Here is a 72,089-nt window from a genome sequence, read left to right as displayed (position 1 = left end):
CTGTTTTAGTTAATCTGTTTTTATGCCGTTTCAGTCCTGTCTTTTGTCCTTTTATTTTCTTTTACCTTTTGACAACGGGGGCCCATATACAGCTTCACCCTGCTTTTGCATTTTGGTATCAAAAACAAATTGACAGGGTTTTCTATTGTTGTTTCTTTACCGTTGTTGATCATAACACCCTTTAGATGGTTTTAAGCGGCACGTGTCTTAAGGAAAAATGTGGGCGTTGCACAAATATAACCCGTTTCATTAGATTGACTTTCATGTCTTCTCAGGATTCCTCAGTGTCTTCAATCACGTTCTTCATCAGGGTTTATCTGGAGTATCAGTGATTTTGGATGGCACATGTAGTAGGACTTTTTGGCATCTTCTGAGTCACATGTTAAAAATTCTGTGTATAAAAGTCGCTTATTTTTTCCAATAATGCTCGCTTAAAAGTCAGCGCTGTGTTTCGTTCCCTTTTCTGTCCGTCCTTGTTTCGTGTGCGCTGCTAACACCTACAGCATGAAAAACCAACTTGCCCAAGAAAAGACGATTCTGAAAAAAAAAAACTACTTTGCGAAACTTGACACAGTTGCAAGTTTTTAGTGAAAAAGTGTCTCAAACGCCAAAAGCATCTCCAAATCACCGCCCCGCCTCTCCTTGGCCGAATCTGCATGGCTTAGTAGAACTTTTTGTGAGGTTAGTTGTCCTGCGTAAAAAGACGAATACACAAAAGTGACACAACAGGTCTTTCCTGTGGTGTGTTTTTTCGTGTATTAGCCTTTTTTGCGCACGACATTTTTCTCTTAATCTCTACGGCCAAGAAACTAGATGGTACCAGCGCTGAAATCGCTGAGAAAACCGCTAGTTTTGTTTCATCGTCCCTAGAGAGAATGTAGATATCCGACTTTTGTTGATGATTCAGGTAAGCAGCCGAAACAAATGTAGTCTAAAACAATTCTGTGGACATACTGTCCTTTCTCTGCGAAATTTGAGCTCGAACAACTCACCAGTTTGGCTCAGGGAAGCATTCTAGCGCGCGTTTAATTGCGGAACACTGTGTACAGTACACACTACAGTGCTCGAAACCCTGCAGTCCGGTACGTCGGCCGACGCTGCCGTACGTCGTCACGTCGAACAGTCGCTGCTGTTCAATTCTTTTAACCTTCTCAACCAACCAAAAGGTACAGATTATAGCTGTTCCCCATTAAAACCGCTTTTCTTTTGTACACGCGCCGACATCGTATCTATGTCATTTGACCCCTGTGAATACAGAGTGGTAAATAGCCAGCTCTGGTAATGTCACATCTGGTCATAGTCACTAGCGATTCCTTTACGCCCAGACTAAATCTAATCTATTATGATGCTTCGACATGTGCGCGTCGTTCTCCGTCTGGAACCAAACTTTCCTGAAGCAGCCTTTTTGCGGCTCGTTCTTTACTTTTCTTCAAGGGAAGTAAAAATAAACGCATCATTATATTGTTACAGCACGTGAAAAACTTTAAGGCGACAACTAAGCTCCCCCTTAACGTTATGACATGAGAGGACTAATGGTTCGTTTATTGCGGTTTAACGCGCCAAAGCGGCTCAGGCTATGAGGGACGCCGTAGTGAAGGGCTCCGGAAATTTCTACCACCTGGGGTTCTTTAACATGCACTGACATCGCACAGTACACGGCCCTCTATAATTTCGCCTTCATCGAATTTCGGCCGCAACGGCCGGGATCGAACTCGCGTCTTCCGGGTCAGCAGCCGAGCTCCGTAACCACTGAGCCACCGCGGCGGGGCTGAGAGGACTAATGGGTTAACCTGCATATATGCCGGATCGGTCATTGTCTACTAACAGTCATAGTTCCTTGGGAGTGCTGATACCACTCCTTGCGCAGTGTTGGAGCAATTAACCGATGCGCCGCTTCCTTGCGATGGCAGGTGGTGTTACCATTGAGAGTTGTGCGATCGAGGTTGCTCTTCCTAAGCAACCTGTGACGGCAATTCTTGAATTTAACCGGCACCTTGCTTGATGCGAGGTTTGCCCACAATCCGGTGGGCAGCATGTTATGACGTCACATGGTCACTTGACCTAGAAGATCCATTTAGGCTGCGTCTGTGCGGAATTTTTCGTGTATTTTTCGTTCACGCAGAATGACGCAGTCGTCCACGCCATCGATGACCCCAGCTTTTCAGCGACCCTTTTGAACGCTACCCTTTTAAAACGCCAGTAGACGTTGAAGCCGAAACCGCATAAGAGGGTGTTTCTTGTTTAATGGCAGAATCGTTCAGTGTGGGATATTAATATAATAGTCGTGTACTTAATGGAAGATAATTCAACGGAAAGCAGATGAAAAGATGACCAAATGAGTCCCAAAGGCTTCGAACCTAAGACCTTCGCATATCGTATAAAGTGTAAAAGAATGGGACTGAATGAAAACTAGAAAGCAGGGCCAAGTTTGTTACGGTGGCGAATGAATCACCTGGGAACAATCCGCTTGCCGGGAGAGTCCGTGGCGATGATATCGCTATTATACCGGATACGTGCAATATTTATTTATTTATTTGGATATTGTCTTGACTCTGCAATTGAAATGAAGCAGCGGACAGTCAGCAGGCTTTGTTTGAGAGCAGATTGGAACAAAGCTGATGAGGCGGTACAGGGCAATACGGCGTGGTCAATGGCCGATGTGCGTAAAGTAAAAAGGAAAGGAATATTATGAGTAGTTGAGGCGGATGGAGGCGAAACGGCAGGTGGGAAAAGTTTTCAGGTCCTCTACGGCGAGAATTTCGATACTACATACGGGATAAGAACACAGAGGCTGGATAATAAATTTAAATGTGAAAGGAAATAAATAGGTTGTAAAGTAATCTTGAAACAGAAATTACGCCGCACAGAAAGTAAAAAAAATCTGTTAAAAAAAAGCCAATATTTTTCGACTGTTGGAAAGCAAACACTGTGCTTTCCGAGCCTACAGCTGGGCGCCTGAGGGCGCTGGGCTACTGGCAAGATTCTGACACTACGGAGGACCTTTACCGTTCCAGCATCCAAGGAAGCGAAACGATTGAATATAATTTTATCGACTATAAAGCCCTGTTGTGTTCAACGCCACCGCAGAGATCCGATATGCAATGGCGCTTAGTAACGGCCAGGGTATGTTTAACTTTTAAAAAAGTGCAAGCAAGTAAATGGCGATTAGGGGACTTGTGGGAAACAGAAAGATAGTCATGTGGATAAAAGAAATTATTCGTATACACTTCAAAAATTTTTTATAATTAATGAATTGTTGACAACTATCAAGAGCCCGATACAAAACTGGTGTTTACTTATCAGCACAACCTAGTTATCTACGTTGCCTGCGTAGCTATCTGTGTTAGTTGTCTAGCTAGACAGTTTTCTGGGCAACTACAACATAGTTTGCCCCAATATATTGTTACCTACTGTTACTTGCGGCTCTTCATACAATAGACAATCACGTGCATATTTCTCCTTGACTTCGACGACGCTGATCAAACGCATATCAGCAGCCTAGACCATCGAGTGCCTTCAAGCGGCAGCACATTGTGATCTCTTTCCATAGAAGCGTTGTTGTCAATGCAGAGAAAAAAAAACACTAAAGCAGAGAAAAAAATCTAAACATAAATTTAGACACGTATTAATCTTAACTAACACGCAGAGATTATCAGCTGTGTAAAATAATTTATTTCACTCAAAACAGAGGCTAGCGTCGCGTTGAGATTCCTTAGCTAATGCGATAAGCGTTCCAGGTTCAGCCATAGAAACCGCGGCCGTATCCACCGTAGCCTCCGAATCCACGGCCGAATCCTCCACCGAAGCCTCGGCCGTAGCCCCCGTAGCCGCCGAATCCGCGGCCGAAGCCTCCTCCTATCTCGCTCACCTCGTGTGTGGGCAAGCTAATGGAGACAATGGTGCGGGATAGGCTCTCCGAATACTTGGAACAACGGAATACGTTTCCAGACACTATGTTCGGCTTTCGCCCACATAAGTCGGCACAGGACATACTCCTCCAACTCAACAGAGACATAATACAACCAGTTGAACATCCACATAATGACAAGGTCGTCCTTGCCTTAGACTTGAAAGGAGCCTTCGACAATATCAAACACAGCGTCATACTGACACACCTCAGTGAGACCCACTGTGGCCGCAACACTTTCAACTATATCAAAGACTTTCTCACCCATCGAACAGCATTAATCAAAATCCAAGAGGCAGAATACGGTCCGTATCAAATGGGTACGCGGGGGACACCACAAGGCGCGGTGCTATCCCCCCTACTCTTTAATTTGGCGATGCTCCATCTCCCGGACCAGTTGAAGGGTATTGACGGCATACGGCATGCGCTGTATGCCGATGATATCACGATCTGGGCCACAGAGGGAAACTTAGGGCGCATGGAGGAATGCCTGCAAACAGCCGCTCACGTAGTGGATCGCTACGCAGGGCACTGTGGTCTCCAATGCGCACCCAGCAAATCTGAATTTGTACACCTTAGGGCATCACCTAAGGACAATACCAAAATACATCTCTCCTTAACAAGTGGCCCCATACATGAGGCCAAAGAAATTCGAATACTCGGACTCTTCATCAATAGCCAAAGAAGAGTAGACACAACATTGCACAAGCTCCGCAAAATTGGAGACCAGGTGGGCCGTATGGTCCGTCGCGTCTCCAATAAGAGAGGGGGTTTGCGAAGCAAGGATGCAGTTCGGCTGGCCCATGCTTTCGTAATCAGCCGAATTCTCTATTCGGTCCCTTATCTACACCTGCGGAAGCACGACGAAGACAAAGTTGAGGTAATACTCCGTAAAATGATGAAGAGGGCACTTGACCTTCCTGTCTCCACCTCCAATGCGAGACTTCTTGCATTGGGAGTGGTGAACACCTTTCAGGAGCTCAAGGAAGCCCATCTCACAAATCAATACACGAGGCTAGCCCAAACGAAGTCGGGCCGGGACTTGCTAGCCCGGCTTCACATCCAACACGATTTCCACATTCAGGAGCGGGTCCGAGTGCCCGAACTCTGGAGACGCGCCGTCAGAGTTCGACCCCTCCCCACTAAGATGGATAAGGAAGACCATAGTGGTCGTCGCCAGGCTAGGGCGGAAGCCTTAGCGCGCCACTATGGCAACAAGAAAGGTGTCTACTACGTAGATGTAGCCGGGCCGACCCACGGGGGGTGGTACACTGCCGCGGTCATACATCAAGAAATACAGGTGGATGGTCTGTCCTTTCAAGCCCCAGGCACAACACAAGCTGAAGAGGTTGCTATCGCCCTAGCTGCTTCTGATACCAAATCAAAACACATCATAACAGATTCGCGTTCGGCGTGTAAAAATTATGAGACTGGCTGGATAACGCCACTAGCTGAACGAATACTAAGGAACTGCAGCCGAGACACCGATCCTACTCCCCGCTGCATAGTTTGGACTCCGGGCCATCAGGGCCTAGCAGGAAACGAAGCTGCAGACGCGGCGGCCCGAGCACTCATTCACCGGGCGTTCCCATTGGCTCCTGAGCACCTGAAACCTGAAGGTGGCTCTTTACTCTCGTTCAAAGACATAACATCTTATTATAAGGATAGGCACCGCGTGTACCCAGCCCCTGCAAAGGGACTGGGGAAAGCAAACGAACGCGTTCTACTTAGACTATTCACTAATACAATGCTGTGCCCGGCAGTATTAAAACATTTCGATCCCGCGTTCACTGGCAGGTGCAAACACTGTGGCGAGGTGGCTGACACCTACCACATGGTTTGGGCTTGCCAGCGCAACTCAGCTCTCCCCCCCCACCCCAACCCTACCAGAGAGGAATGGGAGGCGGCCCTGCTTGGCTGCTCGGACCTTCAGGCCCAAAAGGCTTTGGTCAAGAGGGCTAAGCTGGCGGCTTCGACCAATGGGGTCCCGGAATAGGGACTCCACCCATTGCGGGGCTCTTTAAGAAAGCCTCACCTCTTTTATTAAATAAAGGCTTTTCATCATCATCCTCCGTAGCCCCTTCCGAACCCTCCACCGAAGCCGTACTGGGCGGCGGTCAGACTGCACAGGGTGGCCAGCACCACGAGGGCGACCAGGAGGAACTTGCTGCTCTTCATGGCTGTGTGGATGGGTTCTATTGATGGGAAAGAAAAAGAAAATCAGAGGACGATATCGGTAGACGCTAGCGCGCACACATCATTCCGAAATTAGCACAACCAGACAGGACCCACAGGGAAGAAAACGAGATCGCTAACTCCGCAATAACAATAATTCGATCCTCCACCAAGAAAAGGTGAAAAGCAGCTCTCTCCTCCCATTCACTTTACGTCATAAGCGGTAGTCCAGCAGGAAAATATGTGTATTTTTATAAAAAGAAATCAAGCTTGTGAGGCTTGACACTCCTTGTAGAAGGATCAAGTATAGTAAGAGTTAAAGCAAGCGCGCACGACAACGTGGAGCGAACGGGGCTGCATACAAAAAAAAGTATCTAATTCTACGGTTACCGGCAAATTGATGCAATAAACATATTTTCTTCTTTGCACACAGAAGGACGGTGTAAAGATTCTCGTACCTGCCTTAAATTACCGCTCACTGTGTGTCTGCCGTCCATTGTGTCTCTTTGCGCTCTCCTAATTTCTGAACATGTCACGAGCTATCCCAGCGTATCACAATTCTTCACAACATCGCTTTGAACTTCCGTTCTGAGGAAGGGAATCAGTTCCGGATCGGGACGCGGTTTTACATTAAGAAGGGCATGTGGCTCTACAGTTACTAAACTATAGATTCGTTGTGCTTGTTGATCATATTGTTGAATGTTCTGAAGGCGTAGATTTCATAATTTAATGCATTATTCGCAAGTCGTTCCGTGAGTTAGGGTAGACGCCATTTTATTTTTACTTTATGAAGTACTAAGGCGTAGAATTAAAAGCGAGAAATAGCGGAAACATATTGAATGGCAACATAAATTTAATATATAAGCTACTTCGTCTACGCGAAAGCTGTCAGTTATTTATTAAAAATTTTGGCAAAGTGCGTCTGAAGAAACAACCAGAAAAGCGCATGGTCCCCGAGCGGAGCGGCTCATTTGTGAGATGGAATAGCACGGCGCTGACTGCGGCCGGTTCTCACCTCTGGAGCTACGAGTTGCTGGAAGCAAAGGAGCTGTGTGGTCTGCATGACGAAGTGGTGGCGTTTATATAGCGCCCTGCTGGGACACGTGCCGGAGCGTCGTTCGACGCTGCCGCGGTCATCGACGGACGGCAATGCACCGGGAAATCCGCCTCCGCGTATAGTGGCGTATGTTAATTCTCATCTAAGGAGATACGGTCACCCCAGACACGCAAAAAGGGGGTTCCCACATTAAAAGTGGTGCTGCAGATAGCTTACGTTCTCTGACCTTGCATGCAGGGACCAGTATTTCTCGTCATCAGCTTGCCCGCTTGAACGGGCCACAACCTGTGGACTGGAGTGGATAGAATCAATAAGATATTCACTTGCATTTTCAGAGAAAAGATTAGTAAACGCTTCAGGTGGAATGTAACCTATGCTAATGCTTTATCGCTGACCGCGGTCCTAGCCTCAACATTCTATCATGAACGGGCAACCCGATGTGCATTTTTGCGTTATGCTGTTGTACGAAGGTCAGGAAACGGATACTAGACCTGTGTAATATGCACTCATTGAAGACTACCAGATCACTGCAACGATTTCTTAAAACGGAATCGCATATACGTCCACAAAGTAAGCTATCCATCGCTCTCAGGTTGCGGATGAGTTGGCCCCATATACTAATCATATACAAGAATTGTTAGGTCAGCACCGCTGTTAGTAACTTCAACCCGTTCTGAGCAAATAACACAATAACTTCGAATAAACAAATGCGACAAATGGCAATAGTCGCAAGATTTAAAGGCACTTTTACGTTAGTCGATCGATGCAGTTGTGTTTTTAAGCTCCCAGGTAAGAAACACCGTTGCTGTGGCGAAAGCGCTTGGCTAAAAATTGTTCTTGCTCGCAAAACCAAATTCGATGTGGCAGGACGACGTAACGTTCTCCTGATGCGATATTACTCCCGCCGCCTACGACCCCCCTCCCCCCCGTCATCTCGACCCCGAGGGAAAGAAAGATATCTAAAAAAAATGCAAACAAGGAGACGAATCTCGAGCATATCTTGTAGCAAATGTTACATCCAAACTACAAGAGAAGTCGCGCTTTCTGGTGTCTTCTCTTTGTGTCGTGCTGTCACGCTTAAAATATTTAGTTATATGTAAAATACTACTAGCCTGAAGATAACACTCTAAGGATAAGTTGGGGATATGAAATTTCCTACTATGTAATGCAGGCGTAAAACTGATCAAGAGACAACAAGCGTACTTCCAGCAATCGAGATAAATACCCGACCAAAGGTCCTCATGAATATCAGAGCAATAGTTGCACGATTCTGCGCTTTTTGAGGAGTGCAACTCATGGTCTTTTACAAATGACTCAGTAGTTGGTCATAACACACTGCTGGTTGGTAGCCGGTTCCCTTCACGAATGTTCTTCAGAAAGAACTTCGTGAACGTGTCAATGTGGAAGAACTGATCTTTTAATTGTTTATTATAAGGCGATCAGGGCCCAGAATTCCAGGTTCTGTCTTAAGCTAAGCCGTCATAACCGGCCACACCGGCTGCACCTGATTAGCCCAAACGCCGGAAGCGTATGTGGCGGCTCGCATACAGAGAAAACTGTGGAAGAAACCGAACCCCCATGTAACACAAACAGCGTACGCTGTATAGCAAATGCAAAAGACTTCAGCGAGATAACACCCAGCATGGCGGCGCGATCTGAACCGGCGCACCTTGCATCGGAATGAACCCGTCGGCGTTACTGCATTTTTCGGCATGTCAACAGCCTACAAATTTTACACGGAGCTTTCGCTTCGTGTTCTCTTGCCTATAACAAACTGGATGGGGAATAAAATTGGTTCGGTTTTTTGTTTTGTTTAATGATTCGGTCGCGCTTATGCCTACGAGCACTTGTTTGTTACAAAATTGTTCGTAGAAAAACGGGAAGTTTCGCAAGTTTGTTTATGTTATCCACTTTAAACAGCGCCAGAGAAGAAGACAAGAAAAAGCAAGATCAAGCAGCGCTCGTGTTGTTGCGCTTGCTCTGTCTTCGACTTTATCGGGCTGTTTACAACGTATAAGAGAAATTCTTCACTTCCCTCAAATCAGATAGCATCACCATCGCAGGAGTCATAGTCGCGCACGCGTTTGCGTACGTTGAATGATGGAACATACAGCATAACGGAATGCTTGCGTTTACTGCGCGAAAATGTGCATTCGCGATTCTAGAACGCTCTATTAGCTGTTGAAGGGTCCTGGATCATGATGGTGTGAATGTCTGGCAGCGTGCCATTCACACGCCGCTCTGCTGTGGCACTGCACTGAGGTTGCGAATTAGCTGGTAAGTCATATTTTAGGACTCAATCGGCATGCGTACGCTTCACGCCAAAGCGAACCTCAAAAATTCGTCTTCCAAGTCTACCAACGCGTATACATCAAGAGAAACATAGCAGGAAGTTTCTTTTAGATCACCCCTTCTATTAATTCCCTGCAGAAAATTTAATTACCCCAAAAGCGGCTCATGGCGCGTGGTACATGCAGTCCCAGCATAAAATCAACCAAAAACGCATTTTATTGTTTGTACAAGGGCCCGATCACAACAGCAACTTGCGTTTAACGATGTTGCAGACGGCAAATCGTCACGGCGCCTGGACGGTTTATTATGGCAGCAAGTGAGTGCTCGCCACGAATTTTCCTCGTAACTCTTTTTTTTTTCCTCGAAAGGCATGTAAAACGCCTTGTTGTGCGAAGGAGCTAGCCGCGTTTTATTTACCATCGGCGATCAAAGGCTGCAGCCATAGAGTTTCCTATTATTATACTCTATGCTTGCAGCTCCCGCCACCTGCCAGTGCAAAGGCATGCATAGTTGCCTACATTATTTTATTAAGCATGAAATGCTTTTAGCCCCCGTTGTCGGCAGTGTGGTGACGTCACGCCGAGACCGAGAGCCATCATCCGGGCACTGAAATCCACTCATCCGGGCACTGAAATCCACTCATCCGGGCACTGAAATCCACTCATCCGGGCACTGAAATCCACTCATCCGGGCACTGAAATCCACTCATCCGGGCACCGAAATCCAGTCATCCGGGCACTGAAATCCAGTCATCCGGGCACTGAATTCCAGTCATCCGGGCACTGAATTCCAGTCATCCGGGCTCTGAAACGAGAACATCCGGGCACCGTACGAGACTTAACGAGATTTAACGAGACTCTCTAAGCCCTCCTACGCGACCGGCATGCAAGCAACGGTTGGTCTCCAAACGAGTCACAAAAAATAACTGCTGCCAGTGCCTTCTCAATGTTTATCAAGATATCAGTCGCGCTGTGCGTTTGATAATGCACGGAATTATAATTTCCGATTTCTAATAACGCGTGCAAAAAGCACATAAATGCCACGTACACTTCGTTGTCGTACGTGATCTCTTAGGGGCTTCGCGCATCGAAGCAAAGCTGCGCAGGTGCACAGGGGCCCGGGGGAGAAGCGCTGCGTTCAAAGGGCAAGGCATCGCGCCGAACGGGTGGTGGCGTTCCTCCCTTGCTTTACGGTGCGGTTCGGGTGTCCACCGAGATGACATTAGGCCCGTAAACATTTCATGCTTACTCTACTCTCGGTTACGGGAGAGGCAGAGATTTTTTTTTAAGTAGACTTCCAGCCTTTACAGTGCATGAAAGAGTATCTAAAATACTATTTTTACTTACTAGAGCCCGATCGGTTAAAGGCGCACCTCTTGATTACCTCTTTACTCTGGCAAGGGATGCGCAACTAAAAATGTGCCTGTATTTTCCTGCTGCCGCGTTTCATTTCTCGGCAAAGAGCAATAACGCCACTGGACGTTTCGCAGTGGCAAACGGAACGCAGTGGCACCCAACCGTCTCTCACAGTCCCAGCTCAACTCGCATCCACTGCCGACGTTCCGAAATATCAGGTGAGGCCGAAAATGACAGTCTCGATTATGACACAGACTAGGAATACGGAGCCGGGTTGTTCGTCTTCACACTGGCACTATGTACACGCGTTGGCGCATACCAAGTTTATTGTGGAACATCAAGTTTATGTTTTTCAATCGGTCACGTTTTCTCCGCTTTTGTAATCAGTCTGAACCTATCTTTTTTATTAGCACTCCCGAAATCTGACAGTTTTTTGTTTGTAAAGATTTGAAACTTGTTCATGTTCCCTCTAGTATACGGTTCCCAAAAAATGTCTGGCAGTTTAGCATTGCCAAGCAAGAAATATTGTGAGAAAGCAACATATTTTGCAAGTGAATACCACCGCCATGTACCTGAAAGCGCGATTTAGGTTCCCGCTGACCCGGAGAGCCAGCGATGCACTTCATCACCCTTTTTATCGTCAACGTTAACTTACCCACTGTACGCCGGCAGGCTATTATCCGGGGGTCTTTTTTTCTGCCGCAGTGTTGTCAGCGCCAACACGCGTTTCAATCGTGGCGTGTTTCTACCACAGCGTCCTCCAAGCCAACGTATGCAGCGCACATCTGTCACTGCCGCCACATAGCTCCAAGCGCGAATACTAGTTTGATAGTTGTATGTGCTGATGAAGAAGACAATGTTCAATGCACAGCGCGAGCGTGTGTTGCAGTTTAATCCCCTGCCGTGGGTATGTGCCATTCAGCCCGAGGTCATCATCATCATCATCAACACGAGGCGGTTTGGCTGCGGCGATAGCATATAGTGCTCTCGTGCAGTGGCCAGCGAAGCAGATCTGTTCGCATTGCCGTGGGCTCGAATCCCAGTCGCGAATACTTGATTTCATTTCATACATTTCAGCTGGCAAAAACTCAAATCCACAAATATTGCAAACGCACAAATTCCGCAAGATCTTGCTCTGGGTTTACCCTTAGGGTAGAAACTAGGGCGAGTCGGTGACTGTGATTCATGCTATGTGAGGTAGCGCGAAACGGGACAAGGGACAGAGAAAGAGGCACACGACACAGGGGCTAACTTCCGACTGACAGAAACCTAGGCGACCAAAACGAACGAGAACCCTGAGGCAAACAGGCGCATGCGCCCGGAAAAAATAATGAAATTCAGGTGAAACAGGAAGAACGGACAAACGACTCAGCGTATATTTAAGAAGGCCAGCTCTCTTTCGGACAGGAAGATACACGGCTTGCTGACACATTTATCATCCAAGGCAGCGATACGCGCTGCTTCAATAATTTCACGAGTTAACTGATCCCGATGACTGGCCACGAGCAAGCACTCATCCAAAAATGGCACACAACCACACTCCTTACTGTGCAGAGGCCAGATTACTGCGTGTAAAAGTTCTCAAGTTGTTTGGGTGTTCATGAAACCTAGCATTCAAGCAACGACCAGATTGACCAACATAGCGCTTGCCACAGGAGAGTGGGATGTCATAAACAATTCCTGCAGTACATTTTACGAACATTTTTTTTTATTTATGGTGCACTGCAACTTTTGGGGACGTTTATCGGCGGGCAAAGTTTTTTTTGGAGATCTCGCTTAGTTTTTCAGGGGCTGAAAAAACGCCGCGAACAATCGCTTTCGTCTCAATTCTCTTGAGATTGTGGGACAGGCAATGAATGTAGGGAATGACGGCAATTTTGCCTTCCTTCCTTTCTGAAGGCGCAGACGGTAATTGCGCTTCTTCTTCAGTATGCCTCTAGCGACAGAAACACAGATACCACCTGGGTAGCTGGCCTTCTTAAATAATCGCTGAGTAGTTGGTCCGTTCATCCTGTTTCACCTGATTTACATTATTTTTTCCGGCCACATGCGCCTGTTTGCCTCACGGTTCACGTTCGTCTTGGTCGTCTAGGTTTTTATCAGTCGGAAGTTAGCGCCTGTGGTGTGTGCGTCTGTCTCTGTCCCTTGTCCCATTTTGCGCTACCTCACCTACCATGAATTACCCTTAGGAATAGCGTTTTCGCGCTAATAATTCGACATATTCTATTAGAAGCCGAGCTAAAGTTTTGTATGCTAATAATATGACCTTGTGTATACATTGTCTCAGAGTTCTTCTCAAGCGACCAAGTTTCCGCATGGCCCTATTCACAACTTCCTATATGTGCTCATTTCATCTTAGGTGCTGTTTGTGTTTATGCTTATGGGAATTTAACGTCAAAGTACGACTCAGGCTGTTAGGGACGCCGTAGTGAGGGGCTCCGGAAATTTGGATCACCTGGGGTTCTTTAAATGCACTTACATTGCACACTAGAAGGGGCTCTAGAATTTCACCTCCATCGAAGTTCGACCGCCGCTGCCGGGTTCGAACCCACGTATTTCGGGTCAACACCGAGCGCCATAGCCACTGAGGCACCACGGAAGCTTACCTTGGTTGCGATGTTGTAAATATGGCTAGATACTGGTAGCTGTTTACCATTGCGAGAACATTGTCGCCTATAGATTAAAGAAACGAACCAGCTACCGCTCCCGTGTTGCAGTAATAGCAATTGATTTTTTGGTTTTTATTTTCACTTCCTAATCTGAGCACCCTGTTACAATATTTGCTAGAGCGTTAATAAGTACAGCCTAGTCTCTAGAATTATTAATTTCGGGCTAGATTGCGCAGTCGTGTGCACAAACCTTAATTTTGACTGGTGGTTGCGAACTATAAAATTAGTAAATTTTGAACGGAACAAAGTCGGCCGAGACATTTATTACTGCTATGTGTGAGAAGGCGTAAGCCCACCTGCTCACATCCCGAACGCAGGCGCGGCGCGCTGTCGCGTGATGTAACCTCATGCCGCGCTGCGGGCACATCTACTCCCGCATGGCTCTGTGTAGCCGTCGCCGCGACGCCACCGCATCCCTTCTGACCTGCGTGCTCATCAACCTTAAGGGAATGAAGCGGTAGCTAATACGCTAATGCCTGCACATGCAGAACTTGTTCTTAACGTTCATAGATCCCTTGTAGTTCTTATACCACTGCTGGCGCAGTGGTGCAGCGGCTAAGTGAAGCGCCACTGCCCTGGGATGACAGGCGCTTACACCAGTGCAATTTGTGCGATGCAGGTTGCTCTTCCCAAGCAACCTCCCGTGTCCAATCGTTAGTTTATCCGCAACCTTCCAAGCTCAATGCGGAAGACTTCTTTTATGGCTACCAGTTGTAACGGACACGTGTCGTGTTTGTATCAGTGCCGCACATCAGTGATTGTATCGCGCCGATGCGCAACAGTAATGCGCAGTAGGTACAGCGCTCTCGCTCGTGCCTATAAAAGCTGTGCCTTCAATAAACAGTGGTTCATTCTTGCACCGATCATGCTGCAGTAAGCGTCGTCCCTCGGGCTGGTTACATGGTGTCAGAAATGGCCCTTTGAGGCCTATGGAAATCGACCCTGCGTCCGGCGTCCTATGGACCTGCTGAAGACACCAGAGCCATTGCGGCTGACTGGTAACGTAACAGAAAACTGGAAGCGTTTTAAGGAGAAATTCGAGTTATTTCTGCAGGCGACAGAGACTAAGGACCAGCCCAAATCGGAAGCATCCAGGGCGGCACTCCTGTTGAACATTGCTGGCGACGACGCTTTGGACGTCTTCAAAAACTTGCAGTTTGGCGACAATGAAGACAAGACGAACTACAGCACCTTGGTGAGCAAGTTTGATGCTTATTGTGCCGAAATTAGCAATGAAGTACATGAAAGATACGTATTCCGTTCAAGAAAGCAAGCGGAGGGAGAACCTTTTGAAAAATTTGTTCGTGACTTGAAAAGCAAGAGGCTACGCTATCACGAACATTTTAATCAAGTGCCCTAACTGTGAATGTTATATTGAAGGGTATCATTTTGTTCTTTCCCGAGGCAGGATGTAACGGACACGTGCCGTGTTTGTATCAGTGCCGCACATCGGTGATTGTATCGCGCCGATGCGCAACAGTATTGCGCAGTAGGTACAGCGCTCTCGCTCGTGCCTATAAAAGCTGTGCCTTCAATAAACAGTGGTTCATTCTTGCACCGACCATGCTGCTGTAAGCGTCGTCCCTCGTGAGCCTCAACACTGCGCCTCAACACAGTGAGCCTCAACACTGCGCTGTAATGGCAAACGCTGCCACCGTTGAACTTTGTGCCGTCGTGATCGCTCTTCAGAGTCACCGCGCGCGACCAATCATAAATTTAACCGCCACCTGCCGGTTGCATGTGGACGCCATTTTTATCGGTATTTTTTATCGGCCATTTTTTCGAGTGTCTATGGACACACGGTCGAATTTTCGCCTAAGGGGGCAAGTAAGGCGTGCGCCTTAAAAGGCCCGTGACAAGATCCTTGCGGAGGGGCCGACTTAGTATGTGCAGGATCCGAGCACGCGTCATCAGTGTTAAAATAATCGCATCAACTACACATATATTAATCCATGCAAAAAGTACTTTTTTTAACAGCTTTGAAAGTTTTGAAAGAAACTTAGGGTGTGAGACGCGATAAAATGCTTTTCCAAAATTCAGAAATATGATATCTATTTCGCTTCAAACGACAACCGCTACTTAGAAGTCGTGAAGTAGCTCAACGAGTGCCGTTACAGTTGAATGTCCTGTTCCATAGCCATGTTGCCTGTTGCCGATCATGTTGTTATGTTGAATAAACTTCGTGATGTTACTGAAGATATATTAGGATATGGGTACAATTTTGCTGATATTAAAATAAAATGGCAGGAGCAAAAAACGTTGCGAAAATTTGAGGGGACACTTAAGGGACGCCTTAATTAAGAGTATGACGCGATAGCGTAATGGGTAAACTTCCAATATATGGAGAATAGATCACCCTCCACTTCACACTCAGAGATCTTTGCGAGCCGTCTTCTGGCGCAATGGTGCAGAGGTTAAGCGATCAGCCACTGCCCAGCAAGGGCAGCTGCTTCCACGAGGAGGCTTTGCGCGACCGTGGGTGCTCTTCCCGACCGATTAATCATTAATTTAACTGCCACCTTCCACGGTGGGAAATTTTCTCAGAATCCGGTGAGCAGGTTGTAATGACGACACAAGGTCATGTGACCTTGACCCGACAATGAATACCCGACATGGACTCGACAATGAATACCAATGTGGCAGCATTTTTGAACCCTTCCTTATTAGTCATGCTCTTTTAGTCTTCAGTAGGCCTATTATCTTCTTGAATTTTTGCCCTGTTGCTTTTTGTCCTTTACGCTGTTTGTTATACCTTTTATCGTTTTTAGCTTTCAAGACCATGTTTTTATCATCGTTGGTTTATCGCGATTTCGTTATCGGCCGTTCTTCTTCACATTCCTTTCTTTCCATGATATGATATAGTAAAGAGTGGGGTAAGTTTTTGCCAACTTCTTGCCACAATTTTTAGTCCTTGAGTCATTCTCCTAACAAAAAAAATGGTCTTGCTCTGCTTTTGCGTCATTGACGGAGAAAAAAAACTGCATAAACACCTTGCAATACTTTTTCCGAAAAAAATTTGAAAGTTGAGCGCCTGCGTCCGTGCCGTCATTCTTCTGTCTTGTCGGTTTTCCTTCTTTCGTTAGTTCTTCTCAAAGCATGGCTTGCCTACTAACCCACGAACAAGTTTTGCTTGTTAAAGGCGGTCGCGACTTGTGACTGGGATGTTATCGTTTCCCGATTGATGCATAATTTGTGCGTTTTTTTTTTTTAGGAGACAAGTGCATAACGACTTTCCAGGTGCAATGAGCGGGAAGTTCGTCATGGCGCCGTTGAAAGAATTGTGGAAAATATAGTTTTTTATAATGTACGTAAGGCGCTGCTCTCATAGACTGGTCTCTGCATATTGTAACGGGACCTTGATGGCTTCTTGAACAGACGAGCAAAATATCGGGGTACCGAAAAGAACTTTCTATATGCTAACTTGCATCCGCATTGAATTGCACAAGCGTGCAAGGCGGACGTAGAAGAACAGAGATTCAGGGGTGTCAGCAGAGTTTATTTTTCCAACTGCTCTTCTCGTCTCTTCCCATTTCGCGTATTTTTTACGCACAAGTTTACAGAAGTACAGTTCTCCTCTCTTGGACAAACACATTTCATTTAGTATTGAATTAAGCCCGTGGTGCTGTAGAGCGGTACGTGGCGGTTTATTAATGCTAATATTTGAGGCCACGCCCTATTAAAGTGCCAAATGCGTCCTGACCTGTTCACAGTGCAACTCTTTTCCATCCAAAGGAAGCCTGCATAGCAAGTGCTATTGCTCATTCACATGATTTGTTTGGAATAAAGGCCCACCCAGCTTTGAGCATCTTCGTATTTGCTCTCAGGAAAGCTCATATGTTCCACAATAAAGCACCACTAGGGTTACTGCAATGACCTGTCTATGTCAGCGTCCCTCCTATCTACAAAGAATTCAATCTAGCGACGATGGCCCTGTTAGCGCTACCTACCGTTCTCGCTGCAGGCTATTGACCTGTCAACGCGCACGTATTCATGGATGGTAATCAGTTGTTAGGCCACAGAAGTTTGTTGGGAACTACTTACGAATGGTGGTCAGCGTCTAAAACGATTTCTTTTTGTCTCCTCTGAATCTCTGTAGCCGCGCCGTGACAAAGATCGCACCCCAAGTCAATTTTATCTCTAAATGTGATCGCTTTTTAGCAATGTCATTTTGCACAGAGGAAATCGATTTGACCGTAAGGCAAGGATTAACTTCCCACAAAAGTGTGTATAGAAGGAAGACCACTCCTGGCAGCATCGCACATGCAGTTTATACTTAAAGGCTTAGGCAGATTGCCCCTCATAGAAGTAACCAAAACTTTCGCCACAACCTAAACAAAGAATGATTTCCCAGTACTGACGTAGCCTCCTGTATGCAGCGACCTGCTCCAACATTTTTTAAGAGAAGTGTTCATTACGTTTTCTTTGAATGAAAGCGTTGCCACAATTTTTTTTTATTTCAATGTTCTATAAGAGTGGGGTCAATGTTTTCTTATGTATAGCTCCACCATCACGTCAAGCTTACCACTGTCGAAAGTTTGACGTCGAATTTGAATAAAGGTTCGTTCGAAACTTCGACACGACTAACGCATAAGTAACACAGGCTCTAGTCCTACGAAATGTCAAATATGTAGGTTCAAGAACAGAGTTAATTTATTTCAGTGGAAGTTCACAAGAGTGCAACGTTGAGATTCCTTTGCTAAAGTGCTTCTCGTCCCAGCTTCAACCGTAGAAACCGCGGCCGTATCCACCGTAGCCTCCGAATCCGCGGCCAAAGCCTCCTCCATAGCCGCGGCCGAAGCCTCCTCCGTAACCGCGGCCGAAGCCTCCTCCGTATCCGCGTCCGAAGCCTCCACCGTAGCCGAATTGGGCGGCGGCCAGACTGCATAGCGCGGCGAGCACCACGAGGGCGACCAGGAGGGACTTGCTGCTCATCATGGCTGCTTGGATTGGATCTGCGGGTGGGACGCAGAAAGGTAATGAGTGCACGGCATCGACAGGCACTAGTGCGCACGCGACATCGGTCTGAATTTTACTTAGTAGAGCAAGATAGGACGGACAGGGAAGCACACAGCACAAGCGTTAACTCCGCAATAAGAGTTATTCGATCCTCCTCACAAACAAAACAGCCTGGACTCCTCTCCTATTTAAAACACGTGTTACACAATAGTTGAGCAGTATAATATGTACACTTGATCAAAATATAACAAGCACGCGAGTCATGACCCACCTTTTCATGATATGCAGCTGACGTATAGTAAGATATAATGAAGTGCGCACGAGATCACTAAGAGAAGGAGAGCACACTTAAAAAAGAACTTTAAAATTATTCCTGCAGTCACAAGCTGATTTCATTAAATAAACGTGAGTTATATAATACATGAATGAAAGGGAACTCTACAAGTGAATGCAGCTGCATTAAATAAGCACTCGCGGTGTGGGCTTTTCTCTCGGTCATGTTTCGTGGCCGTAAACTGATTTCAGAACATCATGCCAACTAGCTTAACATTGCAGACTTATACCCCGCATTTCTTTACTGTCCTGTTCAGACAGACGAGTCCAGTTCTCTGTGAACGAAGACTTGTCTATGAATTAATTACGGCAAGTAAGTGTGCACTTAATATAGTCTAGATTAGCTGTGCTCATCGTTCATGTCTCTTGGGTGATTGAATCCAAAGTGCAGAGGCACCAATAAAAGCGCTAAAAACTGTGAAAGATATTAAATTGCAATATAAAATGGATGTATCAACAACCACGTCCGCAAAAAGGCGTTATTTTTTTAACGAGGAATTTGGGTAAAGTACGTCAGAAGAAGCATCAAGAAATGGTCCTGATTCATGAACTCAGCGGCACGAAAGAGCGAAGGAATAGTAACGCGCCGTTTGCGGCCGCTGCTCACCTGTGGCTCTGTGAAGCTGCTGGAGGCAAAGGAGATATGTGCTCTAGAGGAAGAAGTGGTGGCGTTTATATAGCGCCCTGCGTGCACACGTGTCGGAGCGTCCTTCGATGCTGCCGCGGTCATCGGAGCACAGCATTGCACCGGGAAAGCCTCTTACGCGTATAGCGCCGAGTCAAGGACTATCGCCGTAGACGATACTGGCGACGTAGTCACCCCAAGAGGGGAGTTCCCAGATGAAGAGTGGTGTTACCGAGAGCGTCCGTTCCTTGACCTTCATACAGTGCTTCCACGGGTGAACGCCGGTGGTTCAACGCCGCGCAAACCGTTAAAGGGTTCATGCTGCGAGTAAGTATCTTGCAGTAACAGCCGAAGCACCGAACAGGTGATGCCAAAACTTTGTCATCTTAGTAATGTTGTACGGCCGGGGTGGTAGAACCTGGCTTGGGGGAGGGGATCTCGGTCGAGGCCGTGTTACGTCACCCTTTCTACGACGGTCAGAAACCCCGTCAGAGTTCTATGGTATGTAAGTGCGCTTAGAGGCCGAGGTCCGCACTATCGGTAGAAATTTGAGTTCTCGGTCTCTACGGAGGCCTGGAGAGGGATCAGAAATACAGAAAATTTCCGCTGTCCTCGTTCACTTCTAATTCCCGTTACTCCACCCATATTCCCAACATCCCTTTGCCATATACCATCCTAACCTGCTACTTCCCAGGGGAGATCAGGGGAGTCTTCCTTGGCTCGCTCTTTCGGCTGTGGATCGCATTGGTAGCCACTCCCATATTCCACTTTCCACTTCTTTCCACTTTCCAATGGCAAAATCCCTATTGCCTAAGGGCCTCACCCTTTACATTTGAATTGGGATTACACCTGCGGTACTTTAGTGGCTCGGACGAGGCGTGTTTTTCTTACTCATTTTTAACACCTTAATCTATATTATGTGATTTACCTTGTGGCCAGCGCATAGCGGCATGCCCAGCACTTCTCGCCACGAGCGTGGGCTCTCGGACGGGAGTGGACAGGATTTTTCCTCAGTTTTTGAAAGAAAACCAGCTAAATCAAAGTTGGAAATATAGTCCAGTTTGATGGTAATTGCTAACCGTGCTCGAAGCCTGCGAAGACTGTCAGCATTACATAAACGAATGTGCTTTTTAGCGTTATGCTATAGCATGTAGGCCATAAATCAAATACGACACCACTGTCGTATCTGCGTATGTGCAGTTTTTCAGATGAATGTCTTTATGTCACGAAAGAAGTCGCATATACGACTATAAAGTAAGCAACGTAAATGTCGAGAAAAGCGTATAAGTGGTAAATCGCGTTGAGATTGCGGATAGGCTGCCCTGTAATAACTACATTCAAGTACCATGCCCATAAGGGCTTATCTATTAGCTTGAACACCTTTTGAGTAGACAACACACGAAGCTCCTATTAAAAAAACTTTTGCAAAACGGCATTAGATGTAGGATTCGAAGAGAGTTGTTTGTTAATAATCCTTTTCAGAAACAGAGTTACTGTAGCGAAAACACTCGGCTAAATACTGTGATTGTTGCAAAACCAAGCTTGATGTGGGTGTACGACGTATCGTACTCGTGATACATTACTAACGCCCCCCTCTCCCCGGCCTAGCAATGGAGCAGATTACGTAGGCGGCAAATACATACAAGGAAGGAGGTTGGCTAGGACTGGCTAGGAAAAGGCCAGTTGTTTGGCCGTAGAACCTCTTGCTGAATTTTCTGTAGCCTCCTAGCAGGCGGTCGTAACTGAAAAGACACGGCCGTAGCCTCCCTATCCTCGAAAATTCTTCTGCAGGAAAAGGCTTAAAAAACACAGTACAAGTTCTAAGACTGGGCGAAAGTCTTTAAACATCTATCGAACACATTCATTAAAAACTGAGTTAATTGCTTTAATGTTCCACTTCTATGAGGATAAAAATGGCCTTTAAAATGCTGCTAATAATAGCATAACTGTTTCCAGCAGTAGATTTGGCTAAGATATCATTGAATACAGAATTGTACTGAGTGTGGTATGCTCTACTTGCGGGCACTTGCGGGTCGCTGTAAAACGGTCTCACAGAATAAGTTTTCGCCCCTGAGATGCATACTAATCAGGAAGGGCTAAGATTGAGAAATAATATGACAGTTGCAGTGACAAGATAAACAGAACCGTGGATATGTGCGAAATATAGAAGTTGATTAAAATGCGGAAAAAGAAAAACGGGAAAGTTCTATTGATATTAAACTTCGAGCAAAAAATAACTGTCAGAATGTATCACGCGGTGACGTCTCAATCAGCCGGGCAGCTATCGAAGTCGACTGTGCTTGTAATGACTGTGACGATTCCTGCTAATTCCGGCAAGCTGAGAAGAGTACAATAGTTACATGAACACTAGTGAGGTCTCAGTTCAAATCTTGTGTCCTTGATTTTTTTCCTTGCTGGTGCACAGTTGATAAATAAGGTGTGGCACAACAGAAGACAAGGACAAAGACTGGAGGGACTGGAAAGACTGCGTTGCGGAACGCGACGCTGAAATTTTTTTCATAAATACTTACTGATAGTGATTGTTGTTTGAATGACACCTATAGACGCTTTTATTTCTGACCAAATTTTATTTAAGAGGAGATGTGCGTTAAAACGCGGTGATTTGTGCCCAATGATAGCATTTTTGGTTATTGCATGCTGTTTTTTTTTTATGCCAGCCCTTCCACTTTAATGTCCAACAATACCACCGATGAATAATGAAGCGAAATGCAAAATATGTGCACGGCGTGCGATTCAAAACACGTCAAGTGACCGGGGAATGAGTGGAATTGAGCTACAATCAAGACGCTAATGTGTTTAAAATGAGACGTTCACAATAACTACTGCCATGCAGGCAGGTGGAGAAATTCTTTGTGCTCCACACGCACCTTCTGGCAATTGCGTAGGTCGAAGATTATACTAAAAACCACGACTTTCGTGTCCCCAGAAGCTGCATCTCGAATGCACATTTGAATAACTTCGAATTCCTTTTATTGGTCTGTATTTTGAATGCAAGCTCTTATTCTGCACCAGTTACTTGCATTTCACTTGACGCAATAGGAATCGTAGTGAGCAAAATGGGACATTTGTGCGCTATCCTATGTTAATACTCGTCATAAACAGGTGCACAAAAACTCGCTGTCTCTACAATATGTGACTAGCAGAAACCTAGAAGCAATACTAGAAAATATGAACAGTTTATTCAAACAAAACTTCAAAGATGTCTCCACTATGATTTTTATAGGCACCTGGCGCAAATATTCACAAAAATGTGTTTTTCTTTAACATGTTCCTTTAGAGTCTCCTGCCATATGATTCGAACTGGTGATATCTACGTCGAAGATGACTCGGTGATCCCTGCTTCGAACTTGCCTTGCATGTAAAATATCCTACTAGATCCGCGGTAATTAAGCTGTGTTGTGTAACAGCTGTTTACTAGGAAAAGAGGCTGGCAGGGGCAATGCATGTATTACGTTGCTTGGTGGTTGTATGTAGTGCAAGCTCCGTTTTCTGTGAAAGTAGCTTCTGTTTCGTTAGAATGCTGTAATATAACCAAATACAGCAACTTAAATTTCCCCTCGATGCTTCTTTTCGGGTGCCTGTGGTCAAATACGGCAGCCATATGAGCCTTCTACATGTATTATTCGGCCCAGCAACAACAGCGAGATAGATAGGTTTAAAAAATTTACGCTGTTCTTGAACGTCAAAAAACATTAGGGGGCTTCGCTTTATCGACATTCCTCGTAGTACCAGTTCGCTGCTCCAACTACCGTATTCGTCAATTGTCCTTTCATTTATTTTTTCCACTAATGACGTGAAAGAATACAGTTGTTCTTGCGTGGACCAGCTCCTTAATATTCGGTATTGGAATTAGCCATATGTGCTTGAGTCCAGCGGAGGCCCATTATATTAACTCGACAGCGTCAATGCTCCAGCTCATGGGAGAACCCAGCGTCGTTGTGTCGGGAAACGTACGTCACGCAGGAGGTGACGCGTGTATGTCTGGAATGAAAACGACTGATCATAGGACTTATAATGAGATCAAAGGTAGGCGCATGTCTCAAACCACTGAACTTCCTAGAGCGGCTTATTTCGAGTAATGCAAAATTTCCATACCCTTTATTTAGGATTCGAGCATACAAAGCTCTGGTTGCCATCTTGAGAACTACAGATTATGCCACGTCGGCACGTTGACTAGCATGGGTTACATGGGACGGGCGTGATGTGTGTGTGGTGTTGGTTTAATTTGAGTGCAGTAATTAATGGAGTGAACCAGAGACGTGTTAATTAGTGATATAAAAATAAGTAACATTAAGTGATGAACTGCAGCGTTGAAAGTTAGAAAGACAAGCATGTGGAAACTGTGCTGTGGTAATTGTGATAAATGTGCCAAAGTGAACGATGAACAGTGACTGAATCTGAAATGATAGCACTAAAATGAGCCAGTAATATTCTCGCGTCGAACCTTTAAATGCGGAGCGTGAGTGTCCCCCTACTTTTTATTCTTTCAAGGCAGGCCAAACTACAGAATGTAGTCATCAGCATTCCGGGCTATAATTTTTCCCATCCAAAGAAAGCGTGCATTGAAACTGGTGCTCCTTATTCGCATGGTTCGTTTGGAATCAATGATTACCCAGCTTCGAGCATCATCTTCGAGTATGCTCTTCACAAAGCTCATTTGCTACAAAATATGGTATGCTTCGAATTACTGCAGCAACCTTTCGATGTCAGCATTGCGCTTTTCTTCAAACAACTCATTCCACCTGTAATTACCATGATTGTGCTGCCTCCCGTAATTTGTGTGGGCCCTTGACGTGTGGACACGAACGTCTACACGGCCAATAGTCTGTTGTTTAGCCTTTGAGTTTGACTAGCAGCTACTTTCCCATTATGGTCAGCGCCAACGACGATGCTTTCTGTCCCTTCTTGGGTTTTGGTATGCCTGCGCTTCTGATCATCATAACCCTGCACAATGTAATGGCTGAAAGGTATTGCTGGTTTTCTTATTCCAAAAAAGAACTTCCGTATATTTAATAGTATAGGGAACGTTGGCACCTCGCTTTGAGAACCCACTGAGGAACTGTTCTAGCAAAATTGTTTCGTGATGCATTGGAGCGTAAGACGTGAATTCAAAGCATCTTGAAAATTCCGTTTGGCACAGAGGCTAAGAGATACGACCCGAGGCCAAGACGCGCAGCTTCCCGCAAATCCATGCGTATTAGTCTGGCCATTCCTGGAAAGTGATCGCACATGTTGCTCACACTTCAAGGCCCAGGCATATTGCTCCTTAAACTATTAACAAGAATTTAAGCCAATGTATAAAGAAAAATTAACTCCGGATTCTGTCGTAGTGTGTTGTATGCAGCGACCGAAACGCGCGAATGCAATACTGAAACTTCATGCTAGAACCTAAAAGGAAACGTGACTTAAGAGAGAACGGAACTAATATTGCCCCTAGAATATTCACGAACCTGTCCGTCGGCACTCTCGAGCATGCAAACAACGTTGCTGGAGTGGCAATTTAAATCTTTCCGGTTAGAATGTTTGAAATTTGAATGGGTGCTTTTTTACAGTGCGGTGGTTTCCATGTCTTTGCATTATCGGCATCGGTTTTTTTCGCACGGTGTGCAAACCGCCGCTCCCTGTTTATTGACTGTCGAATGAACAACATGTTTTAGCAAGCTTTTTGGTCTTCTGTATGTTACACGGAGGGCCATAGAGAAAATTTTGGGCAGCCGGCCACTCCTTCCTATGATATTTATATTTTTTAGAATTTTCTTAATGTTTGGGAGGTTGTTTTCGAAGTTTAGTATGAGAATACAGCGCTGTGGTGTTGGCTGAGATTTCTCAGAGACGTGATTATGATTAGTTGCTTCCACCTTTTTAATGGCATTGTTGACTATATAGGACGGGTAACGTTTTTGTTTAGAATGTCGCGCATGCCATTAGTATTTTCGTAAAAGTCTTCGGATCGCGAGCAAACTCGTTTGAATCTGATGGCCTGTGAGTACGGGACTAAAGTTTTGCAGTGGCGTGGGTGGAAGCTGTTGAAATGAAGATACTCTTGTTTGTCTGAGGGTTTTTTTAGACGCTAGTGATTAATGTATTTTCTCCAACTCGAGCCAAAACATCCAGAAAGTTTATTATATTGGTTAGGTAGGTGTGTGTGAAAGATATTAGGATGCATTTTTTTGAATGAGGTGATAAACCGGATGAGTTCATCATCAGTTTGTGTCCAAATTATGAATATGTCATCCAGAAAGCGTTTGTAAAAAGCTGGTTTGGTTGGATATGAGGAGAGAAAGTGTGATTGAATTTTGTTCATAAATATGTTGACGTAATATGGCGCCATTTTTGTGCCATTAGCTGTCGACGGGATGCGATACAGCACAAGTCGATTTTTGAAAGAAATGATCTTAGCTTTCCGCTTTCTGAATGCTTACTTCAATTTGCAATACCTTCCAAATGTACCGCATAAGCAGTTGCTAAAATATTTGCTTGACTGTGTCTTCCACCAGCCAATTTACCGATCCTTTGTATAGTGGAGGCTAAGGAGATAATGATATAGAAAAAGCTAGAAAAATAATAGTACCAGCGGGTGTGGAGACGGTTTTCGTACTGGTACATTGCTGGTTGACGCATGGATGAAGGAGAAGGGATTATTTTTTACAGGCTAAGAAGGCTCGTTAGTTCCGTGCTGAATAAAAGTGTACGTTTTGAATGCGTTGTGGTTTCTGATATTATGTAGTGTCTTTGTGTACTGATCTGTACAGGCGCGGCCATAAGTAAACGGAGCATGCGAATGCGTTCGAAGTGATATCACGCTTTCTCCATTGGTGATGAAGAAGCGTTGTTTGTCTACAAGAAAGCACACCAACCTCCGCTACCAGCATGCGCGTACCACTGCTCGAAATTTTGATTAGGTGACGCGTGAAAAATATTCAAAGACATTTGCGTGCTCCGTTTATTTTGTCCGCACCTGTACATGAGTAATTGTGAGTATGCAAATTTTGAAACGGGACCCGATAACAATAGCGCACTACTCTACAAAGCATTTCAATTGACTATCATGAGCTGTGGCAGAGCACCTATGTTATAGAGATGAAAGTAAAGACGAAGCGCTTCCGCTCAGGTACGATTGGTGGCGTTATGACCGTGTTCGTTTTTAGCTCGGGTTTATGGAGCTCTGCGTTCCAAAGCGACTCAGGCTATGAGGGACACCGTACTGGAGGGCATCGATAATTTCGGTGACTTGGGGTTCTTTAATATGCACTAGAACCGCACAGCGTTGTTGATTGGAATTTGCAAATCAGCAGACGAAACCTTTGAAGACATCAACCCATTGTTGTGACTGTACTTCGGACCACGTGGGCCCGATCAAGCAGCTACCGTGAACATTCATCGAGGCCGACAACCCCGCGACGGCGGTGGGATGTGGGATGCTTGGAATGCCCCTCCGAGCCTCAGCGGATTAGTGTAGCAGGAATTTCAAGGGCCATTGTCAGCAGTAACCCCAGCGAAATTCCTTGAGCGGATTAGTGTAGCAGGAATGCCGGAGGTATTGTCCGAGCGACCACAGCGGAGATGACCACTATAGCGGCGAAAGCCGGGGACGCGCCGGAGGTATTGTCCGGCGACTTAAGCCGTGACGGCTCCGCGCTACCTAATGACGAGCCAGCCCAGGACTTACTCACTACTAGCACAGGGGTAAAGAGTACCGATAGTAGTGCAGGCGATAGTGAGTCTTCCGAATCAGGCGCAAGTGATGAGCTGGGGCTAGGTGAGGAATTGAATACCGATCTTGTGTTGCCCCACTCGGATGGCTTTCTCGAGCTCCTTCGTGTGGACAGAGAAACGTTCACCGCTGAGCAAGAGAAAGACCAAAATCTACGCAACTTGAGTCACCAAAGTGACATAGGTGTGTCACGGAAGAACATACCTTTCCAACTCCGTTCTGGCCTGCTGTACCGCCAGTATAAGGATAGGAAAGGTATCGAGCACGACCAACTTACTGCCCGTGTCGCGATCGAGAGCCCGCTCGGGCTGCGTCTGACCAAGGCAGTCGTCTCCCAAAACCTGCCTATGCAGTATCCCTCGATTTTCTCAAATCGCTTGGATATGCTGCCCAAAGAAAAGGGCCTTAGTTTTGAAGATAACGCTGCGCAGGTCCTCACCAGTTCGAAGGCTCCAGAATTCGCAGCACCAGCAGAGCACGCGGGTGAAGAGGGCAAACGTGGCCCTGTAACCCTTATAAATACTCACGGTGGTGAGCTAGAACAGGCAATTTTACAAACTGATGATGAGGCGAACGCCAGCGACTTTACCTGTGACGGTTCAGCGATTGCTAGTGACGCGCCACGCAAACCAACTGCGAGGGTTTCCGCGGAGCGGCAGCGCACAGAGGTGGCCAAACGGGAAGAGTTAATTAAGGGGAAAGTGCGGCTCTTGTTGACTGCTCGACTGAAATCCGAACCGCGTGGACGCCCCAATTTGGCACCTCGGTGCTCAAGAGTTCGCACCCGCCCCGTGGGAACACAAGCCAAGAGAACGCAACGCGCGAACCCGATCCGAGAGAGACGGATACGCTGGCACGGCATTCGCACTCGTCCGTTCCCTTCTCGCGTTCTGCTTTCTGAGCATCAGCCAAACTTCAGAACCACGAGACTTGGACGAGGAACAGTTAAGGGTCCTAAGCTGAAATTCCTAGCCTTGTGTCCTGTTGCACCTGCTAGAGCAGCTATCGGACCGCGGCCGCGAAGGGGGCGGCTGAAAAATAGGAACCAGTAAATTCCTTGAGTCGCAACGCTGTTTGTAGACGGATTCGAGGAATAATCCCGTCTTGAGTTGAATGCTTGTTTCTTTTGTTCATTTAACTCTCCTGTACAGAAATGCAAGTTTTTATATTTTGCCGAGCTAGTAGCGTGTCCCACCAGGCATCGGGTCCAGGATCACCGCCGCATTGCCGAAGGAGGAAGGAAACGTGGGCCGGATGCCTGGTGGGACACGCTACTAGCTCGGCAAAATATAACAACTGGTTGGCAGCGGCGGGATCTTCCACGCTTGGTCCTGGCTTCAGTAGTGGTGAGCGCTTGACTTTCTTTAAGAATCTGCCAGGCTTGATAACTCTGGAAATTTATCACTACCTGTAGATTGTTTTTCTGCACGTTCTCGCTTAAGCATTTCACGTAGCAGCTTATTTTTTGAAAGTCCTCGTTCGAGAATTGCCATGGATTTGAGCAAGCTAAAGAAGCCAGAGTTGATGTTGCTGTGTGAAAAGCTGGGTATTGAGGCCAGGAAAAGTCACAGAAAGCCGCAGCTGATTGAGGCTATTAAGGAATGTGGTGCTAAGGAGGAGGGTGACAAAATTTGGGAGACCTGGGAACTCATTCAGGAGGCAATCAGGAACGCTAAGGAGGAGGCCGACAGGGTTGAAAAAGAACGCAAGGAGGAGGCCAACAGGGTTGAAAAAGAACGCCTTTACCGCAAGGAAGCCGCCAAGGAGGACGCTGACAGGATAGAAAAAGAACGCCTTTACCGCAAGGAAGCAGCTAAGGAGGAGGCTGACAGGGTTGAAAAAGAACGCCTTTACCGCAAGGAAGCCTGCTAGCTCCAGTCGACTACGGTTGACGAAGACGTTCCCCTTCCACTGAGAGCCATTCTCAGTCCCGCTCTTGTAAATAATGTAATTAATCATGTAACCATGCAAATACAGTTTTTCCTTCACTTCCCCTACTCCCCGTCTCCGGCCCACGTTTCCTTCCTCCTTCGGCAATGCGGCGGTGATCCTGGACCCGATGCCTGGTGGGACACGCTACTAGCTCGGCAAACTATAACACCATCCGAACACGAAGCCCGGCGGTACCACGACAGTTTGGCTCCTGCGAGCGGGACCAGGCAGCGGTGACTGGAGCTTTGTGCGTCATGTCTTGCGCGGGTGTCAACCATTGTCATGTCATGGAACCTGTACCTCCAGAGCACATGTGATGTGCAGCCGGCCAAATCTTTTGCTGGCGTGAGAGACGGCCTCGTTTCCCGTGCTCCTGCAGCTTATGACGGAGTAAAGTCGAGAAAATATCAAACGTAAGCACAGCCTCACTAAGGCAGTGCTGAATATTGAGATTTCCGCTAGTTTGCTTTGTCGCAAAGCGCAAGAGCGCAAAAAAAAAGCGACTATCGTGCACGCTGGCTAAAGGTTCGGCCGGCTGTACGCGTCTGTGTGCTTTTCTGGTCAATGAATGCGACGGCAGCAGCCCGCACTGTACAGCGGTATCTCCGGACACATACCACGTGGTGTGGACCTGACCCTCTAATCCGGCTATTCACCCCATACCCAAGCCAACCCGCGTGGACTCGGATGCAACCCTGCTCGGCTGCCACGACTTACAAGCCCAAGAAGCCTTAATCGGGCGCACCCCGGCGGTGGCCACCGCCACTGGCATCCCGAACTATGGACCCTCACCTAGTCTTTTTAAGGACCGGTTCCTTATGGATAGATCCAAGCATACCTCCTGTCCCTTCCTAATAAATTTTTTCACCACCACCACCAACAGTGACGGATATGTACACTACAGCATCTCTGTCGTTTCTCTTTGAATACAAACTTCCTCCCTTCCCTCAAGCGTGGTTCAGGTGTCCACCGATATGTGAACCGTTACTTCGCCTTACCTTTCTTCTGAATCACAGTCACAACGGTGACGCACAACGGCCTATTCAGGGAACAACGTCAGTACAGCCCGTTCGTGGTCTCTTCGGGCGGCGGGTGGGCTGTAGTGGGAGGCCTCCTTGAGACTCCGAGCGACTTGCCCAACAACCAATGCCTCGCTCAGACACGGCGATGGCGTGCCGTGGACCTCCTAGAAGCGCTGCAACACGCTGTCGCGGGCGCAGCTTCAGCGTTTTCCAGATTTTTTTTTAAAGAAGTTCACTTTCAGGCATGCCGAAAACTTATCCTTAAAAGCTAATCAATTTGAATTCAGAAGGCGAGAGTAACGAAATAAAGGTTTCGTTAAATATGAGGGCCTTTTTTACGATTACACATACAGACTGTTCCAAAAATAAACGCTCACCATAGGATGTTTCGGCTAAACCGGTCAGTTTTTCGAGCTGAAATTATTAAAAAAAAACGGCAGTTGGTAGGCAGAATTAATTTATGCTACAATTGTTTGGGGTACTTCCATGAATATATCAATAATATCGGATAATCGATCGTCTGCGCTGACGACGAAACAAAGTTATCCGTTATCTTAGTGGTCGCACTGCTGGCGCCATCTCGTTAGCCGGCCGTGGAGATTCGGCCAAACAGGGGGATGGGGAGTGCTCTGCGGAAGGTTTGAAGACGCTTTTTCCACTGATTTATCAACGGCGACCAAAAAAAACTATATGTGTTAGCAGCGCACACGAAACAAGGACGGACAGAAAAGGGAACGAAACACAGCACTGACTTTCAACTGAGCTTTATTGGAAAAAATAAGCCACTTTTATACAAAGAATTTTTAACATGTGACCCAGAACATGTCAAAACGTCCTACCACATGTGCCATCCAACATCACTGATACTCTAGATAAACCCTGATAAAGAACATGATTGAAAACATTGAGGAATCCTGAGAAGACATGAAAGGTCCATCAGATGAAACGGGTTAGGTTTGTGCAACGCCCACCTTTTTTCTTAAGACACGTGCCGCTTAAAACCATCTAATTGGTGTTTTGATCAACAACGGTGAAGAAACAACAATGAAAAACCCTGTCAATTTTTTTTTGATACCAAAATGCAAAAGCAGGATCAGTCTGTATATCGGCTCCCGTTGTCGAAAGGTAAAAGAAAATAAAATGACAAAAGACAGGAATGAAACAGCATAAAACCACATTAAATAAAACAGCATAAAACCCTTATTATCCCACCCGTTAAAGAGTGACCAACTTTACGGTTGCGCGCCTGCGGCCTGCAAGAATCCAAGTTCTTTATCCAGGAGAACTATAGACGCAGAGCTGACGCACATGTCCCCTTTCTGTTCTATGGCTTTTGACTCGATAATCTCCCTCGCGGTCTGATCGCTGCTTCTACTTAAAATCGTAGTATCCTGGAACCGTGGTGTGCAATTATCGCATTCGCTGCAGTGCACAGCGAGAATTTCTTCTCGTGTGTTTGTCTCGCGCATATTGGCATAATTATTGTTGTGTTCTCAGAGTCGGTCGTTAAGACAATGGTCCTATATAAACTCTCCCGCAGCTTAACAGAATCTGATACACAACACCTTTAGTACACGGTACAAATGAAGACCGGTGTTTTTTGGAGCACTGCACACGTGGTGTACCACACGTCTGAGTAAGCTTGCAAAGCTTTGACAGCTTTTGCGGGGCTGAAAACAGCACTCTCAAATTCACTTTTTGCCTATCCGTTTCAGATTGTGGAAGGTGTTGTGCAAATAGGGTATGTACTACAACCACGTTTCGTTTCTGTTCACTCTCAACCAAGGCTTTAACACCTCACTTGCTTTTGCTTTTCACTTCCTTTTAGATTCGTTTAGCCACCGAGATGATGATCTGCTCCGGATAACCACTTATTCAACCTCACAGTCTGTTGATAAAAACTGCGCTCCATGGTGTGTGGGCAGGATTTGTGCAAATCATTTGTCAAACACATGAAAGTAAGAGAACGTTTTAGTAGTTTGGAATGTGCCGAGTTGAACGGGAGGACACTTTTTTTGCCTCGTGGATCGTATGTCCAGCAGATATGATCTCTCGTACACGTGATACTTTAATCTAGGAACCGGATTGAGTCTTTAGTCGTCAGCTCATGCGTTAACTCGAGTGGTTCGAACAATCTCTCAGACTAACAATGCTTGCGTTACATCTGTCTGAAAAGAATCATTGCTATCATCAAAAAGAATTAAATAATCATCTACATATGTGAACACTTTTACTTCGTTGAACTGTACCAGGTGACACGTCAACATGTTGTCAAGATGGCCTAAAAAATGTCTCTGAGTATGGGTGCTAAGCAGGAAGCTATGCATACACCTTGTTTTCGCAAATATATTTCGTTATTCCAAGTTACGTAAGTGGATCGAAGGTAGAAAGTAAGCATTTATAAAAACGACTTGACACTCATCCGAACTGCATTCTGGAAAACTAAAGAGTCAAATTTGTCAATGCTATTTTCAAGGTTTGAAAGTAACTCCTTCTGTGGAAGAGAGTAATACAAATCCTTAATATCTATAGAACAAGCTTGCATGTTCTTGCCATCCTGGCCTTCCAGAAACCCTATGACTTCTACCGAGCTCTTAGTCTGGAGAGGATCATAAATAGGGATGGCATTTAGGTTTTCTTGCAGAAATTGTGAAATTGCTTTCTGCCATGAACCTGTTTCTGACACAATGACTCTGAATGAACAATCGAGCTTGTGCGTCTTAGCGGAAAACTTTAAATGAAGGCTATTGATTTCGGAGCGGTCAATACTTTGGACTAATCGGATCAGGTTCAGCCTCTCACATTATGTTTTGGCTGTTTGCTTCAGTTTTGGCAAGCGTATCATAGAATCTTCACAGAACACTCCCAGTCCGAACATTTCCCTGGAGCCCACAACAAGGCCGCCTTCCTTATCCTCCGGAAGAGCACGCAGCTAGTTTTCGAATAAGAAGGATGTCACCTGCCGCACAGGTCGATGTTTTCTTGTCGACTCCCGACGTAGAAGCACGTCCACATCTTCCGGAACGCATCTGCTCCGTTCACTGTGTGGAGCCTTCCTCGCGACCTGATGGACCATGGCAACTCCGATGCCGTCTTCCGAGATTCTACCGCGATCTTGGGGCCCAATGCCAGGACATTCTTCACGTGCGCAGGTAGGTGGACATCTCCAATAGTAGTGACGTCCCTTCGAACCGTACGAGGCTTCTCGGGGCTGTATTCTGAAGATACTGCAACGCTTGCTGCCACAGGAACTTTCTCGTCCGTGAGACGATGCCAAGGTATTCCTGTAAATCCCTGTCGGCTTGATGTTCTGGGGTGGTGGTGCGTAGGAACACATGCAGGTCATTTTTGTAGATCCTTGCTTGTCTTTGCCACTCAGACCGAAGTATCTTCATGAGGCGTGTCCCATGGCCTGATGCGGGGGCGAACCCTCCAAGAATCGCCTTGACGTCATGCGGGAGGAACTTGCGCCTGAGGCAGAACGAAAGAGATCGTGATTTGCAGATGGCGACGGCAGCGAGACTAACCAAGACCGAAGGATGGGAAAGAGAAGAGACAGAGCCCGATGTGCTTGAAATATAGGTCTGAATCGTCTTTTCTTGGGCTAGTTGGTTTTTCATGCTGTAGGTGTTGGCAGCGCACACGAAACAAGGACGGACACAAAAGGGAACGAAACACAGCGCTGACTTTCAACTGAGCTTCACTGGAAAAAATAAGCGACTTTTATACAAAGAATTTTTAACATGTGACCCCGAAGATGTCAAAACGTCCTACCACATATGCCTCCAACATCGCTGATACTCTGGATAAACCCTGATAAAGAACGTGATTGAAAACATTGAGGAATCCTCAGAAGACGTGAAAGGTGAATCAGATGAAACGGGTTAGATTTGTGCAACGCCCACCTTTTTTCTTAAGACACGTGCCGCTTCAACCCATCTGAAGGGTGTCATGATCAACAACGGTAAAGAAACAACAATGAAAAACCCTGTCAAAAATTATGTTTTCGTGTGTGTAAGAAACAGGTTCATGGCAGAAAGCAATTTCACAACTTCTGCAAGAAAAGATAAAGACCATCCATATTGATGACCCTTTCCAGATTAAGAACTTGGTAGAAGTCATGGGGTTTCTGGAAGGCCAGGATAGCAAGAACATGCAAGCAAGTTCTATATATATTAAGGATTTGTATTACTCTCTTCCACAGAAGGAGTTACTTTCAAACCTTGAAAATTGCATTGACAAATTTGACTCTGTAGCTTTCCAGAATGCAGTTCTGATGAGTGTCAAGTCGTTTTTAGAAATGCCTACTTTCTACCTTGGATCCACTTACGTAACTTAGAATAACGAAATATATTTGCGAAAACAAGGTGTATGCATAGGTTCCTGCTTGGCACCCATCTTCAGTTACATTTTTTAGGGCATCTTGACAACATGTTGACGTGTCACCTGGCAGAGTTCAACGCAGTAAAAGTGTTCACATATGTAGATGATTATTTAATCCTTTTTGATTATAGCAATGATTCTTTTCAGGCAGTTGTAACGCAAGCATTGTTAGTCTTAGATTGTTCGAACCACTCGAGTTAACGTATGAGCTGCCGAATAACGACACAATCCGGTTCCTAGATTTAAGTATCACGTGTACGAGAGATCATATCTGCTGGACATACGATCCACGAGGCAAAAAAAGTGTCCTCCCATTCAACTCGGCTTATTCAAAACTAGTAAAACGTTCTATTACTAACCTGTGTTTGACAAATGCTTTGCACAAATCCTGTCCACATACCGTGAAGCGTAGTTTTCATGAACAGACTGCGAGGTTGAAAGATAGTGGTTATCCGGAGCATGTCATCATCTCTGTGGCTGAACAATCTACACGGAAGTGAAAAGTAAAAGCAAGGGAGGTGTGAAAGCCTCGGCTGAGAGTGAACAGAAACGAAACCTGGTTGTAATACCCTATTTGCACAGCATCTCCCACAATTTTAAACGGATCGGATAAAAAGTGAAGTTGAGAGTGTTGTTTTCAGCCCCGCAAAAGCTGTGAAAGCTTTGCAAGCTTACTGAGACGTGTGGTACACCACGTGTGCAGTGCTCTAAAAAACACCGGACTTCGTTTGTACCGTGTACTAAAGGTGTTGTGTACCAGATTCCGTTAAGCTGCGGGAAAGTTTATATAGGACAAGCGGGCCGATGTCTTAACGACCGACTCTAAGAACACAACATTAATTATGCCAATCTGCGCAAGAGAAACATACGAGAAGGAAATCTCGCTGTGCACTGCAACGAATGCAATAATTGCCCACCACGGTTCCAGGAAACTACGATTTTAAGTAGAAGCTTCGATCTGACCACGAGGGAGATTATCGAGGCAAAAGCAATCGAACAAAAAGGGGACATGTGCGTCAGCTCTGCGTCCATAGTGCTCCTAGATAAAGAACTTGAATTCTTGCAGGCCGCAGGCGCGCACCCGCAAAGTTGGACACTTTTTAACGGATGCGATAATAAGGGTTTTATGCTGTTTTAGTTAATGTGTTTTTATGCCGTTTCAGTCCTGTCTTTTGTCATTTTATTTTCTTTTACCTTTTGACAACGGGAGCCCATATACAGACTGATCCTGCTTTTGCATTTTGGTATCAAAAAAAAATTGACAGGGTTTTTCATTGTTGTTTCTTCACCGTTGTTGATCAAAACACCAATTAGATGGTTTTGAGCGGCACGTGTCTTAAGGAAAAATGTGGGCGTTGCATAAATATAACCCGTTTCATTTGATTGACTTTCATGTCTTTTCAGTATTCCTCGGTGTTTTCAATCACGTTCTTCATCAGGGTTTATCTAGAGTATCAGTGATTTTGGATGGCGCATGTAGTAGGAAGTTTTGACATCTTCTGTGTCACATGTTAAAATTTCTTTATATAAAAGTCGCTTATTTTTTCCAATAAAGCTGAGTTGAAAGTCAGCGCTGTGTTTCGTTCCCTTTTCTGTCCGTCCTTGTTTCGTGTGCGCTGCTAACACCTACAGTATGAAAAACCAACTAGCCCAAGAAAAGACGATTGTGAAAAAAAAACTACTTTGTGTAACTTGACTCAGTTGCAAGTTTTTAGTGAAAAAGTGTCTCAAACGCCAAAAGCATGTCCAAATCACCGACCCGCCTCTCCTTAGCCGAATCTGCATGGCTTAGTAGAACTTTTTGTCAGGTTAGTTGTCATGCGTAAAAAGACGAATACACAAAAGTGACACAACAGGTCTTTCCTGTGGTGTGTTTTTTCATGTATTAGTCTTTTTTGGGCACGACATTTTTTTCTTAATCTCCATGGCCGAGAAACTAGACGGCGCCAGCGTTGAAATCGCTGAGAAAACAGCTAGTTTTGTTTCATTGTCCCCGCAGAAAATGTCGATATCCGACTTTTGTTGATGATTCAGGCAAGCAGCCGAAACAAATGTAGTATAAAACAATTCTGTGGACATACTGTCCTTTCTCTGCGAAATTTGAACTCGAACAACTCACCAGTTTAGCTCAGGGAAGCAGTCTACGGTGCGCGTTTAATTGCGGAACTCTGTGTACAGTACACGCTACAATGCTCGAAACCCTGCAGTCCGGTACGTCGGCCGACGCTGCCGTACGTCGTTACGTTGAACAGTCGCTGCTGTTCAATTCTTTTAACCTTCTCAACCAACCAAAAGGTACAGATTATAGCTGTTCCCTACTAAACCGCTTTTCTTTTGTACACGCGCCGACATCGTATCTATGTCATTTGACCCCTGTGAATGCAGAGTGGTAAATAGCCAGCTCTGGTAATGTCACATCTGGTCATAGCCACTAGCGATGCCTTGACGCCCAGACTAAATCTAATCTATTATGATGTCTCGACATGTGCGCATCGTTCTCCGTCTGGAACCAAACTTTCCTGAAGCAGCCTTTTTTGCGGCTCGTTCTTTACTTTTCTTAGAGGGAAGTAAAAATAAACGCATCATTATATTGTTACTGCACGTGAAAAACTTTAAAGCGACAACTAAGCTCCCCCTTAACGTTATGACATGAAAGGACTAATGGTTAGTTAGTTGGTTGGTAGGTTTATTGGGGTTTAACGTGCCAAAGTGGCTGAGGCTATGAGGGACGCCGTAGTGAAGGGCTCAGGAAATTTCGACCACCTGTGGTTCTTTAACGTGCACTGACATCGCACAGTACACGGGCCTCTAGTATTTCGCCTTCATCGAATTTCGGCCGCTGCGGCCGGGATCGAACCCGCGTCTTTCGGGTCAGCAGCCGTGCGCCGTAACCACTGAGCCACCGCGGGGAGGCTGAGAGGACTAATGGGTTAACCTCCATATATGCCGGATCGGTCATTGTCTACTAACAGTCATAGTTCATTGGGAGTGCTCCTACCACTCCTTGCGCAGTGTTGGAGCAGTTAACCGATGCGTCACTTCCTTGCGATTGCAGGTGGTGTTACCATTGAGAGTTGTGCGAAAGAGGTTGCTCTTCCTAAGCAACCTGTGGCGGCAATTCTTGAATTTAACCGGCACCTTCCTTGATGCGAAGTTTGCCCACAATCCGGTGGGCAGCTTGTTATGACGTTACATGGTCACTTGACCTAGAAGACCCATTTAGGCTGCGTCTGTGCGGAATTTTTCGTGTATTTTTCGTTCACGCAGAATGACGCAGTCGTCCACGCCGTCGATGACCCCAGCTTTTCAGCGACCCTTTTGAACGCTACCCTTTTAAAACGCCAGTAGACGTTGAAGCCGACACCGCATAAGAGGGTGTTTCTTGTTTAATGGCAGAATCGTTCAGTGTGGGATATTAATATAATAGTCGTGTACTTAATGGAAGATAATTCAACGGAAAGCAGATGAAAAGATGACCAAATGAGTCCCAAAGGCTTCGAACCTAAGACCTTCGCATATCGTATAAAGTGTAAAAGAATGGGACTGAATGAAAACTAGAAAGCAGGGCCAAGTTTGTTACGGTGGCGAATGAATCACCTGGGAACAATCCGCTTGCCGGGAGAGTCCGTGGCGATGATATCGCTATTATACCGGATACGTTGCAAGATTTATTTATTTATTTATTTATTTATTTACTTGGATATGCCCTTGACTCTGGAATTGAAATGAAGCAGCGGACAGTCAGCAGGCTTTGTTTGAGAGCACATTGGAACAAAGCTAATGAGGCGGTACAGGCCAATACGGCGTGGTCAATGGCCGATGTGCGTAAAGTAAAAAGGAAAGGAATATTATGAGGAGTAGAGGCGGATGGAGGCGAAACGGCAGGTCGCGAAAGTTTTCAGGTCCTCTACGGCGAGAATTTCGATACTACATACGGGATAAGAACACAGAGGCTGGATAATAAATTTAAATGTCACAGGAAATAAATAGGTTGTAATGTAATCTTGAAACAGAAATTACGCCGCACGGAAAGTAAAAAAAAAACGGTTAAATATAAAGCCAATATTTTTCGACTGTTGGAAAGCAAGCACTGTGCTTTCCGAGGCTACAGCTGGGTGCCTGAGGGCGCTGGGCTACTGGCAAGATTCTGACACTACGGAGGACCTTTACCGTTCCAGCATCCAAGGAAGCGAAACGATTAAATATAATTTTATCGACTATAAAGCCCTGTTGTGTTCAACGCCACCGCAGAGATCCGATATGCAATGGGGCTTAGTTACGGTCAGGGTATGCTTAACTTTTAAAAAAGTGCAAGCAAGTAAATGCCGATTAGGGGACTTGTGGGAAACGGAAAGATAGTAATGTGGATAAAAGAAATTATTCGTGTACACTTCAAAAATTTTTTATAATTAATGAATTGTTGACAACTATCAAGACCCCGATACAAGACTGATGTTTACTTATCAGCACAATCTAGTTATCTACGTTGCCTGCGTAGCTATCTCTGTTAGTTATCTAGCTAGACAGTTTTCTGGGCAACTACAACATAGTTTGCCACAATATATTGTTACCTACTTTTACTTGCGGCTCTTCATACAATAGACAATCACGTGCATATTTCTCCTTGACTTCGACGACGCTGATCAAACGCATATCAGCAGCCTAGACCATCGAGTGCCTTCAAGCGGCAGCACATTGTGATCTCTTTCCATAGAAGCGTTGTTGTCAATGCAGAGAAAAAAAAACACTAAAGCAGAGAAAAAAATCTAAACATAAATTTAGACACGTATTAATCTTAACTAACACGCAGAGATTATCAGCTGTGTAAAACAATTTATTTCACTCAAAACAGAGGCTAGCGTCGCGTTGAGATTCCTTAGCTAATGCGATAAGCGTTCCAGGTTCAGCCATAGAAACCGCGGCCGTATCCACCGTAGCCTCCGAATCCACGGCCGAATCCTCCACCGAAGCCTCGGCCGTAGCCCCCGTAGCCGCCGAATCCGCGGCCGAAGCCTCCTCCGTAGCCCCTTCCGAACCCTCCACCGAAGCCGTACTGGGCGGCGGTCAGACTGCACAGGGTGGCCAGCACCACGAGGGCGACCAGGAGGAACTTGCTGCTCATCATGGCTGTGTGGATGGGTTCTATTGATGGGAAAGAAAAAGAAAATCAGAGGACGATATCGGTAGACGCTAGCGAGCACACATCATTCCGAAATTAGCACAACCAGACAGGACCCACAGGGAAGAAAACGAGATCGCTAACTCCGCAATAACAATAATTCGATCCTCCACCAAGAAAAGGTGACAAGCAGCTCTCTCCTCCCATTCACTTTACGTCATAAGCGGTAGTCCAGCAGGAAAATATGTGTATTTTTATAAAAAGAAATCAAGCTTGTGAGTCTTGACACTCTTTGTAGAAGGATCAAGTACAGTAAGAGTTAAAGCAAGCGCGCACGACAACGTGGAGCGAACGGGGCTGTATACAAAAAGAAGGGCCTAATTCTACGGTTACAGGCTAATTGATGCAATAAACGTATTTTTTTCTTTGCACGCAGAAGGACGGTGTAAAGATTCTCGTACCTGCCTTATTCTCGATTATTCTAGATTCTCGAGACCTGGTATCAAGATGACGCAAACTATTTAGTTCTAAGTAACTATACACATTTTGTTCTTAATAGACCTGGGCGCCGGGGTGGCGGTGTGTCGTTGCAGATATTGAACACACAACCTGCAAAAGAAAACAAACAATTTTTTTTTATTGGTTTATTTTTGGTTTACAATGCAGACGTAAACCAAGGACGAGCAGGCAAAAGGCGTTAAACAACACCTGACTAAGGCCTGCCCTCCTATACAAAAAACAAACAACAAATTCAAACAAACATTCAAAGCATTTGACAGCAACCGACTTCGAACAGAAAAAAAAAAAACGCAGGTTAAAATTAAATTGGCAGTAGTATACAGATTTGATACCAAAAAAAGATACAACGGTGTTTACTTATACAGCACTGTCACGAAAGTAGCATATCATGCACGGCTCTTTTATAGCTTTGGTCACTTCATTTTTCCATTGCCATAGAAAGTAGCGGGGCGTAAGCATTTAGAACTCGCGGTATCATAAATGTCAACATTTGGTGGCCATAATTTGTACGGGACTTTGAAACATGGAAACTAGCTGTTCGGAAGTTATATAGTCCAGGCATGTGCAGATATGTGTTCTGAAACATATCTTTACTGTATTTTATTTGATTCTTTATGTATATAGCCAGTTTTTTGTCATACATTGTTTGTATTTTAAGTAACTTGTGCTTTCTAAAAACCTCCCCTGTGTCTTGGCTGAGTGTAAGGTTGAATACAGCTCGGATAGCCCTTTTTTGCAGCGCAAATAATTTTGCTATATTAGTAAGTGTTGTTGTTCCCCACACAAGTAGCCCGTAATGTATATAGGAGTGAACTAAAGAGTAGTATAGCTGTAGTTTGCATCTGACAGGTACAAGCATTCGTAGTCTGTTTATTATGCCCACTGACCGCGATACTTTACTGCGTAAATAATCTGAATGGTCATTCCACAGTAAGTGCTGCTCGAAAATTACTCCTAAAAATTTTATTGAATTTTCACGAAGTAGAGTTGAATTTTGAAATTTCAGTTGAAAACTTTCAGTAATCATCTTCTTTTTGGCTCTAAATACGACATATTTAGTCTTTTCAACATTTAGTTTCAATTGGTTAGATTCCAGCCATGAAGAAAGTTCTTGTAGCCATACGTTTGCTTCTTTTTCTAAGATAGCCATATTATTTCCTGAAAAGAACACATTAGTATCATCTGCGTAAATAATAATATTCTTAGTCTGAGGTATGTTCACTATGTCGTTAATATAAAGAAGGAATAGTATCGGTCCTAAAATAGAACCCTGTGGTACACCAACTACAATTTCCCCTGGTGTTGATGATACTGCGTTTATTTGGGTTATTTGAAAACGATTTTTTAAATAACTGGTGAGAAGCTCAAGAGCAAGACCTCTTACCCCGTACCGTTCCAGTTTTTGGAGAAGGATATCGTGTTTTACCGAGTCGAAAGCTTTCTTTAAATCAAGAAAAATTCCTATTGTTACTAGTCTTCTCTCTATATTGTCAATTAGCTGTTCCTTAATATTAAGCAAAGCAGATTCTGTTGTTTTATTCTTTTGGAAACCATATTGCTCTTTTGCAATAATTTTGTGTCGTGCCAGATAATTATACAGGCGATTATTTATTACATGTTCAGCAACCTTCGCAAAAGTTGAGAGAACGGAAATCGGTCTGTAGTTGTTGAGGTTGTTGGCATCACCGCTCTTGTGAATTACAGCTACACGAGCCACTTTCATCAAGTCTGGGAACCTACCAGTGTTAAGCATGATGTTACAGATATGTGCTAGTGGGGCAGCTAAAATATCTGCAACAAATTTGATTGGCCGTGTCAGGATGTCATCTATTCCCGGAGCACTATTGTTTCGGAGTGAGTTAATTATGTCTACAATTTCATTATCAGTACATGGTTCCAGGAAAATTGAATTTGTGTATGTCTTCTTTATGTAACTTGTAGGCTCTTTACGGAGAGGATCTACATTTTTCATTACACCAGCTGTAAGGAAATGCTCGTTAAATTTATTTGCCAACTCAATCCCCGTGTATTCTATCCCATTAATGTTTAGTGAAGAGAGGACACTGTTTGGTTTTTTCCCGAGGATATCGTTTACGAGAGCCCAACTCTGCTTTGGAGATGTAGTATTCGAGAACTTGTTTAGATAGTATTGTTGTCTAGCCTTTTTTATGTCGGCCCCTAGCTTGTTCCTGATTTTCTTGAAATTTCGAAATATCTCTGCGTTTTTTGTTTCGATAAAAGTTGAGAATAAGCGATTTTTATGTAGTATGCGGTCATAAAGTTCTTTTGAGATCCATGGTTTCCTGGACTTTTTATGTTTCGTTGCTGGCCGCCGCGGAAACGCCTCATTATAAAGTGACTCAACAATTGTCTGAAATGTTCCATACGCAAAGCATGGATCACTTTCAGATAGGACGGCACTCCAATCCGCGTTCATGGCTAGACTCCTGAAATTGGCTATACTTTCGTCATTAATCCTCCGATAAGTGCTTTCTTGTTGTTTTTTATCTTTGTATTCAGTGTGGTGTGGGATGAGGCTATAAATGGGCATGTGATCACTGAGACCAACAGTCAGGACACCTGAAATTACACCAGAACCGCCAAAGTTGCACAGACACACGTCAATGAGTGTCTCAGAAAAATCAGTCACCCTAGTTGGAGATTCACATCTCCTAGTTGGAATTCACAGTTTCTACCGCAGATATTGAGATCCTGACAGTTGAAGGTGGGAATGATGTATTTGCCGTTCTGTACCGTCCTCCTGATGGAAATTTGAGAGGGTGCCTAGACGTTCTCGAAAGCCTGTTTGATTACGTAACAACAAACCAGCAAGTATTATTTTTATCGGGTGATTTGAATGTTGATACGCGATGTCATTCAGCAGCACAACAAGAATTCATAAGCCTACTAGATGCATATGGCTTTTTAAATCTTATCGAAGTACCTACACGCATCACGTGCTCCACATCTTCCTGTATCGATATTGTAATCACGAACACCGAAAAATGCGAAACAAAAGCTGGCACAGTACTATCCGACTTAAGTGACCATCTCCCTGTTTTTGCCTTCGTCCCAGCCGAACGCCCTTATCAAGTTCCCGCAGCACCCTCTCCACATTTTCGACGCGTTGATATCACCACACTTGACCGTTTTCGTTCGATGTTATATGACACTAGTTGGGACGATGTGCTGTCTTTAAAAGACGTGAATGAGGCGTATGATGCATTTTTGTTCAAAGTTAAAACTGTCTATGATAAATGTTTTCCACTAGTCCGTCCGCGCAAACGCAATCCAAAGAAGCCGTGGGTTACGCAAGAACTGCTGCGCAAAATAAGGACCAAAGAAAAAATGTTTGCGCAATTCATGAAATCACGGGAGCCTTCCAAGCTTGAGAAATATAAGAAATACCGAAACCAGCTGAATAGAGAATTGCGAACTGCTAAGCTAAGCTATTTTAGTAATGCATTTTCGGTGGGGTCCAATAGAAGTGTTTACAACCAGTGGGACCAACTGAACAAATTACTAAATCGCACCTCAAAAACAACTATTACGACAATAATGAAAGACGGTATACCAATAGGTGGAGAGGAACTGTGTAATGAATTTAATAATTACTTTGTTAACATAACCAAAACGTTATGCTGTCCCTCCGACACACCTGTGGGTTACGCGTATAATACACCATGTATTCCGGAATCCCTGTTCATGTATCCCACTGATGAAGGTGAAATAGTGACAGTGTTTAGGAATCTAAGAAATAGCAGAGCTGAAGATAAAGATGGCTTTCAGATCAAACCCTTCAAATTTGCAGTTGACATACTAGCTCCAATACTAATGCATATCTATAATCTAGCCATAGAATCTGGCGTGTTTCCAAAAGAAATGCAGGTAGCAAAAGTGGCTGTCATTCACAAAGGTGGTGCTACCTCAGATATGGCTAACTACAGGCCTATTTCCATTCTTCCGATATTATCCAAAGGTCTGGAAAAGAATATTTATGTGAGAATAAATACTTTTCTAGTCAAACATTCAGTTTTATCAGAGAGTCAGTTTGGTTTCAGAAAACAAAGGTCCACGGAAACGGCACTAATTAAGCAAAAAGAAATAATAATAAATGCGTTTGAGGAAAAGCTCCTTGTACTAGGAATATTTGTTGATTTTTCCAAAGCATTTGACCTGCTTAATCATTCTTTACTGGTACATAAACTCAATAACTATGGAATTAGAGGTAACAGCTTATCTTTAATTGAATGATATCTGAAATATCGTAAACAAATGGTCTCCCTTAATAACACTATATCAACCTCGCAAGCTATCCTCTCTGGTGTACCACAAGGCAGCATTCTGGGCCCCCTATTATTTAATATTTACATTAATGATATATTTTCTGCTCCCCTTCTTGTCAACATAATAGCGTATGCAGACGACCTCACATTGCTTTCCTCAGGTAACACAGAAAGAGACCTGCTAGAACACGGCAATAAGTTCTTAGAATTCCTGCGTCAATGGTCCTTTAAGAACTACCTAAGGGTAAACATCACGAAGACCAAAGCAATAATATTCCGAGCTAAAAACAGAATGGTGCGTGCAAATTTTGACCTTTGGTTAGGAAACAAAAAAATTGATGTCGTGCCAGCTGTGAAATGTCTTGGTGTTGTTTGGACCGAATCGCTTAATTGGGATAAACATACTGAGAATATCTGCGCTAAAGTAAACAAGATTAATGGCATCCTATGCCGCCAGAGGCACACACTTCCGCCTAGAGTTAAATTATTAATTTACAATGCATTTATATTGCCACATATAACTTATTGTCTCATGGTCTGGGGGACAACAACCAAGCAAAACCAAATGAAAATTCTAATGGCGCAAAAACGAGCAATTAGATTAATAGCTAATGTGCCATGGTGTACTCATACGGCTTCCTACTTTGCAAGGTTCAGTATCATGAAACTCTCAGAGTTATTCCCATTCAAGTTAATCTCTATGTATAAAAATGCTGTTTCAACTAAGAATGATCTCCTCTTATCAAGTTTCAACCTCATTCGTTCGATTCCATCTTATAACACACGGAACAAAATGTCATGGTCCGTACCTTTCTGCCGCACTACATACGGTAAGCAGTCAGTGACATATAGTCTACCACACTACCTCAATATTCTGCACAAGAACAACATCATACTTGAGAAGACTTCACGGCATAAATTAATAACACTTATTCCTTTGTTTGAATGTGCATCATTTTGACATCATGATTAGAACATATATATATATATATATATATATATATATATATATATAGCTTTGTGTATCTTCTTTCTACTTGATTTGTAACTCGGTTGATTATAAATGCGTTTCCGGTACATAAAAATTTTGAGCAGTTTCTTTTGTCTAATAATGTCGAGTGATAACAGATGCATAACGTCATGCAAATGTTGATGTATATATTTTGTGGCTGTATTTTCTTTTGTGCTTGTGAGTGCGCTCTTCCACTGCTGTTGTGATTAGCTGCCAGGCGATACCGCCGGCAGGGGGCGCAGGGTGGCCCTCAAGCTGCACCAACGCAGCTTTTTGCCTTGCGTCCTCTCTCCTCTGTTACTGATGTAACCATGTGAGAGTTAATAAAGATGTATGTATATATATAAATTACCGCTCACTGTGTGTCTGCCGTCCATTGTGTCTCTTTGCGCTCTCCTAATTTCTGAACATGTCACGAGCTATCCCAGCGTATCACAATTCTTCACAACATCGCTTTGAACTTCCGTTCTGAGGAAGGGAATCAGTTCAGGATCGGGACGCGGTTTTACATTAAGAAGGGCATGTGGCTCTACAGTTACTAAACTATAGATTCGTTGTGCTTGTTGATCATATTGTTGAATGTTCTGAAGGCGTAGATTTCATAATTTAATGCATTATTCGCAAGTCGTTCCGTGACTTAGGGTAGACGCCATTTTATTTTTACTTTATCAAGTACCAAGGCGTAAAATTAAAAGCGAGAAATAGCGGAAACATATTGAATGGCAACATAAATTTAATATATAAGCTACTTCGTCTACGCGAAAGCTGTCAGTTATTTATTAAATATTTTGGCAAAGTGCGTCTGAAGAAACAACCAGAAAAGCGCATGGTCCCCGAGCGGAGCGGCTCATTTGTGAGATGGAATAGCACGGCGCTGACTGCGGCCGGTTCTCACCTCTGGAGCTACGAGTTGCTGGAAGCAAAGGAGCTGTGTGGTCTGCATGACGAAGTGGTGGCGTTTATATAGCGCCCTGCTGGGACACGTGCCGGAGCGTCCTTCGACGCTGCCGCGGTCATCGACGGACGGCAATGCACCGGGAAATCCGCCTCCGCGTGTAGTGGCGTATTTTGATTCTCATCTAAGGAGATACGGTCACCCCAGACACGGAAAAGGGGAGTTCCCACATTAAAAGTGGTGCTGCAGATAGCTTACGTTCTCTGAACTTGCATGCAGGGACCAGTATTTCTCGTCATCAGCTTGTCCGCTTGAACGGGCCACAACCTGTGGAAGAGTGGATAGAATCAATAAGATATTGACTTGCATTTTCAGAGAAAAGATTAGTAAACGCTTCAAGTGGAATGTAACCTATGCTAATGTTTTATCGCTGACCGCGGTCCTAGCCTCAACATTCTATCATGAACGGGCAACCCGATGTCCATTTTTGCGTTATGCTGTTGTACGAAGGTCAGGAAACGGATACTAGACCTGTGTAATATGCGCTCATTGAAGACTGCCAGATGACTGCAACGATTTCTTAAAACGGAATCGCATATACGTCCACAAAGTAAGCTATCCATCGCTCTCAGGTTGCGGATGAGTTGGCCGCATATACTAATCATATACAAGAATTGTTACGTCAGCACCGCTGTTAGTAACTTCAACCCGTTCTGAGCAAATAACACAATAACTTCGAATAAACAAATGCGACAAATGGCAATAGTCGCAAGATTTAAAGGCACTTTTACGTTAGTCGATCGACGCAGTTGTGTTTTTAAGTTCCCAGGTAAGAAACACCGTTGCTGTGGCGAAAGCGCTTGGCTAAAAATTTTTCATTCATTCATTCATTCATTCATTCATTCATTCATTCATTCATTCATTCATTCATTCATTCATTCATTTTATTTCTACTTTTGCCATACAAATTACCAAAACACTGACTGAACCCATAGCCAGAGGCTAGTGTGGGGTTCAGAAACAAAATATATCAAGGCAATGACACAGCACTTGTGAAAAATGAACAGCACAAAATCACGGCGAAAGACCCAAATACATCATACAACAAGGAAAAAATAAAATAATGTGCATTTTACAGCAGAAGGAAAAAAAAATCTTTCATGAACAACATGGTACAACAGACACAAACCGAAGACAATTGTCACATATGTCAAATAAGGCTCTTAAAGTATGTTCGCAATGCTCTATTTGTTTCATGAGACTGTTTTATTTCTGGGGGTAAAGCATTCCAAACCTTGGCTCCCGAAAACTGCACCAATTTTTCGCTGTAAACGTTATAATTCGGTGGTAGATTAAAGTTACTATGTGTAAGGTTTCTTGTGAGTCGAGAAGATGAGCGAAACAGGGAGGCATTGAAAGGTTGATTATATTTGACTATGTTGTTTACACACACCGCTATCTTTAAAGAGCGCAAAAGGTCAAAAGGAAGGATATTTAATAACTGGAAAAGTGGTTTACTTGGCTCGGTATACTTGCTTTGTGTTACAATTCGGATAGCCCGTTTTTGTAATCGCCGGATAGGATCAAGGTAAGTATTGTATGTCAAACCCAATGATTCTATACAGTATGTTAAATGACTATTAATAAGTGCAAAATAAAGGGTACGCAGTGTTTGTGTGTTAAAACAATCGCGGGCCTGTAGTAAGGCGTAACAGCCTGAGGCCAACTTCGAACAGACGGCGTTAATCTGATTTTTCCAGTGAAGATGTTCATCTAGAATGACTCCAAGATACTTAAATGAGTGTGTTCGTTCAAGTGAGTGGCCATTAATAAAAATGTTAATTTGGTTGCTATGGATGACTTTTCCTCTTGAGCTAAATACTACATATTTGGTTTTGCTTGAATTAATTGTTAGCTTGTTGGTAAAAAACCAGCTTGAAATTTTTCCAATTCAGTGTTTGTTTTTGCTTCTAGATCCTCATGGTTGTCAGCTGTAACTATGATCGCAGTGTCATCTGCGTACATTAAAATATCCGAGCAACTTAGGACCTTCGGCAAGTCATTCAAATATAATGAAAATAACATGGGCCCTAAAACAGATCCTTGAGGAACCAAGTCTTTAAATATTGAAGGCATGATATAATGTTATTCATAATTACAGCTTGTTGACGGTTTTCAATGTAACTGGAAAGTAAGCGGTAGACTTCACCGCGGAATCCATAATGGTTTAACTTGTTGAGCATAATAGCATGATCGACGGTATCAAACGCTTTCTTTAAATCAACAAATACAACGGCGGCCAGTTTGTTATCATGTAATGCTGTATTAATTAACTGAGTCAAACTTAGGACTGCAGATGCCGTTGAATAGTGTTTTCGAAATCCATGTTGCTGTTGACAGAGTAAGTTATACTTTTCTAAAAATTTGCAAATATTGTTAGATAGAATCTTTTCGTAAATATTATTAATAACACTTAGGACAGAAATGGGTCTGTAGCTTGACGGGTTGGATCGGTCTCCATCCTTGTATACCGGGACAACTTTGGCAATCTTTAGTACGGAGGGGTATTTTGCACATTTTAATGAATGATTAAAAAGTTTGCATAATATGGGTACCAAGATATCAGTGTTCTCCTTAAGCAAGCGTGGGTAAATTCCATCCAGTCCAGCAGATTTATTACCAGGTAAGCTGAGAATAATGGATGTAATTTCATCGGGTTCGATCTCAAACATTCCAAAAGTGTTGAGAACTGGACTGGATGCAATATATTGTTGTTGCGATTCAGGAAGTTGAGCAGCTAATGACGGGCCGATATTGGTGAAAAAGGAATTGAATATTTCTGTAGTATTGCGATCTATACTCTCCGGAAGAACCCGGCGCAAACTGGCTTTGCCACCGACTTCATTTATTATTTTCCAAACCTTATGTGTATTGCCGGAAGCCTGTTCAACGAGGCGCGTGTAATATGCTTTTTTACGTGCCCTCATCATCGACACGGATCTATTGCGCAGGCTCTTAAATTGATTTAGATAGTAAACATTATCTTTGTGTTGCCTCCACTTGCGGTACCACGTATCCTTTTCTTTTAGAACGGCCAGGATTGGCTCAGTCATCCAAGGGCATAGTGGCACTTCGTAAGAGCGAACACTAATATTTCTGCTGCACTTAGTAACCATTTGAGAGAGCATGTCTATTAGGTTACTAAATTCTGTATCAACATCATCATGGTATATTAGACTAGGGTCGACGGCCAATAGATTTTCATGCAGTAGTGCATAATCTATTTTAGATACATACTTCTTGCTCTCACGCTCTGGTTTTATATCAGTGTCGACAGTAACAAAAAGTGGAAGGTGATCGGAAATGGGTTCGCTGTAAACCCCAGCGCGTATCCCAGTCGGTATATTTGTTAATACGTGATCAATAATAGATGAAGAGGAGGTAGTTACACGCGTGGGTGTATTAATCATGTTTCGGAAATTGTACGACGTTAACAGGTTCACGTAGTCTTTGTGGCATTCAGTACTTGTATCTATGTTGAAATCGCCAACAATAATTATGCGCTCTGAGTGTGTAGTAAACGTTTCAAAAATTCCTTCAAGTTTATCAAGAAAGGATGAAAGGCTTGAATTTGGTGGACGGTAAATAACTCCAACAGTGAATGAATGGGGCAGTTTTATGAACAGCGTTTCTATGTCTGTATGACTGAGGGTGACTGGTGCCAAAAGCGAGCAAGGTAGACCATTTTTGACAAAAAAGGCAACACCACCACCACGGTTTTTTGATTCTCTCGGATGAGATAGCATAACATAGTCGGGAAGCATAACATTCTCATCTTTTTGTAGCCAGGTTTCTGTAAGCGCTACAATATCAAAATATTGGGAATATCTGGTCAAAGAAGCCACTAGAAGGTTCAGGTTCTTTCTCACACTGCGGATATTAGAGTAAAATATTGACGTACATTTGTCACTGCTTAACAGGTCATCTTCTTCTATGACCATAGACATTGGAAGATCAAACAGGTACTAAAAACACAAGAGCATTGGTAATCAAACAATTTGTTCCAGGTCATCTTCACAAGTTATGTGCATTACTTTCGAGCTTTCTGTTTTTCTCATCAAGATTTTGCCTTCAGACACCCATGCGAACTTCCAGCCTCTGTCACGTTTCTTTCCAATAGCTTTGCCGAGCAAAACCTTTTTTTCCGGGCACAAATGTTCGTTGACAAAAACAGGATCGTTCTCGGGGAAGCCAAGCACGGAAGTATTTAGCCTGTTCTTTTTCGCAGCTTGCAAGATTCTGTCACGTGGGGACCTTGACTTAAACTTTACAATTACATTGGAAGGTCCTTTCGCCTTGGTTGGAACACGGTGAATCACGTCAATTTCCTCAGGAGAAAGCTCTACCTGTAGGTAGGAAGATATCTGTGTCATGACGCTACCGAGGTTCTCGTTATCAGATTCAGGAATACCTTTCAATTCGATGTTATTCCTTCTGCTGTATTGCTTCAGTTCAACTAGTTGTGTTTTTAGCTCTTTCAATTCGTTCGTCAGCTTCTTGTTTTCTTCCTGAATTTCCAGATTGTTCTTCTTTACTTCTGTGAGTTCTAGCCTCATCGTTTTAACTTCTGTTCTGAAGTCCTCAAAGGCAGTGTTCATGAAACCCATTGATTCCTTCACTGCTGCTATTTCAGTCTGCACAGCATCACTAGATGAGTTCAGCTTGTTTACTGTGACCTTGATTTCAGTAATGGCCTCCATAAATTTAGAAGTCATTTCCACTAGAACCTTAGTCACTTCTTTAATGCTTTTGGGAGCCTCATCTGCGAGTGTCTTAGCAAAGTTGTCAAGTTGCGCCGCCTCGTCGTCCCCCATTTCAACAAGTTTTCCGCGGACGCGTCACAAGTAACAAGAGGGCCCAGAGCAGTGCGGCAACCGTAAAATTCAATGAAATAAACTTTCACACGAAAGTGCGTATGCCCACCTGCATGAGTACAGCGATACGGTTAGCAGTTGCACAGACGGCTGCCAGCACCGCTCTGATGTGTCCGTCACTGTCGCTGGCTCCTTTTATCGGGTTGCTCGAGGGGCGTCGTGAACCTTCCGCGCAGGCGCGAATTTCCTGGCTGATTGCTTCTGCGGCCACTCTGCGTCCACGTTCCGAAATGCAGCGTTGGTGTTGCGTTGGGTAAGGTGGTCCTGCGCCGCTCGATGGAACCGTGTCAAAATGCCTGCATGAGTACAGCGATACGGTTAGCAGTTGCACAGACGGCTGCCAGCAACGCTCTGATGTGTCCGTCACTGTCGCTGGCTCCTTTTATCGGGTTGCTCGAGGGGCGTCGTGAACCTTCCGCGCAGGCGCGAATTTCCTGGCTGATTGCTTCTGCGGCCACTCTGCGTCCACGTTCCGAAATGCAGCGTTGGTGTTTCGTTGGGTAAGGTGGTCCTGCGCCGCTCGATGGAACCGTGTCAAAATGCCTGCATGAGTACAGCGATACGGTTAGCAGTTGCACAGACGGCTGCCAGCACCGTTCTTGCTCGCAAAACCAAATTCGATGTGGCAGGACGACGTAACGTTCTCGTGATGCGATATTACTCCCGCCGCCTACGACCCCCCTCCCCCCCGTCATCTCGACCCCGAGGGAAAGAAAGATGTCTAAAAAAATGCAAACAAGGAGACGAATCTCGAGCATATCTTGTAGCAAATGTTAGATCCAAACTACAAGAGAAGTCGCGCTTTCTGGTGTCTTCTCTTTGTGTCGTGCTGTCACGCTTAAAATATTTAGTTATATGTAAAATACTACTAGCCTGAAGATAACACTCTAAGGATAAGTTGGGGATATGAAATTTCGTACTATGTAATGCAGGCGTAAAACTGATCAAGAGACAACAAGCGTACTTCCAGCAATCGAGATAAATACCCGACGAAAGGTCCTCATGAATATCAGAGCAATAGTTGCACGATTCTGCGCTTTTTGAGGAGTGCAACTCATGGTCTTTTACAAATGACTCTGTAGTTGGTCATAACACACTGCTGGTTGGTAGCCGGTTCCCTTCACGAATGTTCTTCAGAAAGAACTTCGTGAACGTGTCAGTGTGGAAGAACTGATCTTTTAATTGTTTATTATAAGGCGATCAGGGCCCAGAATTCCAGGTTCTGTCTTAAGCTAAGCCGTCATAACCGGCCACACCGGCTGCACCTGATTAGCCCAAACGCCGGAAGCGGATGTGGCGGCTCGAATACAGAGAAAACTGTGGAAGAAACCGAACCCCCATGTAACACAAACAGCGTACGCTGTATAGCAAATGCAAAAGACTTCAGCGAGGTAACACCCAGCATAGCGGCGCGATCTGAACCGGCGCACCTTGCATCGGAATGAACCCGTCGGCGTTACTGCATTTTTCGGCATGTAAACAGCCTACAAATTTTACACGGAGCTTTCGCTTCGTGTTCTCTTGCCTATAACAAACTGGATGGGGAATAAAATTGGTTCGTTTTTTTTTGTTTTGTTTAATGATTCGGTCGCGCATCACATCAGAGCGTTGCTGGCCTACGAGCACTTGTTTTTACAAAATTGTTCGTAGAAAAACGGGAAGTTTCGCAAGTTTGTTTATGTTATCCACTTTAAACAGCGCCAGAGAAGAAGACAAGAAAAAGCAAGATCAAGCAGCGCTCGTGTTGTTGCGCTTGCTCTGTCTTCGACTTTATCGGGCTGTTTACAACGTATAAGAGAAATTCTTCACTTCCCTCAAATCAGATAGCATCACCATCGCAGGAGTCATAGTCGCGCACGCGTTTGCGTACGTTGAATGATGGAACATACAGCATAACGGAATGCTTGCGTTTACTGCGCGAAAATGTGCATTCACGATTCTAGAACGCTCTATTAGCTGTTGAAGGGTCCTGGATCATGATGGTGTGAATGTCTGGCAGCGTGCCATTCACACGCCGCTCTGCTGTGGCACTGCACTGAGGTTGCGAATTAGCTGGCAAGTCATATTTTAGGACTCAATCGGCATGCGTACGCTTCACGCCAAAGCGAACCTCAAAAATTCGTCTTCCAAGTCTACCAACGCGTATACATCAAGAGAAACATAGCAGGAAGTTTCTCTTAGATCACCCCTTCTATTAATTCCCTGCAGAAAAATTAATTACCCCAAAAGCGACTCATGGCGCGTGGTACATGCAGTCCCAGCATAAAATCAATCAAAAACGCATTTTATTCTTTGTACAAGGGCCCGATCACAACAGCAACTTGCGTTTAACGATGTTGCAGACGGCAAATCGTCACGGCGCCTGGACGGTTTATTATGGCAGCAAGTGAGTGCACGCCACGAATTTTCCTCGTAACTCTTTTTTTTTTCCTCGAAAGGCATGTAAAACGGATTGTGTGCGAAGAAGCTAGCCGCGTTTTATTTACCATCGGCGATCAAAGGCTGCAGCCATAGAGTTTCCTATTATTATACTCTATGCTTGGAGCTCCCGCCACCTGCCAGTGCAAAGGCATGCATAGTTGCCTACATTATTTTATTTTTTAAGTAGACTTCCAGCCTTTACAGTGCATGAAAGAGTATCTAAAATACTATTTTTACTTACTAGAGCCCGATCGGTTAAAGGCGCACCTCTTGATTACCTCTTTACTCTGGCAAGGGATGCGCAACTAAAAATGTGCCTGTATTTTTCTGCTGCCGCGTTTCATTTCTCGGCAAAGAGCAATAACGCCACTGGACGTTTCGCAGTGGCAAACGGAACGCAGTGGCACCCAACCGTCTCTCACAGTCCCAGCTCAACTCGCATCCACTGCCGACGTTCCGAAATATCAGGTGAGGCCGAAAATGACAGTCTCGATTATGACACAGACTAGGAATACGGAGCCGGGTTGTTCGTCTTCACACCGGCACTATGTACATGCATTGGCGCATACCAAGTTTATTGTGGGACATCAAGTGTATGTTTTTCAATCGGTCACGTTTTCTCCGCTTTTGTAATCAGTCTGAACCTATCTTTTTTATTAGCACTCCCGAAATCTGACAGTTTTTTGTTTGTAAAGATTTGAAACTTGTTCATGTTGCCTCTAGTATACGGTTCCCAAAAAATGTCTGGCAGTTTAGCATTGCCAAGCAAGAAATATTGTGAGAAAGCAACATATTTTGCAAGTGAATACCACCGCCATGTACCTGAAAGCGCGGTTTAGGTTCCCGCTGACCCGGAGAGCCAGCGATGCACTTCATCACCCTTTTTATCGTCAACGTTAACTTACCCACTGTACGCCGGCAGGCTATTATCCGGGGGTCTTTTTTTCTGCCGCAGTGTTGTCAGCGCCAACACGCGTTTTTATCGTGGCGTGTTTCTACCACAGCGTCCTCCAAGCCAACGCATGCAGCGCACATCTGTCACTGCCGCCACATAGCTCCAAGCGCGAATACTAGTTTGATAGTTGTACCTGTTGATGAAGAACACAATGTTCAATGCACAGCGCGAGCGTGCGTTGCAGTTTAACACGAGGCATGTTTGGCTGCGGCGATAGCATATAGTGCTCTCATGCAGTCGCCAGCGAAGCTGATCTGTTCGAATTGCCAAGGGCTCGAATCCCAGTCGCGAATACTTGATTTCATTTTAATTATTTCAGCTGGCAAAAACTCAAATCAACAAATATTGCAAAGGCACAAATTCCGCAAGACATTGCTCGGGGTTTACCCTTAGGGTAGAAAGTAGGGCGATTCGGTAACTGTGATTCCTGGTATGCGCGGTAGCGCAAAACGGGACAAGGAACAGAGAAAGACGCACACGACACAGGGGCTAATTTCCGACTGAAAGAAACCTAGGCGACCAAGACGAACGTAAACCGTGAGGCAAACAGACGCATGCGCCCGGAAAAAATAATGAAATTCAGGTGGAACAGGAACAACGGACAAACGACTCAGCGTATATTTAAGAAGGCCAGCTCTCTTTCGGACAGGAAGATACACGGCTTGCGGACACATTTATCATCCAAGGCAGCGATACGCGCTGCTTCAATAATTTCACGAGTTAACTGATCCCGATGACTGGCCACGATCAAGCACTCATCCAAAAATGGCACACAACCACACTCCTTACTGTGCAGAGGCCAGATTACTGCGAGTAAAAGTTCTCAAGTTGTTTGGGTGTTCATGAAACCTACCATTCAAGCAACGACCAGATTGACCAACATAGCGCTTGCCACAGGAGCGTGGGATGTCATAAACAATTCCTTCAGTACATTTTACGTACATTTTTTTTTTATTTATGGTGCACTGCAACTTTTGGGGACGTTTATCGGCGGGCAAAGTTTTTTTTGGAGATCTCGCTTAGTTTTTCAGGGAGCCGCCGCGGTGGCTCAGCGGTTACGGTGCTCGGCTGCTGACCCGAAAGACGCGGGTTCGATCCCGGCCGCGGCGGCTAGAATTTCTTTGAAGGAGAAATTCTAGAGGCCCGTGTACTGTGCGATGTCAGTGCACGTTAAAGAACCCCAGGTGGTCGAAATTTCCGGAGCCCTCCACTACGGCGTCTCTCATAGCCTCAGTCGCTTTGGGACGTTAAACCCAATAAACCAAACCAAACCAGTTTTTCAGGGGCTGAAAAAACGCCGCGAACAATCGCTTTCGTCTCAATTTTCTTGAGATTGTGGGACAGGCAATGAATGTAGGGAATGACAGCAATTTTGCCTTCCTTCCTTTCTGAAGGCGCAGACGGTAATTGCGCTTCTTCTTCAGTATGCCTCTAGCGACAGAAACACAGATACCACCTGGGTAGCTGGCCTTCTTAAATAATCGCTGAGTAGTTGGTCCGTTCATCCTGTTTCACCTGATTTACATTATTTTTTCCGGCCACATGCGCCTGTTTGCCTCACGGTTCACGTTCGTCTTGGTTGTCTAGGTTTTTATCAGTCGGAAGTTAGCGCCTGTGGTGTGTGCGTCTGTCTCTGTCCCTTGTCCCATTTTGCGCTACCTCACCTACCATGAATTACCCTTAGGAATAGCGTTTTCGCGCTAATAATTCGACATATTCTATTAGAAGCCGAGCTAAAGTTTTGTATGCTAATAATATGACCTTGTGTATACATTGTCTCAGAGTTCTTCTCAAGCGACCAAGTTTCCGCATGGCCCTATTCACAACTTCCTATATGTGCTCATTTCATCTTAGGTGCTGTTTGTGTTTATGCTTATGGGAATTTAACGTCCCAGTACGACTGAGGCTGTTAGGGACGCCGTAGTGACGGGCTCCGGAAATTTGGATCACCTGGGGTTCTTTAAATGCACTTACATTGCACACTAGAAGGGGCTCTAGAATTTCACCTCCATCGAAGTTCGACCGCCGCTGCCGGGTTCGAACCCACGTATTTCGGGTCGACACCGAGCGCCATAGCCACTGAGGCACCACGGAAGCTTACCTTGGTTGCGATGTTGTAAATATGGCTAGATATTGGTAGCTGTTTACCATTGCGAGAATGTTGTCGCCTATAGATTAAAGAAACGAACCAGCTACCGCTCCCGTGTTGCAGTAATAGCAATTGATTTTTTGGTTTTTATTCTGACTTCCTAATCTGAGCACCCTGTTACAATATTTGCTAGAGCGTTAATAAGTATAGCCTAGTCTCTAGAATTATTAATTTCGGGCTATATTGCGCAGTCGTATGCACAAACCTTAATTTTGACTGGTGGTTGCGAACTATAACATTAGTCAATTTTGAACAGAACAAAGTCGGCCGAGACATTTATTACTGCTATGTGTGAGAAGGCGTAAGCCCACCTGCTCACATCCCGAACGCAGGCGCGGCGCGCTGTCGCGTGATGTAACCTTATGCCGCGCTGCGGGCACATCTACTCCTGCATGGCTCTGTGTAGCCGTCGCCGCGACGCCACCGCATCCCTTCTGACCTGCGTGCTCATCAACCTTAAGGGAACGAAGCGGCAGCTAATACGCTAATGCCTGTACATGCAGAACTTGTTCTTAACGTTCATAGATTCCTGGTAGTTCTTATACCACTCCTGGCGCAGTGGGGCAGCGGCTAAGTGAAGCGCCACTGCCCTGTAATGACAGGCGCTTACACCAGTGCAATTTGTGCGATGCAGGTTGCTCTTCCCAAGCAACCTGCCGTGTGCAATCGTTAGTTTATCCGCCACCTTCCAAGCTCAATGCGGAAGCCTTCTTTTATGGCTACCATTTGTAACGGACACCTGTCGTGTTTGTATCAGTGCCGCACATCAGTGATTGTATCGCGCCGATGCGCAACAGTAATGCGCAGTAGGTACAGCGCTCTCGCTCGGGCCTATAAAAGCTGTGCTTTCAATAAACAGTGGTTCATTCTTGCACCGATCATGCTGCTGTAAGCGTCTTCCCTCGGGCTGGTTACATGGTGTCAGAAGTGGCCCTTTGAGGCCTATGGAAATCGACCCTGCGTCCGGCGTGCTATGGACCTGCTGAAGACACCAGAGCCATTGCGGCTGACTGGTAACGTAACAGAAAACTGGAAGCGTTTTAGGCAGAAATTCGAGTTATTTCTACAGGCGACAGAGACTAAGGACCAGCCCAAATCGGAAGCATCCAAGGCGGCACTCCTGTTGAGCATTGCTGGCGACGACGCTTTGGACGTCTTCAACAACTTGCAGTTTCGCGACAATGAAGACAAGACGAACTACAGCACCTTGGTGAGGAAGTTTGATGCTTATTGTGCCGAAATTAGCAATGAAGTACATGAAAGATACGTATTCCGTTCAAGAAAGCAAGCGGAGGGAGAACCTTAGAAAAATTTGTTCGTGACTTGAAAAAGCAAGAGGCTACGCTATCACGAACATTTTAATCAAGTGCCCTAACTGTGACTGTTATATTGAAGGGTTTCATTTTGTTTTTTCCCGAGGCAGGATGTAACGGACACGTGTCGTGTTTGTATCAGTGCCGCACATCGGTGATTGTATCGCGCCGATGCGCAACAGTAATGCCCAGTAGGTACAGCGCTCTCGCTCGTGCCTATAAAAGCTGTGCCTTCAATAAACAGTGGTTCATTCTTGCACCGACCATGCTGCTGTAAGCGTCGTCCCTCGGGCTGGTTACACCAGTGAGCCTCAACACTGCCCTGTAATTGCAAACGCTGCCACCGATGAACATTGGGCCATCGTGATCGCTCTTCTGGAGTCACCGAGTGCAACCAATCATAAATTTAACCGCCACCGGCCGGTTGCTTGTGGACGCCATTTTTATCGGTATTTTTTATGCGCCATTTTTTCGAGTGTCTATGGACACACGGTCGAATTTTCGCCTGAGGGGTCAAGCAAGGATTGCGCCTTAAAAGGCCCGTGACAAGATCCTTGCGGGGGGGCCCGACTTAGTATGTGCAGGATCCGAGCACACGTCACCAGTTCTAAAACAATCGCATCAACTACGCATATATTAATCCATGCAAAAAGTAATTTTTTTAACAGTTTTGAAAGTTTTGAAAGAAACTTAGGGTGTGAGACACGATCCAATGCGTTTCCAAAATCCAGAAATATGATATCTATATCGCTTCAAACGACAAACGCTACTTAGAAGTCGTGAAGTAGCTCAACGAGTGCCGTTACAGTTGAATGTCCTGTTCCGTAGCCATGTTGCCTGTTGCCGATCATGTTCTTATGTTGAATAAACTTCTTGATATTATTGAAGATATATGAGGATATGGATACAATTTTGCTGATATTAAAATAAAATGGCAGGAGCAAAGAACGTTGCGAAAATTTGAGCGGACGCTTAAGGTAAGCCTTAATTAAGAGTATGACGCGATAGCGTAATGGGTAAATTTCCAATATATGCAGAATAGATCACCCTCCACTTCACACTCACAGATCTTTGCGAGCCCTCTTCTGGCGCAATGGTGCAGAGGTTAAACGATCAGCCACTGCCCTGCAAGGGCAGCTGCTTCCACGAGGAGGCTTTGCGCGACCGTGGGTGCTCTTCGCGACCGATTAATCATTAATTTAACTGCCACCTCCCACGGTGGGAAATTTTCTCAGAATCCGCTGAGCAGGTTGTAATGACGCCACAAGGTCATGTGACCTTGACCCGACAATGAATACCCGACATGGACCCGACAATGAATACCAATGTGGCAGCATTTTTGAACCCTTCCTTGTTAGTCATGCTCTTTTAGTCTTCAGTAGACTTGTTATCTTTTTGAATTTTTGCCGTGTTGCTTTTTGTCCTTTCAGCTGTTTGTTTTTATGCCTTTTATCGTTTTTAGCTTTCAAGACCATGTTTTTATCATCGTTGATTTATGGCGTTTTCCTTATCGGCCGTTCTTCTTCAAATTCCTTTCTTTCCGTGATATGATATAGTAAAGAGCCGGGCAAGTTTTTGCCAGCTTCTTGCCACACTTTTTAGTATTTGAGTCATTCTCCTAACAAAAAAAAATGGTCTTGCTCGGCTTTCGCGTCATTGTCGGAGAAAGAAAACTGCATAAATACGTTGCAATACTTTTTCCGAAAAAAAAAGTTGAAAGTTCAGCGCCTGCGTCCGTGCTGTCCTTCTTCTTTCTTGTCCGTTTTCCTTCTTTCGTTAGTTCCTCTGAAAGCATGGCTTACCTACTAACCCGCCAACAAGTTTTGCTTGTTAAAGGCGGTCGCGACTTGTGACTGGGATGTTATCGTTTCCCGATTGATGCATAATTTGTGCGTTTTTTTTTCTTTTTAGGAGACAAGTGCAGAACGACTTTCCAGGTGCAATGAGCGGAAAGTTCGTCATGGCGTCGTTGAAAGAATTGTGGAAAATATAGTTTTTTATATTGTACGTAAGGCGCTGCTCTTCTAGTCTGGTCTCTGCGTATTGTAATGGGACGTTGATGGCTTCTTGAACAGACGAGCAAAATGCATCCGCAATAAAATGCAAAATGCATGCATCCGCACTTGCATCCGCATTAAATTGCTCAAGCGTGCAACGCGGACGTAGAAGAACAGAGATTCAGGGGTGTCAGCATAGTTTATTTTTCCAACTGCTCTTCTCGTCTCTTCCCATTTCGCGTATTTTTTACGCACAAGTTTACAGAAGTACAGTTCTCCTCTCTTGGACAAACACATTTCATTTAGTATTGAATTAAGCCCGTGGTGCTGTAGAGCGGCATTTCGCGTTTTATTAATTCTAATATTTGAGGGCACGCCCAATGTAAAGTGCCAAACGTCGTCCTGACCTGTTCACAGTGCAACTTTTTTCCATCCAAAGCAAGCCTGCATTGCAAGTGGTATTGCTCATTCACATGGTATGTTTCGAATAAAGGAACACCCAGCTTTGAGAATCTTCGTATTTGCTCTCAGGAAAGCTCATGTGTTCCACAATAAAACACCACTAGGGTTACTGCAATGACCTGTCTATGTCAGCGTCCCTCCTATCTACAAAGAATTCAATCTAGCGGTGCTGGCCCTGTTAGCGCTACCTACCGTTCTCGCTGCAGGCTATTCACCTGCCAACGCGCACGTCTTCATGGATGGTAATCAGTTGTTAGGCCACAGAAGTTTGCTGGGAACTACTTACGAATGGTGGTCAGCGCCTAAAACGATTTCTTTCTGTCCCCTCTGAATCTCTGTAGCCGTACCCTGACAAAGATCGCACCCCAAGTCAACTTTATGCCTACAAGTTTTTTTTTATTATTTTATTTATAGATACTGCGATCTTGTACAGATCATAGCAGGGTTCTATAGCAACATTACCGCCGCGGGATCAATGTAAAGTTATGCCTGGTTGTCTTATTCCAAGTAAAGCTGTCATTTATTTAATGTTACTTGGCATATAGGCCCCTAGCGCTCAGAATAACCGTTCTAAAGAAAACCTTGGGTGATCCGTTGAAGCATTGGCTGTGAAGTGATCGCCTTTTAGCAATGTCATTTTGCACAGAGGAAATCGATTTGACCGTAAGGCAAGGATTAACTTCCCACAAACAGTGCGCATAGAAGGCAGACCACTCCTGGCAGCATCGCACATGCAGTTTATACTTAAAGGCTTAGGCGCATTGCCCCTCATACAAGTAACCAGAACTTTCGCCACAACCTAAACAAAGAATGATTTCCCAATACTGCCGTAGCCTGCTGCATGCAGCGACCTCCTCCAACATTTTTTAAGAGAAGTGTTCATTACGTTTTCTTGTAATGAAAGTGTTGCCACAATTTTTTGTTGTATTTCAATGTTCTACAAGAGTGGGGTCAATGTTTTCTTATGTATAGCTCCACCATCACGTCAATGCTTACCACTGTCGAAATTTTGACGTCGAATTTGAATAAAGGTTCGTTCGAAACTTCGGCACGACTAACGCATAAGTAACACAGGCTCTAGTCCTACGAAATGTCAAATATGTAGGGTCAAGAACAGAATTACTTTATTTCAGTCGAAGTTCACAAGAGTGTCACGTTGTGATTCCTTTGCTAAAGTGCTTCTCGTCCGAGCTTCAACCGTAGAAACCGCGGCCGTATCCACCGTAGCCTCCGAATCCGCGGCCAAAGCCTCCTCCGTAGCCGCGGCCGAAGCCTCCTCCATAACCGCGGCCGAAGCCTCCTCCGTAGCCGCGTCCGAAGCCTCCACCGTAGCCGAACTGGGCGGCGGCCAGACTGCACAGGGCGGCGAGCACCACGAGGGCGACCAGGAGGGACTTGCTGCTCATCATGGCTGCTTGGATTGGGTCTGCGGGTGGGACGGAGAAACGTAATGAGTGCACGGCATCGACAGGCACTATTGCGCACGCGACATCGTTCTGAATTTTGCTTAATAGAGCAAGATCGGACGGACAGGGAAGCACACAGCACAAGCGCTAACTCCGCAATAAGAGTTATTCGATCCTCCTCACAAACAAAACAGCCTGTACTCCTCTCCTATTTACAACACGTGTTACACAATAGTTGAGCAGTATAATATGTACACTTTATCAAAATATAACAAGCACGCGAGTCATGACCCACCTTTTCATGATATGCAGCTGACGTATAGTAAGATATAATGAAGTGCGCACGAGACCACTAAGAGAAGGAGAGAAAGCTTAAAAAAGAACTCTAAAATTATTCCTTCAGTTACATGCTGATTTCATTAAATAAACGTGAGTTATATGATACATGAACCAAAGGGAGCTCTACAAATGAATGCAGCAGCATGAAATAAGCACTAGTGGTGTGTGCTTTTCTCTCGGTCATGTTTCGTGGCCGTAAACTGATTTCAGAACGTCACGCCAACTAGCTTAACATTGCACACTTATCCGCCCCATTTCTTTACTGTTTTGTTCAGACAGACGAGTTGCGACCAGTGCTCTGTGGACGAAGACTGGTCTATGAATTAATTACGGCAAGTAAGTGTGCAGTTAATATAGTCTGCCCTGCTGCGGTGGCTCAGTGGTTACGGCGCTCGGCTGCTGACCCGAAAGGCGCGGGTTCGATCCCGGCTGCGGCGGCTGAATTTCTTGAAGGCGAAATTCTAGAGGCCCGTGTGCTGTGCGATGTCAGTGCACGTTAAAGAACCCCAGGTGGTCGAAATTTCCGTAGCCCTTCACTACGGCGTCTCTCATAGCCTCAGTCGCTTTGGGACGTTAAACTCCAATAAACCAAACCAAACCAGTCAATATAGTCTAGATTAGCTGTGCTCATCGTTCATGTCTCTTGAGTGATTGAAACCTAAGTGCAGAGGCACCAATGAAAGCGCTAAAAAAACGTGAAAGATATTAAATGGCAATATCAAATGAATTTATCAACAACCACGTCCCCAAAAAGGCGTCAGTTTTTTAACGTAGCATTTGGGTAAAGTACGTCAGAAGAAGCATCAAGAAATGGTCCTGGATCCTGAACGCAGCGGCACGAAAGAGCGAAGGAAAAGCAATGCGCCGTTTGCGGCCGGTGCTCACCTGTGGCTCTGAGAAGCTGCTGGAGGAAAAGGAGATATGTGCTCTGGAGGAAGAAGTGGTGGCGTTTATATAGCGCCCTGCGTGCACACGTGTCGGAGCGTCCTTCGATGCTGCCGCGGTCATCGGAGCACAGCATTGCACTGGGAAAGCCTCTTACGCGTATAGCACCGAGTCAAGGACTATCGCCTTAGGCGATACTGGCGACGCAGTCACCCCAAGAGGGGAGTTCCCAGATAAAGAGTGGTATTGCAGAGAGCGTCCGTTCCTTGACCTTCATGCAGTGCTTTCACGGAAGAACGCCGGTGGTTCGACGCCGCACAAACCGTTGAAGGGTTCATGCTGCGAGTAAGTATCTTGCAGTAAGAAGTGAAGCACCGAACGGGTGATGCCAAAACTCTGTCATCTTAGTAATGTTGTACAGCCGCGGTGGTGGAACCTGGCGTGGGGGACGGGATCTCAGTCGAGGCCCTGTTAGGTCACCCTGTCTTGGACGGTCAGAAACCCCGTCAGAGTTCTATGGTATGTAAGTGCTCTTAGAAGCCGAGGTCCGCACTATCGGTAGAAATTCGAGTTCTCCACCTCTACGGAGGCCTGGAGAGGGATCAGAAATACAGAAAATCTCTGCTGTCCTCCTTCCCTTCTAATTCCCAACACTTCACCCACATTCCCAATATCCCATTCCCATACTTCTACTTCCCAGAAGCAGCTACTTCCCAGGGGAGATCAGGGGAGTCTTCCTTGGCTCGCTCTTCCGGCTGTGGATTGCATTGGTAGCCGCTCCCATATTGAATTCTTTCCACCATCCTATGGCAAAATCCCTATTTCCCAAGGGCCTCACCCTTTACATTTGAATTGGGATTACACCTGCGATACTTTAGTGGTGCGTGCCAGGCGTGTTTTTCTTACTCATTTTTAACACCTTAATCTATATTATGTGATTTTCCTTGTGGCCAGCGCATAGCGGCATGCCCAGCACTTCTCGCCAGCAGGCTGGCCTCTCGTACGGGAGTGGATAGGATGTCTTCTCAGTTTTTGAATGAAAACCAGCTTAATCAAAGTCCGAAATATAATCCAGCTTAATGGTAATTGCTAACCGCGCTCGAAGCCGGCGAAGACTGTCAGCATCAGATAAACGAATGTGCTTTTTAGCGTTATGCTATAGCATGTAGGCTTCAAATCAAATACGACACCACTGTCGCATCTGCGTAATTGCAGACTTTCAGATGAATGCCTTTATGTCACGAAAGAAGTCGCATATACGACTGTAAAGTAAGCAACGTAAATGTCGAGAAAAATGTATAAGTGGTAAATCGCTATGAGATTGTGGATAAGCTGGCCCTGTAATAACGACATTCAAGTACCATGGCCATAAGGGCTTATCTATAAGCATGAACACGTTTTGAGTGAACAACACACGAAGCTCCTATTAAAATTATTGCAAAACGGCATTACATGTAGGATTCAAAGAGAGTTGTTTGTTAATAATCCATTTCAGAAACAGAGTTACTGTATGGAAAATACTCTGTTAAATACTGTGATTGTTGCAAAACCAATCTTGATGTGGGTGTACGACGTATCGTTCTCGTGATACATTACTAACACCCCCTCTCCCCGGTCTAACAATGGAGCAGATTACGTAGGCGGCAAATACATACAAGGAAGGAGGTTGGCAAAGACTGGCTAGGAAAAGGACAGTTGTTTGGCCGTAGAACCTTTTGCTAAATTTTCTGTAGCCTCCTAGCAGGTGGTCGTCACTGAAAAGATTCGGCCGTAGCCTCCCTATCCTCGGAAATTCTTCTGCAGGAAAAGACTTAAAAAACACAGCACAAGTTCTAAGACTGGGCGAAAATCTCTAAACGTCTATTGAACACATTCATTAAAAACTGAGTTAGTTGCTTTAATGTTTCACTTCTATGAGGAAAAAATGGCCATTAAAGTGCTGCTAATAATAGCATAACTATTTTCGGCAGTAGATTTGGCTAAGATATCATTGAATACAGAATTGTACTGAGTGTGGTATGCTCTACTTGCGGGTATTTGCGGGTCGCTGTAAAACGGTGTCACAGAATAAGTTTTCGCCCCTGAGATGCATACTAATCAGGAAGGGCTAAGATTGAGAAATAATATGACAGTTGCAGTGACAAGATAAACAGAACCGTGGATATGTGCGAAGTATAGAAATTGATTAAAATGTGGAAAAAGAAAAACAGGAAAGTTCTATTCATATTAAGCTTCGAGAAAAAAATAATAGTCAGAATGTATCACGCGGTGACGTCTGAAGCAGCCGGACAGCTAACGAAGTCGACTGTGCTTGTAATGACTGTGACGATTCCTGCTAATTCCGGCAAGCTGAGAAGAGTACAATAGTTACATGAACACTAGTGAGGCCTCAGTTCAATTCTTGTGTCCTTGATTTTTTTGCTTGCTGGTGCACCGTTGATAAATAAGGTGTGGCACAGCAGAAGACAAAGACAAAAACTGGGGAGACGCGAAAGACTCCGTCGCGTTCCGCAACGCTGAAATTTTGTCATCAATACTTGCGGATGTTGATTGTTGTTTTAATGAGACATAAAGACGCTTTTATTACTGACCAAATTTTATTTAAGAGGAGATGGGCGTTAAAAAGCGGTGATTTTTGCCCAAAGATATCATTTTTGGTTTTTGCTGGTTTTATTTTGTGCAAGCCCTTCCACTTTAATGTCCAACAATACCACCGATGAATAATGAAGCGAAGTGCAAAATATGTGCACGGCGTGCGATTCAAGACACGTCACGTGACCGGGGAATGAGTGGAATTGAGCTACAATCAAGACGCTAATGTGTTTAAAATGAGACGTTCACAATAACAACTGCCATGCAGGCAGGTGGAGAAATTCTTTTTGTTCCACGCGCATCTTCTGGCAATTGCGTAGCTCGAAGATAATACCAAAAACCACGACTTTTGTGTGCCCAGAAGCGCGATGCACAATTGAACAACTTCGAATTTGGTGTTATTTGTTTATAATTTGCATGCAAGCTCTGCTTCTGGACCAGTTATTTGCATTTCGCTAGTCGCAATAGGAATCATAGGGTGAAAAATGGAATATTTTTTGCCCTGTGCGATGTTTGTACTCATGACAAAAACGTACACAAAAACTCGCTCTCCTTGATATACATGTCTAGCAGAAATCGAGAAGCAATAATGGCAAATATGATCAGCTTATTCAAACAAAACTTCAAATAAATTTACAGGCACCTGGAACAAATATTAATGAAAATATGTTGTTCTGAAGCGTCTTCCATTAGAGTCTCCTGCCACATGATTCGAAATCGTGATATCTACTTCGAAGATGACTCAGTGACCCTCGCTTTGAACTTGCCGTGCATGTAGGCTATCCTTCTAGGTCCGCGGTTATTAGGCTGTGTCGTGTAGCAGCAGTTTACTTGGAAAAGAGGCTGGCAGTGGCAATGCATGTATTACGTTGCTTGTTGTTTGTATGTAGTGCAATCTCCGTTTGCTGTGAAAGTGGCTTCTGTTTTGTTAGAATGCTGTAATATAACCAAGTAGAGAAACTTAAATTTCCCCTCGGTGCTTCTTTTCGGGTACCTGTGGTTAAATACGGCAGCCATATGAACCTTCTACAGGTATTATTCAGCGCACCAACAAAAGCGAGATAGAGAGGCTTTATTAAATTACGCTGTTCTTGAACGTCAAAAAACATTAAGGGGATTCGCTTTATCGACATTCCTCGTAGTATCAGTTCGCTGCTCCAACTATCGTATTCGTCAGTTGTCCTTTCATTTATTTTTTCCACTAATGACGTGAAAGAGCACAGTTGTTCTTACGTGGACATGCTCCTTAACATTCGGTATTGGAATTAGCCTGTCGTGCTTGAGTCCAGCGGAGGCCCATTATATTAACTCGACAGCGTCAATGCTCCAGCTCATGGGAGAACCCAGCGTCGTTGTGTCGGGAAACGTACGTCACGCAGGAGGTCACGCGTGTATGTCTGGAATGAAAACGACTGATCATAGGACTTATAATGAGATCAAAGGTATGCGCATGTCTCAAACGACTGAACGTCGTAGAGCGGCTTATTTCGAGTAAGGAACTATTTTCATAACTTTTAGTTCGGATTCGAGCATAGAACGCTTTGGTCGCCGTCTGGAGAACTACAGATTATGCCACGTCGGCACGTTGACTAGCATGGGTTTCATGGGACGGGCGTGATGTGTGTGTGGTTTTGGTTTAATTTGAATGCAGTAATTACTGGAGTGAACCAGAGACGTGTTAATTAGTGATATACAAATAAGTGTAACATTAAGTGCTGAACTGCAGCGTTGAAAGTTAGAAAGACAAGCATATGGAAACTGTGTTGTGGTAATTGTGATAAATGTGTCATAGTGAACGATGAACAGTGTCTGAATCTGAAAGATAGCACTAAAATCAGCCAGTAATATTTTCGCGTCGTACCTTTAAAGGCGGAGCGTGAGTGTCCCCCTACTTTTTATTCTTTCAGGGCAGTCCAAACAACAGAATTTAGTCCTCAGCATTCCGGGCTATAATTTTTCCCATCCAAAGAAAGCGTGTATTGAAACTGGTGCTTCTTATTCACATGGTTCGTTTATAACCAATGATTACCCAGCTTCGAGCATCATCTTCGAGCATGCTCTTCGCAAAGCTCATGTGCTACCAAATAAGGGATGCTTAGAATTACTGCAGCAACCTTTCGATGTCAGCTTTGCGCTTTTCTTCAAACAACTCATTCCACGTGTAATTACCATGATTGTGCTACCTGCCGTTATTTGTGTGGGCCCTAGACGTGTAATTTGGCGCCATTTTTGTGCCATTAGCTGTCGACGGAATCCGATAAAGTACAAGTCGATTTTTCAAAGAAATGATATTGGCTTTCCGGTTTCTGAATGCTCATTTCAATTGGCAAAATCTTCCAAATGTCACGCGTAAGCAGTTACTAAATATTTGCTTGACTGTGTCTTAAACAACCAAATGTACCGATCTTTTGTATAGTGGAGGCTAAGGAGGGAATGGTTTAAAAATCGTTAAAAATTATGGTACCAGTGAGTGTGGAGACGTTTTTCACACTGGTACTTTGGTGGCTGACACATGGATGAAGGAGAAGGGATTATTTTTTATACGCTAAGGACGCTCGTTAGTTCGACGATGAATAAAATTGGACCTTTTGAATGCGTTGTGGTTTTTGACATCATGTTTATTGATCTGTACATTACTATTTATGAGTATGAAAATTTTGAAATGGGACCCGATAACAATCGCGCACTACTCTACAAAGCATTTCAATTGACTACCATGAGCTGTGGCAGCGCACAGCCACCTATGTTGTAGAGATGAAATAAAGGGGAAGCGCTTCCGATGAGGTACGATTGGCGGTGTTATGACCGTGCTCGGTTTGAGCTCGGATTTATGGAGTTCAGGCTATGAGGAACACCGTACTGGAAGGCTTCGGTAATTTCGGTGACTTGGGGTTCTTTAACATGCACTGGCACCGCACAGGGTTGATGATCACAGCCTCACTAAGCCCGTACTGAATATTGGTATTTCAGCTAGTTTGCCTTGTTGCAAAGCGCAAGAGCGCAAAAAAAGCGGCAGTCGCGCACGCTGACTAACGGTTTGGCCGGCTGTACGCGTCTGTGTGGGCCTGCCCCTCCAATCCGGCTATTACCCCCCTCCCCAATCCAACCCGGGAGAACTGGGAGGCGACCCTGCTCGGCTGCCACGACTTACAGGCCCAACAAGCCTTAGTCGGGCGCACCCGGGCGGTAGCCACTGCCACTGGGATTCCAAACTAGGGACCTCCACGTAGTGTTTTTAAGGACCGGTCTCTTACGGGCTGATCCAAGCATACCTCCTGTCCCTTCCAAATAAGTCTTTTCACTACCACCACCAACAGAGACGCAGATGTCCCCCACGGCATCTCTGTCATTTCTCTTTGACTACAAACTTTCTCCCTTCCCTCACGGCGTGGTTGAGGTGTCCACCGATATGTGAACCGTTAGTGGGCATTTCTTTCTTCTGAACCACAGTCACAACGGTGACGCAGAACGGCCAATTCAGGGAACTACGTCACTGCAGCCCGTTTGTGGTCTCTTCGGGCGGCGGATGGGCTGTTGTGAGAGGATTCCTAGAAACTGCCAGCAATTTGTCGAACGGCCAAGGCGTCCCTCAGAACCGGCGATAACGTGCCGTGGACTCCCTGGCAGTGCTGCAACATGCTGTCGCGGGGCAGCTTCAGCGTTCTCCAGGTATTTTTTTTTAAAGTAGTTGACTTTCAGGCATGGCGAATACTTAACCTGAAAAGGTAATCATTTTCAATTCAGAAGGGGAGAGTAACGAAATTGGAGGTTTCGTTACAAATGAGGGGCTTTTTACAATTACACCTACAGACTGTTCGAAAAATAAAAGCACACCGTAGAATGTCTCGGCTAAACCGGTCACTTTTTCGAGCTCGAATTTTTCACAAAAATAGCACTTGGCCGGCCTAATTATTTAATGCTACATTTGTTTGGGGTACTTCCCTGAATAGATCAATTATATCGGATACTCGGTCGTCTGCGGCGACGACGGAACAAAGTTATTCGTTATCACAGTGGTCGCGCTGGTGGCGCCATCTCGTTTGCCGGCCGTGGAGATTCGGCCAAAGAGGGGGATGGAGGGTGCTTTGCGGCAGGTTTGAAGACGCTTTCTCATCTGATTTATCAATGGCGACAAAAAAATAGTTTGCAGAGCTTCACTAAATTACAAGTTTTCAGTGGAGAAGTGTCTTCAAACCTCAAAAGCGCCTCCAAATCACTCGCCCGCCTCTCCTTGGCCGAATCTCCATGACTTAGTAGAAATTTATGTCAGGTTAGTTGTCATGCGTAAGAAGACGAATACCCAAAAAAAGATACAACAGGTTTTTGCTGTGGTGTGTTTTTTTCCTGTATTAGTCTTTTTCGCGCACATTTTTTTTTTCAATCTCAACGGCCGACAACTAGATGGCGCCACCGGTGAAATCTCTGAGAAAACAGCTAATTTTGTTTCATCGTCCCCGCAGACGGTGCAGATATCCGACTTTTTTTGATGATTCAGGCAAGCAGCCGAAACAAATATAGCATAAAACAATTCTCTTGACATACTGTCCTTCCTCTGCGAAATCTGAGCGCGAACAACTCACCAGTTTGGCTGAGGGAAGCATTCTACGGCGTGCGTACACGGCACAGTGCTCGCAACCCTGTCGACTGGTACGGCGGCCGACGCTGCCGTACGCCGGTACGAAGAACAGACGCTGCTGTTCAATTCCCTTAAACTTGTCAACCAACCAAAAGGTACAGATTATGGCTGTTCCCCACTAAAACCGCTTTGCTTTTGTACACGCGCCGACGTTGCATCTATGTCATTTGACCCATGCAAATGCAGAGTGGTAAATAGCCAGCTCTACTAATGTCATATCTGGTCATAGTCACTGGAGATGCCTTTACGCCCAGACTAACTCTAATCTATTATGATGTCTTGACATGTGCGTTTTAAGCATGAAATGCTTTTAGCCCCCGTTGTCGGCAGTGTGGTGACGTCACGCCGAGACCTAGAGCCATCATCCGGGCACTGAAATCCACTCATCCGGGCACTGAAATCCACTCATCCGGGCACTGAATTCCCGTCATCCGGGCACTGAAATCCACTCATCCGGGCTCTGAAACGAGAACATCCGGGCACCGTACGAGACTTAACGAGATTTAACGAGACTCTCTAAGCCCTCCTACGCGACCGGCAGGCAAGCACCGGTTGGTCTCCAAACGAGACAAAAAATAACTGCTGCCAGTGCCTTCTCAATGTTTATCAAGATATCAGTGGAGCTGTGGGTTTGATAATGCACGGAATTATAATTTCCGATTTCTAATTAGGCGTGCAAAAAGCACATAAATGCCACGTTACACTTCGTTGTCATACGTGATCCGGGGGAGAAGCGCTGCGTTCAAAGGGCAAGGCATCGCGCCGAACGGGTGGTGGCGTTCCTCCCTTCCTTTACGGTGCGGTTCGGGTGTCCACCGAGATGGCAGAGAATTACTGCGCCATTTCCTTTCCTCAATAAAACCTTGCGTTCAAATGGCAAGGCATCGCGCTGAACGGGTGGTGGCGTTCCTCCCTTCCTGTACGGTGCGGTTCGGGTGTCCACCGAGATGACATTAGGCCCGTAAACATTTCATGCTTACTCTACTCTCGTTTACAGGAGAGGCAGAGATTTTTTGTTCTCCGTCTGGAACCAAACTTGCCTGAAGAAGCCTTTTTGCGGCTCGTTGTTTATTTTCTTCAAAAGAAGTAAAAATAAACGCATCATTGTATTGTTATTGCATGTAAAAACATTTATGGCGACAACTAAGCTCCGCCTTAACGTTATGACGTGAGACGACTGATGGGTTAGCCTGCATATATGCCGGATCGGTCATTGTGTACTTATAGTTCCTTGGGAGTCCTCATACCACTCCTGGCGCTGTGTTGGAACAGTTAAGCGATGCACCCCTGCCCTGAGATGGCAGGTTCTGCTGCTGTTGGGAGTTGTGCGATCCAGGTTGCTCTGCCTGAGCAACCTGTGGCGACAAATAATTAATGGGTGCCTTCCATGATGCGATGTTTGCTCACAATCCGGTGGGCTGCTTGTTATCACGTCAGAAGGTCACTTGACCTAGGATACCCACTTAGGCTGCGTCTCTGAAGAATTTTTCTTAGATTTTTCTTTCACGGCTAACGACGCAGTCATCGACTTCTACGATGACCCCACCTTTTAAGCGATGGTTTTAAAACGCCAAGAGACGATGAAGCCGAAACCGCATATGAGGATGTTTCTTCTTTAATGGTAGTATCGGTCAATGTCAGATATTAATGGACTAGTCATTTACTTAATGAAAGGTAATTCAACCAAAAGCAGATGAGAAGATGACCAAATGAATCCCAAAGTATACC

General features: G+C 45.0%; 4 protein-coding genes across 4 annotated transcripts; all 4 read right to left on the bottom strand.

Annotated features, from left to right (window-relative positions):
* Positions 1 to 18,158: 18,158 nt before the first annotated feature.
* On the bottom strand, positions 18,159 to 19,366 carry LOC149367966 (uncharacterized). Its single transcript, XM_089568530.1, has 2 exons — positions 19,352 to 19,366; positions 18,159 to 18,407 (listed from the first exon to the last, which is right to left on the bottom strand). The coding sequence occupies exon 2, from the start codon at positions 18,388 to 18,390 to the stop codon at positions 18,175 to 18,177; it is 216 nt and encodes a 71-aa protein (XP_089424656.1). The 5' UTR covers positions 18,391 to 18,407; positions 19,352 to 19,366; the 3' UTR covers positions 18,159 to 18,174.
* A 19,972-nt stretch (positions 19,367 to 39,338) lies between these two features.
* Positions 39,339 to 46,296, bottom strand: LOC149367965 (uncharacterized). The gene is made up of 2 exons (XM_089568518.1): positions 46,273 to 46,296; positions 39,339 to 39,583 (listed from the first exon to the last, which is right to left on the bottom strand). Exon 2 carries the CDS (start codon positions 39,564 to 39,566, stop codon positions 39,345 to 39,347), a length of 222 nt encoding a protein of 73 aa, XP_089424644.1. The 5' UTR covers positions 39,567 to 39,583; positions 46,273 to 46,296; the 3' UTR covers positions 39,339 to 39,344.
* A 2,962-nt stretch (positions 46,297 to 49,258) lies between these two features.
* On the bottom strand, positions 49,259 to 51,146 carry LOC149367964 (uncharacterized). Its single transcript, XM_089575448.1, has one exon. It carries the CDS (start codon positions 51,144 to 51,146, stop codon positions 50,322 to 50,324), a length of 825 nt encoding a protein of 274 aa, XP_089431574.1. The 3' UTR covers positions 49,259 to 50,321.
* Positions 51,147 to 61,641: 10,495 nt separating this feature from the next.
* Positions 61,642 to 63,150, bottom strand: LOC149367963 (uncharacterized). The gene is made up of 2 exons (XM_089568486.1): positions 63,134 to 63,150; positions 61,642 to 61,929 (listed from the first exon to the last, which is right to left on the bottom strand). The coding sequence occupies exon 2, from the start codon at positions 61,910 to 61,912 to the stop codon at positions 61,697 to 61,699; it is 216 nt and encodes a 71-aa protein (XP_089424612.1). The 5' UTR covers positions 61,913 to 61,929; positions 63,134 to 63,150; the 3' UTR covers positions 61,642 to 61,696.
* Between the last annotated feature and the right edge of the window lie 8,939 nt (positions 63,151 to 72,089).

The sequence above is a fragment of the Amblyomma mixtum genome, chromosome 1, assembly GCF_055824585.1.
Source record: "Amblyomma mixtum isolate Tamu chromosome 1, ASM5582458v1, whole genome shotgun sequence".
NCBI lineage: Eukaryota > Metazoa > Arthropoda > Arachnida > Ixodida > Ixodidae > Amblyomma > Amblyomma mixtum.
Note: the sequence above shows the minus strand (reverse complement) of the source record. Positions and strands in the feature narration are given on the sequence as shown.

Bases quoted from the DNA above. Each gene is read 5' to 3' on its own strand.
- LOC149367966 (XM_089568530.1), bottom strand. From the start codon at position 18,390: ATGATGAGCAGCAAGTCCCTCCTGGTCGCCCTCGTGGTGCTCGCCGCG.
- LOC149367965 (XM_089568518.1), bottom strand. From the start codon at position 39,566: ATGATGAGCAGCAAGTTCCTCCTGGTCGCCCTCGTGGTGCTGGCCACC.
- LOC149367964 (XM_089575448.1), bottom strand. From the start codon at position 51,146: ATGGGGGACGACGAGGCGGCGCAACTTGACAACTTTGCTAAGACACTC.
- LOC149367963 (XM_089568486.1), bottom strand. From the start codon at position 61,912: ATGATGAGCAGCAAGTCCCTCCTGGTCGCCCTCGTGGTGCTCGCCGCC.